General features: G+C 45.2%; 1 long non-coding RNA gene across 1 annotated transcript; it reads right to left on the bottom strand.

The window, feature by feature from the left end:
- Window positions 1-34,230: 34,230 nt before the first annotated feature.
- Window positions 34,231-68,412, bottom strand: LOC142008413 (uncharacterized). Its single transcript, XR_012644134.1, has 3 exons — window positions 68,218-68,412; window positions 68,012-68,139; window positions 34,231-34,390 (listed from the first exon to the last, which is right to left on the bottom strand). It is a non-coding gene; the product is annotated as an uncharacterized LOC142008413 (long non-coding RNA).
- Between the last annotated feature and the right edge of the window lie 3,677 nt (window positions 68,413-72,089).

Below are 72,089 nucleotides of genomic sequence, written 5' to 3'. Positions count from 1 at the left end.
GGCAAGGAGTTCCACAAGTTAACTGTGCATTGTATGAAAAAATATTTCCTATTGTTTGTTTTAAACCTGCTGCCTATTAATTTCATTTGGTGACCCCTAATTCTTGTGTGGTGAGAAGGAGTAAATAAGATTTCCTTATTTACTTTCTCCACACCAGTCATGATTTTATATACCTCTATCATATCCCCCCTTAATCGTCTTTTTTTTTCCAGGTTAAAAGGCCCAGTTTTATTAATCTATTCTCATGTGGCGGATGTTCCATATCCTTAATCATTTTTGTTGCTCTTTTCTGAACCTTTTCCAATTCCAATATATCTTTTTTGAGATGGCGTGACCACATGTGTACACAGTATTCCAGATGTGGACTTGGCATGGATTTGTAGAGAGGTAATATGACATTTTCTGTCTTATTATCTGTTCCTTTCTTAATGATTCCTAACATTTTGTTAGCTTTCTTCACTGCTGCTGCACATTGAGTGGACGTTTTCAGAGAGCTATCCACATGGACTCCAAGAGCTCTCTCTTGAGTGGTAACAGCTAAGTCAGACCCCATCATTTTATAGGTATAGTTGGGATTATATTTTCCAAAGTGCATTACTTTGCATTTATCAACATTGAATTTCACCTGCCATTTTGTTGCCCAATTGTCGAACTTATTAAGATTCTTTTGTAGCTCTTCACAATCTTCTTGGGATTGCTTCACAATCACACTCTGGTCTGACTCAGCGTGGCTGTTAACTATTTTGAGTAGTTTTTTGTCATCTGCAAATTTTGCCACCTCACTGTTTATCCCTTTTTCCAGATCATTTATAGATGTGTTGAATAGGAATGGTCCCAGTACAGACCCCTGGGGAACATCACTATTTACCTCTCTCCATTCTGAAAACTGACCATTTATTCCTACTCTTTGTTTGCGATCTTTTAACCAGTTATCAGTCCAAGAGAGGACCTTCCCTCTTATGCCATGACATTTGCTTACGAGCCTTTGGTGAAGGACCTTGCCAAAGGCTTTCTGAAAATCTAAGTACACTATATCCATAGGATCCTTCTTGTCCACATGCTTGATGACCCTTTCAAAAATTCTAATAGATTGGTGAGGCATGACTTCCCTTCACAAAAGCCATGTTGACTCTTCCCCAACAAATTATGTTCATCAATGTGCCTGACAATTCTGTTCTTTAGTAGAGTTTCAGCCAGTTTGCCTGGTACTGAAGTCTGACTGACTGGCCTGTGGTTGCCAGGATCACCTCTGGAGCCCTTTTTGAAGATTGGTGTCACATTAACTATCCTCCAGTCATCTGGAACAGAAGCTGATTTAAATGACAAATTACAAACTACAGTTAGTAGTTCTGCACTTTCATATATGAGTTCCTTCAGAACTCTTGGGTGAATGCCATCCGGTCCTGGTGTCTTATTACTATTTAGTTTATCAATTTGTTCCAAAACCTCTTCTAATGACGCCTCAATTTGAGACAGTTCATCAGATTTGTTACTGAAAAGAATTGCTTGGGTTTGGGAATCTCCTTCACATCCTCAGTCATGAAGACTGATACAAAGAAATCATTTAGTTTCTCTGCAATGGCCTTATCCTTGAGAGCTCCATTAGCACCTTGATCATCCAGTGGTTCTACTTATTGTTTAGCAGGCTTCCAGCTTCTGATGTACTAACAGTTTTTTTGCTCTTACTTTTTGACTCTCTGGCTAGCTGTTCTTCAAATTCATTCTTGGCCTTCCTAGTTATATTTTTATACTTGACTTGGCAGAGTTTATGCTCCTTTCTATTTTCCTCACTAGGAGTTAACTTCCATTTTTTCAAGGATGCCTTTTTGTCTCTCACTGCCTCTTTTACTTTATTATTTAACCTGGGTGGAACTTTTTTGGTTCTCTTACTATGTTTCCTAAATTGGGGTATACATTTAAGTTGAGCCTCTATTATGGTATCTTTAAAAAAATTCCATGCAGCTGGCAGGGATTTCACTTTAGGTACTGCACCTTTTAATTTCCATTTAACTAACGTCCTCATTTTTGTGTAGGCCCCCTTTCTGGGATTAAATACTGCAGTTTTGGGCCACTGTAGTATTTTCCCAGCCACAGGAATGTTAAATTTAATTATATTATGGTCACTATTATCCAGAGGTCCAGACATATTCATCTCTTGGACCAGACTCTGTGCTCCACTTAGGCCTAAATCAAGAATTGCCTCTCCTCTTGTGGGTTCCAGGACTAGCTGCTCTAAGAAGCAGTCATTTAAGGTGTCAAGGAACTTTACCTCAGCTTCCTGTCCTGAGGTGACATGTACCCAGTCTATATGGGGATAGTTGAAATCCCCCGTTATTATTGTTTTTTTTATTTTGATAGCCTCTCTAATCTCCCTGAGCATTTCACAGTCACTATCACCATCCTGGTCAGGTGGTCGGTAATATATCCCTATCATTATATTCTTATTATTCAAGCATGGGATTACTATCTAGAGAAATTCTATGGTACAGTTTCGTTCATTTATAATTTTTACTTCATTTGATTCTACACTTCCTTTAACATATAGTGCCACCGCCCGATCCCAGCACGACCTGTTCAAAATAAATTTTGTGCCCTGGTATTGCTGTATACTTTATTACTGGTATTCCTACCCTCCACTCATTTCCCTCATGTTACAGGCTTGTCACCACACTTCAGGGTGTCCCTTTGCAGCTGACTCTTGCTTGTTCTTTAATAGCCCAGCACAAGGGTTTCCAAATACAACCCTCTCCAGGTAGAGCAGCGGGGTGCAAACTTGTTATATCGGGCTCCACTTTTCATCCCCACAATTAACAGTCCCCTCCCCCCATTCACAACCCATCTAATATCATCCAAATCAACGGAAAGTTTGGTTATGTTCATATGAAAAAAAAAACCCAAACCCTTCTGGCATATTTAAGAAAATAAGTCCGTAGAATGTAAAAGATTGTCACTACCCAGACATCAGAACAGGGACATATTTCAACAGTTTTAATGAGCTGGATGAGACAGAGACCCAGTAGCAGATTGTGCTACGCCCCCCTTATGAAATTTCAGGCCCAATTTACTCACTTTTGTGGTAGAGGATAATGCTGGCCCTGAAGCTGTAGAGGCAGCAGTTGAAGCCCCATCTCTCTGGAAATGCGTGAGATAAGTCTGGTCTGACAGGAAACTTTCCTGTCTCTAACATATGAGAATATATGATTCATTCCCAGAACGCCCAGCTGGTCCTAGAGTAACTTCCTGCAAACTGATTCAGTTGTACTCTTACATTCACCGGGCATGATCTAAATATTGTAGAAGTCGATGGAAATATGCCCATTAGTTCAGAGGACTTTGAGTTAGGCCTTGTCTTTCTCTAAAGAACTTGAAGGTGCAGAAAACAAACAGATTCTCAAGAACCAACAGGCAAGCCCCAGCCGTGGGGGAAGGGTGCCGGAGCTGGCCCTGTCCTTCCCCATCCCTTCCAGAAGGTGTCACTCGAAGCCTACACTGCAGTCTTTGCACACTGGGAACGGTTTAAATTGAGAGATTGGAAGCAATCTAGAGCCAAAGAAAAAATCATTTGTTTTGCTCCCTTCATTCTCAGTGCATTTTCCTTCTAAATTAGCTGGCATGATCGTGCAGCCGGTGACAAGGAAGAGAAAAGGGCCTGAAAACCCATTTCATTTGTATTTCATAGCAGGCTGAGCTTTAGTTAATAATGTTTTCTGTGCAGGGGAAAGGAATTGACTCTGTACACAAATCAGGCATGTTGTGTGTGCCACTTTCTGCACACAGAGGGCATTAAAAGCATGTTGCCATCAAGGCATTGCAAAGGGGTGCAGCCCAGGGCACCAGCGCAAAGGGTGTGACCTCTGCTCAGAGAGTTCAGACAGACCCCAGGTACAATGAAACACAAGGAAATGTGCTTTGTTTCATCATCATCATTGTTGGGAAGCGCACCAGGGGAAGACAAGTCAAGATTCTTGGGTTTCCATTTCCAGTTTCTGCCTTTTTATTCTTCGCAGTCACTCGATAACAAATAGGACATGTTCATGTCACCCACCTGTTCGTGGGTCTGTTGATCAGCCCCATTCTGGAGCTGCAGATCTTAACACAGCTGGGCAGGTGTTGGTAGCTATTGGAGGGGTGCAGGACAGTTTTGGATGCACTTTCTTCTTCTCTGCTTCTCCTTGTCTGCACTGCAGCGGAACCTCTCAAATTGCGCCACCCCCTCACGCATTACCACTCTCCTTTGGGGATGGCCCTAGCAAGGTTTTCCCAAGTGTTGATACTGAGCCAGATACTGCCAGTCACCTTCTTGATGATCTTGGGGCAAGTGACTTCAGCACAGATCCAGGACCTTTGAGGATCTGGGCTTTCCTTCTTTACCTCTGTGCTTTAGCTTTGCCCTCTGGACAGGGGGCGGGGTGGCCACTCGTGCCTCTGCAGAATTCCAGACATTCTGGGTACCTCCACTAATGGCATAACCCAGCCCCTGTTGGCATGACATCAGATGCACAGTGAATGTGAAGTCACACTGGTGGGGACGCAGCAGCTGGTGCTTCAGAATGGCTCCTCCCATCCAATGCACTGGACAAAACCAGGTTCAGTCGCATCCCACTACAGAATCGGGCCCCTACAATTTCAAAACAGGAATGTCCAGGTTAAAGCTGCAGGAACAGCTTCCCTAAAAAGTGGGAGAGGGAGAGATGATTGTAAGTGTCTCCCTCCTCGGTGTGCTGTGAAACGTATCCAATTAGTGTCTGGGAATTGCTTGGAGAATCTGGGGTGGAGACCATCGTATACCTCAAGGAGCTCATTGAGGTCCCTGGGCTCTGTGTGTGTAATGTAGGGAGAGGCACGCTGTCTCTGGGGGTAAGTGGAACCCAGGGCACAGTCAGGTGGGCATGAATCACATGACTGAGAAGGGAACTCCAGGTAAGAAGACCTAGTCTGAGCAACAGGGAGGGAGTTGCTCTTCCCTGGGACACCTGAGGAGACAGGTGAGATGTCATTTTGAAGCCATCTGGAGCCATCTCAGGAGAAGTCAGGGCTGGATGTGAGGGGCACTGGTGAGTCTCAGGCCTGCCAGCTGGCTTCTGGGGACCTGGTAGCAAGACCCCCCACCTTGGCCCTTTCCCTCTCCAGGGCACGTTCCAGTTTGGAGAGTTTTGTTGGGCAGTTCAGCTCCCCAGGGAAATCAGTCACCACACAGCCAGCTCTTCTTAGACTGCTTGTCTGCGGCTGCCTCATGCCAGGAATGCACCTGAGCGCTTGGGTGGGGCACTCAAGTAAGAGCTGACAGTATAGTTTTGTAAGCTGCACCCCAAGCCCTGCACCCCTTTGAGGTGAGGGGAAATCCTGTGGCCAGAAGCAGCTGGACTCCCCCATGAAGAGGACACCTGCCAGCCATGACCATCAGCCTTTCTGAAGTGGCTGATGAGTCCAGCACCACCTCTACGCCTAAGGATCTAACCCTAAGTCACCTCTACGCCTAAGATCTAACCCTAACCCACCCTTTTGTTAGCGAATCAGGGAAATTGTTTGGGAGCTCTTCTGCTCCCTGAACTGTGTCCCCAAACCAGGCAGTAAAGATTTGAAGGGCTTACTGTCTGCTGCCTGTTAAACCTGTGGAGGGACAGATTACCTCCTGCCACTTGTGGGTCTGTTGAACTGTACTGAACCCAGTCAGCCAAGCGCCTAACAGCTGTATGGAAGATAGGGTCACAGGTCATCAAAGGCTCCCTACAAAGTACCCATACCCACAAGACAAAACCCCAAATAAACCGGTGATGCAGGAGGCCATCAGGCAGAGAGGGAATGCTACCCTGATAAACCATGTCATTTATTAAAAGCAGATGCTGAATATTTGATAATGGTGTTCTTCAAACATTTTGGGCCTTGAGTAAACACCAGCACTGATGTTTCCTACAGTCTACAGAAGTCAGTAAGTGCTAGGTTGAGTGGCAGGAATCTCACAAGTAACAAGCCATCCTGTAGCACCGCAGAGCAGGGGTGAGCAAACTTACTGGGTGCGTCTACACTAGCTGGTTACTTTGAAGTAGCTGAAAGAGTGTCGAAATAGTATGCGTCGTGTCTACACATGCCATGAGCTATTTTGATGTTGAAATTGACATTAGATGGCGAGATGGTGAAATCGCTATTCCTATCTGAAGATGGGAATAGCGCCCTACTTCGATGTTCAACGTCGAAGTAGGGCATGTGTAGACGATCCGCGTTCTGCTACGTTGAAATAGCGGGATCCTCCATGATGGCCATCAGCTGAGGGGTTGAGAGACGCTCTGTCCAGCCCCTGAGGGGCTCTATGGTCGCCGCATGCAGCAGCCCTTAGCCCAGGGCTTCTGGCGGCTGCTGCTGCTGCTGGGGGTCCATGCTACATTCACAGGGTCTGCAACCGGTTGTCGGCTCTGTGGATCTTGTGTTGTGCAGGGCGAGTGTGTCTGGGAGGCCTGTTAAGGGAGCAGCTTGGGGCTTTGCTGGTCCCTTATTTTGATGGGGAGCACTTGCATGTGTGGATGCTCCGCATTTCCTTCCGGGGCGGCTCCTTTCAACGTTCTCCATCGCTGCTTTGACATTGAACATGGATGGCACCAGCCCCGGAGGACGTGTAGACGATATGCGTCAAAGTAGCCTATTTTGATGTTCTTACGGCGAAATAGGCTACTTCGATCTAGTGTGCTAGTGTAGACGTAGCCCTTATGTCAGCATCCCCTTTTAGTCCCTGCGATTAGTGGCATCCCCCAGCCTGTATAATGTAATCCAAACCAACAGAAATTTTGTTTCTGTTCATATGAAAAGACAAACCCTTTCAGCACATGTAAGTAAATAAGTCTGTAGAATGTAAAAAACCCCTCCATTAATCGGTGTATAAATGTGAATACACAGACATAGAAACAGGACCGTATTTTAACATTTTTAATAAGATGCATGAGCCTGAGAGCCAGCCACCAAATGAAATTTCCCTAATTAAATTTCACACCCTCCCCCTGGGTGCACTGCTGCCTTAGACACTAGCACATTTATGAGCTTTCGTGGGTAAAACCCACTTCTTCGGATGAAAGTGGAGTAGAAAAATAGATCCCATCATTTATATAGTGGGGGTTGGTGGGGTGGAGAAAAAAAAAAGATCTATAGGTGGCTAGCAGGACCAGTTGATGAAAGAAATTGGGTAGGAAATGCCCCATTCCTGTGAATCTCAAAGGTGGGGAAATTGCCCTTTTAATGCATAAAATAGTAGCTAGAAATGACTTATGCCACTGATTAAAATATTCAAAGGTAAATTTCTATACATCTGAATTAAAAATCCCCTGTCCAACCTGTTCCATTCTTCTAGGCAGTGTTTCCCTACAGAGCTGAATGAACTCTTCTGTAATATGTCTGCTCACTGAATGTAATTCAGCCGCTAGATATTTCTGTGCTGGACAGAGTTCCAGGCAGTGTGTGGTCCCCTGGTAAACAAGTGAGACCAAGCTGTAACTCAAGCTGAATGGAAGTCCATGTGCTTGTTTCTTTTCACTGAGTTTTATCTTTAATTAATGAGTCCTGTTTAACAAAGACTGTAAACCCATATTAGAAAAAATTGAAAAAATGCTTTTTTTCCCCACAAAACGTGAAGATGATTAATGATTTTTTCTGCGTTTTCTGCAAAACAAATAAAAAGAAAAAACGCAAACCTGAAAATTGCTGTTTTCAGACACCATTTCCAGCAATGTTTTATTTCTGAACTATAAAAGCTCATTTATTTTTTAATCAAAAGCAGTTTGAAAACTGGAAGTTTGTTTTTTTTTTGTTGTCTGCAAAATACTTTTTTTCTTTAATATTTGTTTGGTTGGAGAATTGATTAAAACATTTTTCCAAAAATTTTCACAGAAAATTGATCCTTTGATGAAAAAATTCAGCCAGCTCGATTTCATATTTCCAAACGTCTAGGTTTGGTTTGCAAAGGCTCATTAATTTCTTTACAACATGATAATAATCCTTAGCTCTTACATTAATGTTCTTTAGCCAAACTTGGCAAAGATAGCTGAGTTATTATACTCACTTTGCAGAAGGACATTTCTTAGTAGTTACCCTGACAGTTGCCTATGCCGAGATGCTTGGTGACTGGTGCTTTATAAATCCATAACTAAAAGGATACAGTTGTCTGATTTCTTAGAACAAAACTCCACATAATGAGTTAAACTTTTTTTTTTTTTTTTTTTTTTAAACAAATGCCTATTTGCCCAGTGGGCCTCTTCTTATTTAAACTCTTTCTGAACTGCTAATACATATAATCTCTGCATGACAGATCTGAGAGACACTCTGAAGAAGACATTTTTGCTTTTTAAATAGATAATATGCACTTTTTAGCCTCCAGTAAAAGAGATTTTTAATGCTACTAGTAAATGATACTTCAAACAAATCAGTATTTAAGTGGCCAAGACACAAATCAGGAGATTTTCCAAGCGTTCAGCATAAAGAAGCAAAATCAGATCCTGATGCAGGGACCGTTTGTTTTCCTTCTGATAGGAACATAAGGTTAGTGCACAAACTTAGACCAAAGGTCCACCCAGCCCAGTGTCCTGTCTTTCAACAGTGGCCAGTGAAGGTGCCCCAGAGGGAATGAACAGACAGGTAATCATTGAGTGATCCCTCCCGTTTCCCCCATTTCCAGTTTCTGACAAACAGAGGCTGGGGATACCATTCCTACCCCTCCTGACTAATAGCCATTAATGGACCAAACCTCCCTGAACATATCTAGTTCTTTTTTGAACCCTTTTATAGCTTTGGCCTTTACAACATCCTAGCTACGTCTACACGTGAAGCCTACATCGAAGTAGCTTATTTCGATGTAGCGACATTGAAATAGTCTATTTCGATGAATAACGTCTACACGTCCTCCAGGGCTGGCAACGTCGACGTTCAACATCGACGTTGCGCAGCACCACATCGAAATAGGCGCTGCGAGGGAATGTCTACACGCCACAGTAGCACACATCGAAATAAGGGTGCCAGGCACAGCTGCAGACAGGGTCACAGGGCGGACTCAACAGCAAGCCGCTCCCTTAAAGGGCCCCTCCCAGACACAGTTGCACTAAACAACACAAGATCCACAGAGCCGACAACTGGTTGCAGACCCTGTGCATGCAGCATGGATCCCCAGCTGCAGCAGCAGCAGCCAGAAGCCCTGGGCTAAGGGCTGCTGCACACGGTGATCATAGAGCCCCACAGGGGCTGGAGAAAGAGCGTCTCTCAACCCCTCAGCTGATGGCCACCATGGCGGACCCCGCTATTTCGATGTTGTAGACGCGGATCGTCTACATGTGCCCTACTTCGACGTTCAACTTCGAAGTAGGGCGCTATTCCCATCCCCTCATGGGGTTAGCGGCTTCGACGTCTCACCACCTAACGTCGATGTTAACATCGAAATAGCGCCCAACACGTGTAGCCGTGACAGGCGCTATTTCGAAGTTAGTGCTGCTACTTCGAAGTAGCGTGCACGTGTAGACACGGCTCCTTTGGCAAGCAGTTCCACAGTTTGTGTTCTGTGTGAAGAAATATTTCCTTCTGTTTATTTTAAATCTATTGCTCACTAATTTCATTTGGTGATCCCTAGTTTTTACGTTATAGGAAGGAGTAAAATAATACTTCCTTAATTACTTTTGTCATACTAGTCATAATTTTATAGACCTCTATCATATCCCTTCCTTACTCATTTCTTTTCCAAGAGGAAACTTCCCAGTCTTATTAATCTCTCCTCACATGGAACATGTTCCAGACACCTAATCATTTTCTGTACTTTTTCCAATTCCAATATATCTTTTTTGAGCTTGGATGACCACATTTGCATGCAGTATTCAAAATGCAGGCTTACCATCAATTTATATGGAGGCTATATGACATTTTCTGTCTTATTATCAATATCTTTATTAATGATCCCCAACGTTGTTAATTTTTTTGATGGCTACTGAATATTGAGAGGATGTTTTCAGAGAACTTTGCGGTTATCAGCATTGAATTCATCTGCCATTTTATTCCACAGACACCCAGTTCTGGGGGGTCTCTTTGTAATTCCTTCTATCCTGCTTTGGGCTTAACCCTGGCCTTAACTCCCTGGACTTAACTCCTTGAGCCCTGAGCATCATTTGCAAATTTTGCCATCTGACAGTTTACTCCTTTTTCCAGATTGTTTATTAATAAGTTGAATAGTTTTGCTTTCAGTATAGACCCCGGAGGACACCACTATTTACAACTCTGCATTCAGAAAATTAACTGTTTATTTATACCCTTTGTTTCCTATCTTTTAACCAGTCACTGATCTATAACAGGACCTTCCTTCTTATCCCCTGACAGCTACCAAGCCACTGGTGAGGGACCTTGTCAAACGTTTCTTGAAAATCTATGTACACTCTATCCACTGGCTCTCTTTCGTCCACATACTTGCTGAACCTCTCAAATAATTTTCATGGGTTAGTGAGGGATGATTTCCTTTTACAAAAGCCATGTTGATGTCCCCAACAAATCATCAGAGAGGTAGGCAAGTTAGTCTGTATCTTCCAAAACAATGAGAAGTCCTGTGGCACCTATAAACTAATAGATATTTTGGAGTATAAGCTTTCGTGGGCAAAGACCCACTTCGTCAGATGCAGCTGAGGCAAACATGTCTTTGCCCACGAAAGCTCATGCTCCAAAATAGTTTATAAGGTGCCACAGGACTTCTCGTTGCCAACAAATCATGTTCATCTAAGTGTACGATAGCTGTGATCTTTACTATAGTTTTAACCATCAGAGGGGTAGCCGTGTTAGTCTGGATCTGCAAAAGCAACAAGGGGTCCTACGGCACCTTATAGACTAACAGAAACGTATGAGCATAAGCTTTCGTGGGCAAAGACCCACTTCGAAAGACCCACTTTCGTCTTTGCCCACGAAAGCTTATGCTCATACGTTTCTGTTAGTCTGTAAGGTGCCACAGGACCCCTTGTTGCTTTAATAGTTTTAATCAGTTTGCCTGGTACTGTAGTTAGGCTTACTGGTAAGTACTTGTCATGATCACTCCTGGAGCCTTTTTAAAAAAAAAAAAAAAAAAAACTGGCATCCCTTTAGCTGTTCTCCAGCCATCAGGAACAGAAGCTGATTTAAGGGACAGGTTACAAACCACAGTTAGGAGTTCTGCAATTTCTCCATTGAGTTCTTTCAGAACTCCTGGGTGAATCTGATTGGGTGCTGATAACTTATTACTCTTTAGTTTATCGATTTGCTCCAATACCTCAATACAATGAGACCTCGGTTTGGGGCAGTCCCTTAAATTTGTCACCTAAAACGAACGGCTTCTGCCTGACATCTTCAGCTGTGAAGACCAAGGCAAAGCATTCATTTAGTTTCTCCCCACTGGCCTTCTTCTTGAGTGCTCTGTTGGCATGAAAATCATCCAGTAGCCCGACTGGTTGTTTAGCAGGCTTCCTGTTTCTGATGCACTTAAATATTTATTATTTGTTTATTTGTAGTCTTTGGCGAACTGTAACTTGCTTAGGAATATCTTATCATGTAGCGTTTTGTCTGCGGCCTCCAGGCGCCACTCTAATATAAGTAATGAGAAAAAAGAGCATAAGATAACTTTAAAAGTAATTATTTTGTCTTACTTGGTCTATCTTCATCCTTGCTCTGGCTCTAATGCTTACACAAGTCGTTCTGCTGACAGTGGCTTGCTGTGGCAGAACTGACCTGAATGAGATGTAACTTCATGGGTTGGGATTTTTGGGACCGAGTTCTCCTCCCCCTCATTCGGCACACACTGATACGCGAGAGTAACTTCACGCACGGAGGGAGGCCCATGAAGTAACTGCACTGGGGCAGTCCCCTAAGGCAGACGGTTTATATCAACACAAATTCTGGCACCCTGGTGTAAGTGATATCTGCTATGTGGTGTGTCCTGGGACAGTTAGACCAGTACAGCTATCCCAGCAGACAATATCCCGGTGTAAACGAACCTTTTGAGTGCAAGCACGTCAGGGCAGGAACCAGGCCCTTTGACAGGAGGCGGGGAGGGGCAAAAGAGACAGATGCACTGGGGCTTGGTGTTTCAAAAGGGCCTGGGGCTCTGGCTGCTGCTCATCAGCAGTGTCTGGAGCTGCAGGCCCTTTTGAAATGCTGTGGCAACGTTGCTCTGCTGCTCTGGTTGGGTATGTGGGGGGGGAGGCCCAGCGCTGAGAGTCTGAGTGGTGCTAAGGTCTGACCGCCCAAGGTCCTGCCCCTGCTGGGTGCTCAGAGATGCTCCCTCCCACCTTGCCCCAGGGCCCCCAGTGGCTGTTGGCTCCACTGGCAGGAACCTATCTCTTTACAGTTTGTACAACACAGTTTTTGAAGAGGTCCTGTAAGGAGATGCACTCAGGGAACCCTTTGCAGCTCACACTGCCCGTTTTCATTTACCCTACATAACCTCTGACCCATGCTTCCTGTTCCTGAGCACCCTCTCCTGCCACATTCTCTACTAACGAATTCCATACATACGGCCATCCCTTCGGCAGAGCGCTCTTGTTACTCCATGCACATCTATGGCACTAGAGTAAATAACGATCTGTAAGAATACTTTCATACGAATGTACTTCCGAGGCGAAACTCCAATGCTTGCTTTACCGGAGACAGATAATTGTGGGCATAAAGCATAAGGTAGACAATTGTCCTGAAAGAGTAAGCAGATGCAGAGACTCATTTCTGATCTGAACTTTGTGCTCACTCAGAGGACAACTGTCACTTGTGACAGCCGCTGTTAAGCTGCATTCTGGAGTTTTTCAAGTACGCTAAATGGGTTCTCTTAACTCTCCTGTTCCTGCCTGTGGTTAGCTGGAAAATATCCAATTTTGTGAGTAACATCTGTTACTTTAAAAATGACAGGTTTTATTCAGCTAAATTGAGCTCTGATCTTGACAATAAACTCTACCGGAGCTGACCCACAGAAGCTCTTCTTTTACAAATATGTGATAAAGTTAAACACCAAAAAGAGGGAAATGGTTTCAGCTTATCAGGGCTTGTGTATGCTTACCAGAGGATCAACACTGTGGCACTCAATCCCCTAGGGACTGATTTAGGGTATGGCTACACAGCCAAGTTATTTCAATATACCAGCTGCTATTTTGAAATAACTGTGCAAGTGTCCCTGCCCTGCAACTGCTATTCTGAAATAATTTTGAAACAGCAGATGCCTGATTTCAAAATTGGTAAAACTCATTGGCTGTGGCCACACTAGCGCCCTCCTTTCGGAAGGGGCTTGTTAATGAGGAATTTTGGAAGATGCTAATGAGGCGCTAACATGAATATGCAGCCCCTCATTAGTATAATGGCAGCTGCACGCGATTCAAAAGTGCTGCTTTTGAAATACATGCTGCCCGTATAGTTGGGGGCCTTTCGAAAGGACCCCCTATTTCAAAAGGCCCTTTTACCTAAAACCATATAGGAAGAAGGGGCTTTCGAAATCAGGGGACCTTTCGAAAGGTCCTCAGCTACGCAGGTGGTGTGTGTTTTGAAAGTGGCATCGTGTGCAACTGCCATTATGCTAATGAGGCACTGCATATTCATGTCAGCACCTCATTAGCACATTTCCAAATCCCTCATTAAAGTGCCCTTTCCAAAAGCAGGGGGTAGTGTGGCCATAGCCATTATATGAGGAATAGTGCCTATTTCAAAATAGGGGCTGTGTAGACAGGGTGGCCGTGACTACACTAGCCTCCACCTTTCGGAAGGGGCATGGTAATGAGCCACTCTGGCAGATGCCATGAATATGCAGGGCCTCATTAGCATAATGGCAGCTGGGTGGGTTTCAAAAGTGCCACTTTTGAATCACATGCTGCCTGTGTACACAGGGGCCTTTTGAAAGGACCCTCGGACTCCGAAACCCCCTGCTTCCCATTTGGTTTCGGGAAGAAGCATCTGCCAAAGTGGTTCCTTCCCACACCCCTTCTGAAAGGCAGGGACTAGTGCAGCCACGGCCGGAAGGCGGCCTTTTTCGAAATAAGCCAGAACACATCCAAAGGCCCTGTTTTGAAAAAGGCTCCATGATGTGCAGATGCTCTGTTTTGAAATAGCTGAGAATTTGGGGTGCATCCCAAAACTTTTTGGTAGTCAGGGAACTTCGGAGTTTGGCACATACTTTGAAGCACTTGTGGCTACACTGCCTGTCAGTGCGTCGAAGTTAGCAGCTTCGACGTTCCCGCGGTGGGCATTATGCTAATGAGGTGCTGCATATGCACCAGAGTCTCCTCCAACTTGCCTGCTTAGCATGCCCCTTTCGAAGGAGAAGGGGAGTGGAGATGCACCCTTTGTGTGTAGCTGGGCTCCTTCAGAATCACCTATTCTGGAATAATGCTGCTGTGTAGACATATCCTTAGTAAGTCCACTGATGACCTTCAGAATTAACCGCTGATTGCTCTCTTGCCAGCTCTGGTACTCCACCTGAACGAGACTCATGAGCGGAGTCAATGGGAGAGTTTCTCCCATTGATCTCCCCAGAGAAGAGACCCCGCAGCAAGTCGACCTAAGATATGTCACCTCCAGATCTGATATTCTCATAGTTGCATCAATTAAGTCAACTTTGCCCTGTAGTGTAGACCTGCAAAGGTGGCTTAACCATGAGGAAGAGCCAGATCCCGTGCTGACTGAAGTCAGCGGGGCTACTCCAATTACATAAATAGGCTTTACTGTGAAAGAACTGGACAATAAACCAGAGAGCTTGGATGCTGGTCCTTGCTTTGCTATCTGATCTCTGTTTGACTTTGAAAAAGTCTCAGGGCACAACTATATTCAGATACGTCAACTTTTTCAAACAGCCCTGGAGCTATTGAGTTTAAGTTTTCCTTTCGGCCATTTCCCCCCTTATAATAATATCTGCCATTTCTATACCATCTCCTGTCCACAGATCTCAAACCATTTTACAGCTATTAACCATTTTAGCAACACCAAATTCCTTTGAGGAGGTCAGCGTTATTATGACCATTCCCTTTTTATAACTGGAAAAAACAGTGGTGGCAACGCTCATGATTTTATAGTGAGTCTCACAAGTTTTAAGTTCTTTCTTAAAGCCCCAGCTTCTGGAGTCATTTGCTTATGCGGGGAACTCATAAAAACATAAGACACAGTAATAGGCAAGAGGAATAGTGATTATAATTAAAATAAAAGAACTCACAAATGGCACAATAGTCCATCTAGCCTAGTATCTTGTCTTCAGATAACAGCTTGTACAAGGTGCATTAGAGCGAATGAACAGAACAAGGAGTTACTGAATAGTAAGAGAGAGGTAGCTGGGTTAGTCTGTACTCCAGTAAAACAAAGCACCAGAAATGTAGCACTTTAAAGACTAAAGAAATGATTTATTCAGTGATGAGCTTTCATGGGACAGACCCACTTCAAGAGATATGAAGAAGTGGGTCTATCCCACGAAAGCTCATCACCGAACAAATCATTTTGTTCATCTTTGTAGTGTTACATTTCTGCTGCTTTCTTTTGAATGAATTACTGAGGGATCCAAATGCTATCATCTAGTTTCAGCTTCTATCTGAAGTTTAGGGGCACTTGGACCATGGGGCTGTGTCCCTGGCCATCTTTTCTAATAGCCACTGACAGGCCAATCTCCCATGAACTTATCTAATTTTTTAACCCAGTTGTGCTTCTGGCCCTCACAACATCCTCTGGCAAAGAGCTCCACAGGTGGTGGTGCACTGTGTGAAGAAATACTTTCCTGGTATTTCTGGGTGTTGTATTTATGGGTATTGTAATCTCCTGCACCAGGTTCTCTGGCGGACGTTTTTTTCAAACTTTAGCTTTTCTGGATGAAATGTGACAAATTCTTTCTCAGCTTTCTTTTTGGTTTAAAGGAAGCTTCCAGCCTTCTTGGTGGCAGACAAAAGCTTAAAAATGTAAGGCCAGTTTGCTTTAAAGACTTAAAAAAAAGAAATACAATGTTTGATGGTTTTTATGTTAAATACACTATTTTAGGAGCCCTTCCTAGTGACTTGGGTGGTTAGGGTTGGCAATACTGGAAAAATGTAAACATAAGAAAGATCAAGGTAAAAATATTCAAACCTGGGAGCCCTAGTGCTATGCCTCAAAATCCACTGTGGCTTGGCTTTTACCAGTATTTCAGTTGTCTTCTCCCACATATCTGGAGAACACAACAAAAGTCTAAGCAATATTCCAAGGAAGGTGCTGAGCGCCCCAGCATATAACTCATTTAAATTAGATTGTAGACTGTTCTGGAGTATAAAACATTTGGGACAATTGTGTCCTAATTAAGGTACGAACGAGATCAAATGGAACTTTCCTTTATATTTCTTCCGTGAAATTTCACTGAGATAGCTACAAAGAGCCCTGCAGGGCTATAGAAATTGGATAAGCTTATGAGAACCCTTTTTCTCACTTGGCACGTTCCTTTTTGGCTACCCCAGCTGTTTTTTTCCCCTTTGTTTACTCGTTACTGAAGTGAACGGCTCAAGTATTCTACCCAAGAGCGCTCAGATGGAAAGGTGGATGTGCTTAACCCCTGAAAATTCACACTCTGCTTTATATATAGCATAGGGTACCTCATAGACAGGGCCTGTCAAAGCTGTTCCCCTCTCTGACAACCTGGGTGCAGAAGGCGGGAGTTTGCAAGGGATCTAAAAATACTTTCAAAACAAAAACGCAGTCAAGTAGCACTTTAAAGACTAACAAAATAATTTATTAGGTGATGAGCTTTCGTGGGACAGACCCACTTCTTCAGACCGTAGCCAGACCAGAACAGACTGTGCCTTAAATACTGAGTCTGTTCTGGTCTGGCTGTGGTCTGAAGAAGTAGGTCTGTCCCACGAAAGCTCAGCTTATTAATTATTTTGTTAGTGTTTAAAGTGCTACATGACTACTTTTTTGTTTAGTATATTGACTAGCACTGCTTTCTCTCTGCTACTAAAAATACTTTGTCTCTATGGGCTTCTGCTTAAAAATTTCCCAAGGTCACAGATGCCCTGACCCTGGGAGGTAGCTGCCATCACCCAAGTGATAAAACCCTTCCTCAGAACCCAGGAAGACACATTTGGGATGTCTCCTGCTGGTGTAACCCCAAGCTCTTGACCTTCCCATAGGAGAGAGCTTGAAATCAAAGAGAAAAGAAACTTCAGTCTCTGATAGCTGACCTCTCCATTTTTGGCATGCATACACACAGAACCTCTTTGAGGACACAGCAATCAAATCATCATTATTAACAAAACAAAGAAGACATACTTGTTAAGTATACTTGGTTGCTAGGCATTACTGAGCAACAACAACAACAAAAAAGATTAAAACACAGAGAATTATTTCCCTGGGAATCAGTTTAAAAGTTACAGCCTGCAAGGGTGTACCTCAGCCAGCCTGAGAAGTCCCACACCCAATTCAAAATAAAAAATAACCTGATTGCATCTGACTAACATTTCCTTTCTACTTACATATCTGTTATTCCAAGAGTGCTCTCAAGGCATGGATATTACTGAAATCTTCCAAGCCTGGTTTCAAACTAAATCTCTCTCTGGCTACATCTACACGTGCACGCTACATCGAAATAGTCTATTTTGATGAATAACGTCTACACGTCCTCCAGGGCTGGCAATGTCGACATTCAACTTCGACGTTGGGCAGCACCACATCGAAATAGGCGCTGCGAGGGAACGTCTACACGCCAAAGTAGCACACATCGAAATAAGGGTGCCAGGAACAGCTGCAGACAGGGTCACAGGGTGGACTCAACAGCAAGCTGCTCCCTTAAAGGGACCCTCCCAGACACAGTTGCACTAAACAACACAAGATCCACAGAGCCGACAACTGGTTGCAGACCCTGTGCATGCAGCATGGATCCCCAGCTGCCGCAGCAGCAGCCAAAAGCCCTGGGCTAAGGGCTGCTGCACACAGTGACCATAGAGCCCCACAGGGGCTGGAGAGAGAGCGTCTCTCACCCCCTCAGCTGATGGCCGCCATGGCGGACCCCGCTATTTTGATGTTGCAGGACGCGGATCGGCTACACGTGCCCTCCTTCGACGTTCAACTTCGAAGTAGGGCGCTATTCCCATCCTCTCATGGGGTTAGCAACTTCGACGTCTCGCCGCCTAACGTCGATTTCAACTTCGAAATAGCGCCCAACACGTGTAGCCGTGATGGGCGCTATTTCGAAGTTGGTGCCGCTACTTCGAAGTAGCGTGCATGTGTAGACACAGCCTCTATGTCTCTCTTCTGGCTACACAAAGGACTCTTCCAGGAAATAACTGTTCCAATCCAAACATCCCCTTCTCTCTTCCCATTGGCTCACCTGACTGCTTGCCAACACAGGACCTGTGTTTAAACCTTTCAGGCAATTTAGTTAACTGAATACTGGGTTATCTGGAAAAATGGTAGTCGCCCTACGAAATTCACTGCCCATTTTGGTCAATTTCATGGTCATAGGATTTGAAAAATGGCAAATTTCATGCTTTCAGCTATTTAAACCTGAAATTTCACCTTGATTGAATTGTAGGGGTCCTGACTCAAAAAGTACTTGTGTGTATGTGGGGATTGCAAGGTTGCTGTAAGGGGGTTGCAGTACTGTCTACCTTTACTTCTGCACAGTTGTAGGCAAATGCATTGTCTTCAGAGCTGAACAGCTAGAGAGAATTGGCTGCTGGCCAAAAATCCATCCCTGAAGGTAGAGCTACTGACAGCAGCAGCACAGAAATATGGATGATATGAAATGGTATTGCCACCCTTACTTTTTCACTGCTGACTTCAGAGCTGGGCATTAGCTAGCAGCTGCTACTCTCTGGCCATCCAGCTCTGAAAGCAGTCATGCAGAACTGAGGGTAACATGGGTATGGTATTGTCACCCTTACTTCTGCACTGCTCCTGGTGGGATGCTGTATTCAGAGCTGGGCAGATGGTCAACATTACAACTATCACTCTCCAGTTGCCCAGCTCTGAAGGCCTCACAGGAGTAAGATGTCAATATGCGACCTTCTTAAAATAACCTTATGATCTCCTTGCAACTTCCTTTTGGGTCATGAATCCCAATTTGAGAAATGCTGGTCTTCCCCATGAAATATAGCCTTTTGCGTGCTTTTACCTTATATCATACAGCTTTCCTAGAAAGACATCCCATTTCATGGTCCATGACATGTTTTTCTTGGCTGTGCATCTCATACGGCCCTGCTCACAGAATCATCTTTAGTGAAAATTGTATCACTATTTCAGGTGTAAAGGGTCATTTTCAGTTAGAACTTTTTCAAACTTATTTTTCTGAATGAAATTGCACAAACTCCTTTCTTAGTCAATGATTGACTTCTTGGGAGGCGGGGGATGGATTGTGAGCTAAACCAGTTCAGTGGTTTTTGAGAACAAAATGGAAACATGCTCATTTCTCATTATTTATTTGAAGAAGGTGGCACTTTTTGAATAGCCCTCGTCCATCATCCCTAGATGGTAGAAACTTCACATTCGGCAAGGAAACAGCACCTTGCTCACAGGTTCCCCTGTCAGTGTTCTGCTGAAAATTGCTTGGGACTTGCTAACATCGTAAGAGGTTTAGAATGTACTTTGTGCCTGGGTGCTGCACTCTGCAATGCAATCTCTCCTTGGGTTTCTGCAGGGCACAAGGTGAAAGCTGGGTAATCCACTCATGTCCTGCCTGTGAAACGCATTGTACCCAGCATCTGTAGCAAAGGGAGGAAGGGTAGCCCAGGAGTGAGGCTGCTTGCCAAGTTGCGTGAAAGACCTGTTTCCAATTCTCATCTTGTTGCCAGACAGCCAGCCCCCTCTCAGACCAGCATTGCTGGGAATACAAGGGAGCCAAAACAACAGGGCACTTAAGGTAAATTCCAGCACAGCCTTTGAAGCTGTGAGAAAGCACAGGTGTGCTGCTACAATGTGCCTCTAGGAACATATACAATGGTTAGGCTCACAGCAGACAGAGAAGCTGTGACAGACATGGCTCTTAGCCCCCTGCTAATAACTTGATGCACACACACTAATATCCTAGGTGGGAAAATATTTACCCTAATAAAAGGAATGTCCACTAGTCGAAACTTATTGTTTCTCTCCCTTGCAAGTGTAAACTACTCTTGCAAGAGCTGGTGTCACCCAGACAGACCAGCCCCAATTTGGCATAAGAAAGGAGAAAGAGAATAAAGGATTACAGAGGTATAAGTATGGGACCTACAGCACCATGATTTTTGAGTGCTTTTCACTATCTATCTGCTGGTCAGATAAGTGACAGCCTCCCAAGGCTTCTGCAGCTAAAGGGGTCCCTAAGCCTTGTCCCTTATTCGTCTTTTCGTGGAATGGAGTGACCGATCCTGGCTTGGCACCGCTGGAATCAAGAGATGCAAGGAGGGTAAGAAGCACCCACACCTGATCTCCTATCTTTAGTGTACACATATTTTGAAATAGAGCTCTACGCTTTGTTTTCTTTCTTTGGGATGCGGCTTCAGTTTTGTAACTTGTTTGTGTGTGTAACATCTATACATTTAAATAAGTAGGCACTAGCAATTTTGTAACCACATGATTAGAATCTAGTTTAATAAATTTTGGTAACCGTTTGTGCATAAGCCTGACTTGTTTCCCTGGGTTACTGTAAAGCAGCCAACACAATTAAAGAACCTCAGCCGTTTTGGCTATAAAGCCTGGCCAATAGGTGAGAGTACTAAGAGCCTAGCGTTGAGTTGTGCCACCTCCACGGGGCAAACTCTTGGGGCACCTGTCAGTCAATCCTGACTGCCCACCGCGAAGGGACAGTGCGTCCTAGTGGTTAAAGTCACGGGTGTGGAAAGGCTCTTAGTGCTGCCATTGGGGCACCTGTCAGTCAGTGTTGACTGCCTACTGCGAAGGGGCTCTGAGCCCTAGCGGTTAAAGTCACGGGTGTTTAGGACCTTGGGGCATCCGTCAGCCTGGCCCGGGCTGCCTGCCTCGAAGGGACAGTGAGTCCTAGCAGTTAAAGTCACGAATGGTGTAAAACGGGCATAGCTGGCACCTCACCAAACATCCTTGGCCATCGGCTAACAGAATCTCCACCAAATACTTCCTGGACGACATTTTGGACAAGTTACTGAGTCTCTCTCTTTTATTTTTTAAAATCCCACTCTCTGGGCTCAGCTCCTTACCTGTGCAATGGGGACACGAACCCTGTGTGCCTCCTGGGAGTGTTGTGAGGATACACACAATGAAGGGTGTGAGGGGCTCATGTACTACAAAACAGAGATATGACCTTTATTTTAATAATTGGGCCTATCAGTACAGTAAAACCCTCAATTTAACAGACCCCCCAATTTCACTGACTTTGGAAATAACAGATGCTGTCCACCAGCTGCCCACAGCAAATAACTGCTGGCAACTCACCAGAGCCACCTCTGCTGGAGCTGCTGGGCCTGGGGTAGCCACCAGAGCGGCTAGGGTTTCAGGAGTGGCTGGAGCTGCTGAGGCCAGAAGAGCCACAGCTCTGAGCATGCTGAGAACTGCAGAAGGCGGACAGAGCCAGTCTGGCTTGCAGCTCCTGTCGGTAGTTGGTAGAGGGAGTTGGAGGTGTGAGGGGAAGAAGGGGCAGGAGGGGGGAAGGGAAGAGGAGAGGAAGAGGACAGAGGTGAGTGATGGGCTGGCAAGGTCAGTTCATCATCATACAGTATAACTTTTAGGATTTAATGGAGTGTCGGCATTAACAGACACCTCTTCTCCCCGTTAGCCTGTTAAACGGAGAGTTTGCTGAATATTCAACAGCAAGCTCAGCTGTAATAAGGGAGGGTAGGTCTACACAGCATAGTTATTTTGAAGTAACAGCCATTATTGCGAAATAATTAACCTAGTGTCCACACCACACAACCGCTATTTTGAAATGAGTTTGAATGAGCAGTTAGCTTATTTCGAAATGGTAAACCTCATTTCAGAAGGAATAGTGCCTACTTTGAAATAGCTGTTTCGAAACAGTGGCTAAGAGAGGGAATAGCACCTATTTCGAAATAAGCCATAATGAGTTCAGTGGCTTTCTTTTGCCATAGGCTCTATAGCTACATCTACACCAGAGAGTTATGTCAACCAAACCCTAGTTTTGTTGTCAAAACTTGCGGCGTGTCCGCACTAACAATGCGTTCCATTGACATACTGTTGACAGAACATGGCACTTTTGTCGACAGACATCTGCCTCTCTCCCCAGGAGGGAGAGCACCTTTCTTTGCAGGAGCTGTTGACCAAAAAGCTGCATGGATGCTCTGGGGGGAGGCCCTCTGTCAACAGACACAACTTCTGGGTCACTGTCTGCTGGTCTGTCAAGAGAGAAGCCGGGCAGTCCAGACACTCTATGTTGACAGAGTGCGTCAACAGAGCAATCCGCTTTTGTGCGTGGCTGCAATCTGTCGAAAGAAGTTTTGTCAGAGGATATCTTCCAACAGTAACTTCTGTCGACAGAGTGCTGTAGTGTAGACGTAGTCTATGCGTGTAGACACTGTATTTCAAAATAGCTAAGTGCTATTTGGAAATGCATTTTTGTGTGTAGCAGTGTTATTTCAAAATAGCTGTTTCGGAATATCTCTTTTTTCAAATTAAGGCTGCTGTGTGGACACACCCTGGCTACGTCTACACGTGCAGCCAACATCGAAATAGCTTATTTCGATGTTGTGACATTGAAATAGTCTATTTCGATGAATAACGTCTACACGTCCTCCAGGGCCGGCAACGTCGATGTTCAACTTCGACGTTGCTCAGCCCAACATCGAAATAGGCGCAGCGAGGGAACGTCTACACGTCAAAGTAGCACACATCGAAATAGGGATGCCAGGCACAGCTGCAGACAGGGTCACAGGGCGGACTCAACAGCAAGCCGCTCCCTTAAAGGGCCCCTCCCAGACACAGCTGCACTAAACAACACAAGATACACAGAGCTGACAACTGGTTGCAGACCCTGTGCCTGCAGCATAGATCCCCAGCTGCCGCAGCAGCAGCCAGAAGCCCTGGGCTAAGGGCTGCTGCCCACGGTGACCATAGAGCCCTGCAGGGGCTGGAGAGAGAGCATCTCTCAACCCCCCAGCTGATGGCCGCCATGGAGGACCCAGCAATTTCGACGTTGCGGGACGCGGATCGTCTACACGGTCCCTACTTCGACGTTGAACGTCGAAGTAGGGCGCTATTCCTATCTCCTCATGAGGTTAGCGACTTCGACATCTCTCCGCCTAACGTCGAAGTTGGTGCCGCTACTTCGAAGTAGCGTGCACGTGTAGACGCAGCTCCTGAGTAATAGTTTAGAAATGTCACAAAAACTCTGAACAGTAAAAGTTGATATGAAAAGTTACAAAAGCAAGGCAGACTGGATGAAGTCAAAGAAAAAGCCCTACTGCTATAATTCAAGGAGGGTAAATCTACACTTGAATTCCTCTTTCGAAAGAGGAATACAAATGAGGGAAATCAAAAATGAAAATGAGGCATCAGTTTACATATCTTGCACTTCATTTGCATAATGTCTTTTTGGAAGAGATTCTTTCGAAAGAAAGAAAGCAGTGTAGATGGGGCTTTTTCGAAAATGAACCTCATCTTCAAAAGAACACTTCCTATTTTGTTTCAGGAAGAAGAGTTCTTTTGAAGATGGGGTTTATTATTGAAAGAGACCATCTACATTGCTTTCTTTCGAAAGAATCTCTTCTGAAAAGAGATTATGCAAATGAAGCACATATATGTAAATCAGCACCTCATTTGCATTTTTGATTTCCCTTATTTACATTCCTCTTTTGAATACAAGTGTAGGAGTAGCCAGACTGTTTTAATACTATGTCTGGTAAACAAGAAAACAGTGGGATTCTTTGTCCCTCCTTCTCGTGGGTCCTTTTCCATTTTATTTCTTGTCTTTTCCACTTCTCTCCTTCGTACTTCTGTCTGGTGCATCTGGCAAAGACTCTTATTTGCAATATTTCTGTTAATCTGGGGTAAATAAAAGCAAAACACCAAAACAGCCCAATACTGGTACGACTTTGCTACATCTTGGAGAGGCTGACCAGGCTGTTCTGAGCATGTGTTTCTTCAGCAGTGAGGTTGCAAGTCAAAGTCAGCATCAGAGACAGAAGCTACATTTTCTGTCTTTGGTGTTTTATCCCCTTTGTGTTTGTTTCCTAGGAAAAGGGATCAGACTTTAACAACAGCACAATGAAAACAACTTCAGCCCATTTCAGCTAAGTTTTTCCCCTCCTTCATCCCCCACAAAAATTGTTATTGCCATCTTTGATACCATCTAAGACAGTATTTTTCAACTTCTAACTTGCAGACACCTAGGATCTGCAGACTATGTCTAAAGGGTCCATGAAAAATTCTTGTTCCCATAAAAGAATTGTTTTTAACTGAAGGTCCAGGGGCTCCCACAGGTCAGCAGACAATACCTAAGATTTATGAAGGAGCCTGAACCTCCCTGGGAAATTTTTTAAGGGCTGCAGATGAAAAAAAAATTGAAAACCGCTGATCTAAGAGATCAGATGAGGGGTTTTGTTTTCCCCTTTAAGGAATTTCTCTGGATAAAGCAGTGGATTCATGAACTTTTGTACTGGTGACCTCTCTCACACAGCAAAAATCTGAGAGTCCCCATTATCAATTAAAAACACAGGTTTTATATTTAACATTATTACAAATGCTGCAGCTGTAGCAGGGTTTGGGGGTGGAGGCCCACATCTCACAACCCCTCCTGTTATCACCTCATGACTCCCTGAGGGGGTCACGATCCTGAGGTAAGGGGAAAGAGAAGAAGAGCTGTCGTTGAAATGAAAGCCTCATTTAATACTTTATAATTCAAACTCTTTAACTATTTTTCCTTCTTTTTTGGTATCTTTATTAAGACCTCGAAAGGACTGTAACAGTGTGTTTGTAATGGTACCTAGCAGGCATCAATCTCTGTAGGTCAAATCCTGCACCATGTTTACACCATTTAATATTAGAGACTGTGTCATGTTAACATCTTTAACTCTTTGAGCTCAGATTCTCCATCAAAACGAATACAGTCTTACCTCGAGATACACCCATTCGGGTTATGAGAATTCAAGTTCACAAGGAGTTTGATTTAAAGCCCTACCTCATCTTACGAGGCATTTCCTCGAATTTACCAGGACCGATTTCAATTTCATGCACCTCAGTGGGACGCGGATGCCCTGCAGTGGGAGAAAGGCTGTGGTTCCAGGCAATGGCTGCCCGCAGCTGCGTCCTGCCTGGCGTGTCTCTCCACAGTGCCTGGTGCCGGTTTCCTGGAGCCCCTGGATCAGCCTTTACCTGTGGCTGGTCTGGGTCTCTACCTCGGCTCTACAGCAGCGGTGCGCCCCAGCCCAGCTGGCAGCTGCGGGCTCCCAGGTGCTCCCGCGAGATGTGGCTGCTGGGCGCGCAGCCCATCCCGGGCCCGCCCCTGCCGCTCGTTCCCCGGGTGGCGAGGGGGCCACCGCTGCCTATCCTGCACACCTGTGCCTTGGGTGCTGCTTGCCACCTGTGGCTCTCCTTTCATTTAGCACCTCAGCTGCCGACAGCGGGGCCTCTTCGCCACACACCCCTGCACGAGCGAGGCATTGTCCGTTGCCAACTGGGGGCCTTCTGTGCCTGCCTAAGTCCCCATGTGGCCAGCCCCTGATACTGCCTGCTCCCCACTTAACCTAAGCTGCGCTCAGGCCAGGCTGCCTCCCCATGCCTCCCTGTGCCCTGCTCTGCCCTGCCCATCCCCTTGCACCGGCCCTGCTTCTGCAGCCGTGGGCAGCTATATGGCTTTGCGCCCCCCTCCCAGGCGCTCTTCAATTTCTGTTCCCCGTCTCTGCAGGTAAACAGACATATTGTAGAGTAATTAATGAAGGGAAGATGCCTTGTTAGGTTGTGTTATGATAACTAATGTTAACTATGGAAGTAATTGTGTTCATTTTAATGGGATATGGTGTAGTTTTAGCGTAAACATGTGTAAATTTTGGAGCTCAGGAACGCATGACATTTTTTCCTATTGAAATTAATGGTAATTACATTTTCAACTTACAAGAATTCGCCCTAAGAGGAGTTTTTCAGGAACGAATTACCCTCATAAGGCGGGGGAAGATTGTACGCTTACACTGATAGCACAATGGTCTATGGCAGAGCTTCTCTAATGGTGGTCCACCTAGCACTTCCTGGTGTATTGGTCACATGCTGTTAGCTCCCCTTGTCTGCAGCTGCCAACCTGCATGGAAAGAAGACAAAATACATTTGTTTCTCATTTTCGTTTTCCCTGCAAGAATTGGCAGAGTGCCTCAGGGATGTTATTTAGTCACTAACAGGTGGAGAAGGGTTCCTGGGAAAACCTCTCCATGAAGAGGGGATCCACTCTATGGAAATGTTTGGGAGACTGAACCTATGGCATGCGTTTTGTTTAGGCCCTGGATGCAATAGTTCTATTTTAAAACCAGTCTGGTTTGAAGGGCTACTATATTAGCTGCCTAACTGCCACTCAGCTACAGCCAGTGTCCTTACTGTGATTCTGGGCTTTTATGTATACAGTAGCATTACATTTGCCAGCTCAGCCACAGACAGCAGCATTTTGTACTGACACCTGTCATTGTCATGGCTTCGTCGTTTGGTATAATCAGGTCCCAAAAGCACTTCCTGGAGTCTGAGGCACTTCTTCCTCTACTGGTTATGGGAAGTTCTGCTTGAGATGGCAAAACGACCAGGGGATGACATCAGGAAACTCCCTTAACGTGCTCTGTGTAGTCTTGTACTGCCTTTGTTGAAGGGCCATCATATATCAAACACTGCCAAGCCTTGACGGCGAAACAATTATTTTGGGAGGTGAGGGTGAGGAGTTGAGACGTGGCTTTGATTTTTCAATTGCAGAGCTAATTTGGAGTCGGATCAGTCCTGGTGGCCATTCCAAATTTTCCTGAAACTTCTAGCAACAGAAGAAAAATCTTGTTCTTGGTCTTGACATTTGCTCTTGAATCTTGCCTCTTGACATTTCAGGCAGGAGTGCTGACTCTGCTGCTACGTATAACTTAGTTACCGTTGGGAGGAGCAACTTTCAGACACTTCCCTAGGGCCTTGGTTCATCTTTGGGAAGTGGGGCGGGATTGGCAAAGGCTAATATACACAATCCTTGCACGTTTGTTTAGACCCATCTCAACTTCACTGCAAGTATTTTGATTTAATGTCCACTGACTTTCTTTTTAAACTCTCATTTTGTGTTAAACATCTCCTCGCCTCCCCCCCGCACACTCTTGATCATTTTAGAGTTCTCACATTCCCCATTGAGAGGCATGAGATTTTATTCACTGTCCTCCTAGGCTCCAAGCTCCTTACATGGAATTGACTTATACAGAACACAGTCCAAAGTTATTGTAAACTTTCTGCAAGGTGGAGCCAGCAGCCACAAGGGCTGGGTTCAAGAGTTAGGGATTCCTTTCTGTCAGTACAACAAAGAACAGTCTCGAGCCCCTGGCCTGTGACCTGGGAAAATTACCCACTGCCCTGGGTGCCTCTGAGTGGCAATAATTCCCCACTCACAAGTACATAGCCTGAGTGTAGAAAAGAAACTTTTAATAACAGGAGAGAAGTAACTTGGTATTAATTTGGGGAAACACTGCAAACAGGGGTCATAAGCATAAACCATGAGTAAAAGACCCATGCCAAGTAGCTTGGCCAGTGTCCTTTTCCCCTCAGGTTCTTAAATCCAGCAATCCATAAGTCTCTTTCACCTGTTCATCCCTTCAGTGTACCCCACCCACAGTTGCTGCCCTTGGTCAATGCAGAACCAGAGTTCAGAGATGCATCTGCAGAGCCACTCAAGATTGAGAAAGGATGAAGAGGCGCCTTATTCACCCTGCTGCTCAAGTGCCAGTCCTCTCTGCCAGCCCCCTGCTGACTGCTCACTGGCCACTTCTGCCAGCAGCCTGCTTGCTGCTCCTGCTGGCTCTTTTGTTACTGCACCTCTTCAGTAGCTGGCCTGCTGGCCACTCACTGTGCCTCTTCTCACCAGCTACTCATTCTCCCATGGATTTTCAGTCACCTTCTGCTGCCACGTGCCTCCTTGCTGTGATCTCTGCACTTCATTTAGTAATCGTCAGTTCTTTGCAGGCTGGGCAAAACATGACCCCCTCTTACATGAGCTCAGCTCTCAGTAATTTTTAGCTCTCGGCAGACAAGGAAGAAGCAGAATCCTACCACAAATGATTTCAACTCTGGTGGGTCATTTAACATAACAAAGAGGTTCCTAATGAAGCCGATCTAGTTTTTCCTTTGAACAGTGAGGTGGGGAGAATACATTAAAGCAATCTACTAAGGATCTTTGGAGGAAGGCCAATTCCTACTAGCTGGGATACCTGTCCCAGCACATCATACATACACAGGGCTCTGGCATTTGAATCCATAGCTTAAGGTGGTCCTTTATTCTGAGGGTGACCCCATCATTTTGGGACAGGTTAAGCACAGTTCTGCTTCCTCGTATTCCTTACAAAGGCAGTTTCTCTGCTTTGGGGGCTAATAGCTCCCCATTAGATGCTGACAAAGGCTCACATCCCCCTATCTGATCTGACTTGTTTTTTCCTCTTTTGATAAGTACTGTTGATACTGGGCCATTTCCACCTTGCTGAATGGACCTTGCCAGCTCTGGCCTTCCCTTTTACTGCGACCCCACTCTTTAAATACCCCTCTGAAACCACCCCCGCACTCATGCATCTGATGAAGTGGGTCTTTGCCCATGAAAGCTTATGCTCCAAAATATGTTAGTCTATAAGGTGCCACAAGACTTCTTGTTCTCGAAGCTACAGACTAACACGGCTACCTCTCTGATAACATTTGTAACAGCATTTCACTACCTCCGCATTCAGTACTAAAATGATTTGTGATCTGTCACCAGCTAAAGTTGATCACTTTGAGCAAAACACAACACTTTATACTGGATATTTAAGCAAAGCAGGAGCAAACTATATTTACTTAAATACACCCAGGGTCTCACCCTGCTACCATGTAGCTGTAAGGGAAGAATTAATTCAAACCTTGCTTACACTATTGTCTTTTATCAGATTCTGTAGTGATGGACTTTTGTTAGATCTCCCCTTCTGGACCTCTCTTTGTTAATCATCTGCGAGCTCTGTGCCCTTAGCACTTATTTAAAATATATGACTTACTAACGCTTTCTTTGTTAAGAAGTGATGGTAGTACAGAACCAAGATCTTTATTTGACAGCTGTTGAAGATGAAAATAAATACAAGAACCTCACTTAATCAGTTGGCAACATTTACAATGCTACCAATAAAAGCTGGTAGGACACAAAAAGGTTATTGCTTTTAGCCCTTAAATTTTGTCGAAGGCTGTAACAGTGTCTGCAAATTATAAATATGACGTTTGTGCCCTGTGAATAACTTATGCTGTGCTAATAAAGTCAAAAATTGATGTTCAGCTCTAATCTTTCAATCAAACTGATTAACACATAGATTAAATCATTGGAATCACAAAAGTGTTTTTGGAATTTGACAGTGACTTAGGCAATTTTGCAAAGCCAAGTAGAAAGATTGTTAAAATTCACAAATATTTTATTCGGTTTCCTAACTCTGTTCCAGCTGAGAGATGCTGTGGCAATTGGATAAGATGCAGTGCAGCTAAGTAATGTGAAACACTTTTCCAATGATGCTATGACACTCTGAATAGCATGTAATTTACTGTCCTAAGTTAAATTTATGAATTGCCATCAAGGTATTCTTATCTCAGCATAATATTAAAACGGAGGAATCTGCTGGTATTTCAAAGTCTCTTTCAGATTTTGTACTAGTAGCTCCTAGACAACCGCAGATGGCAAATCAGATGTAAAATCCTTAAGCTTGCAAGTTCTTTGCTTTTCACTTTTTAAAAGTTTATCATTTTTCCAAAATTTACCATTCAATGTGGAGCCAATAAAAGCCAATGAAAACTGCATGTATTTGTTTAAAATTCTAGATGGTATTCTTGATTATTAGCTCCAGTCTGCATCAGGTTTATAATTACCTACCATTGCTGAGATGATTAAATCATAATCAAATCAGAATCAGACCGCAGACAGACCACAATGGGTTATATCCACAGGGTTGGACTATTGGCATGGATAGACCACTCCCCATTGGAATGTCTTATTCATAGAATCATAGAAATCATAGAACACTAGGATTGGAAGGGACCTCGAGAGGCCATCGAGTCCAGCCCCCTGCCCCAATGGCAGGACCAAGTACTGTCTAAACCATCCCTGATAGACATGTATCTAACGCGTTCTTAAATATCTCCAGCGATGGAGATTCCACAACCTCCCTTGGCAATTTATTCCACTGTTTGACCACCCTGACAGTTAGGAACTTTTTCCTAATGTCCAACCTAAACCTCCCTTGCTGCAGTTTAAGTCCATTGCCTCTTGTTCTATCCTCAGAGGCCAAGAAGAACAAGTTTTCTCCTTCCTCCTTATGACACCCTTTTAGATTCCTGAAAACCGCTATCATGTCTTCCCCTCAATCTTCTCTTTTCCAAACTAAACAAGCCCAGTTCTTTCAGCCTTTCTTCATAGGTTACATTCTCTAGACCTTTAATCATTCTTGTCACTCTTTTCTGGACCCTCTCTAATTTCTCCATATCTTTCTTGAACTGTGATGCCCAGAACTGGACACAATACTCCAGCTGAGGCCTAACCAGTGCAGAGTAGAGCAGAAGAATGACTTCTAGTGTCTCGTTCACAACACACCTGTTAATGCATCCCAGAATCAAGTTTGCTTTTTTCGCAACAGAATCACACTGTTGACTCATATTTAGCTTGTGGTCCACTATAATCCCTAGATCCCTTTCTGCTGTAGTCATTCCTAGACAGTCTCTCCCCATTCTGTATGTGTGAAACTGATTGCTCCTTCCCAAGTGGAGCACTTTGCATTTGTCCTTACTAAACCTCATCCTGTTTACCTCAGACCACTGCTCCAATTTATCCAGATCATTTTGAATTATGACCCTATCCTCCAAAGCAGTTGCAACCCCTCCCAGCTTGGTATCATCCGCAGACTTAATAAGCGTACTTTCTATGCCAATATCTAAATCATTGATGAAGATATTGAACAGAACCGGTCCTAACACAGACCCCTGCGGAACCCCACTTGTTATACTTTGCTGTTATATTGTTCCCTTGTATGTGTCCATTTTTCTAAATCTGTGTTTCTCCACCTTTTGGTTACCAGAGACCTACTTGTGCCTTCCTAAACTATCATAGGGTATGTCCACACAGCAAAGTTATTTCAAAATAACACAATCACTATTTTCAAAATAATTTCAAAATAGCGGTCAGCTTTTTTCGAAATAGGTATTTCAAAATAGGGGCTGTGTAGACAAGGAAGAGGGCCTATCTAGAAATAAGCCATAAGCTGGGTCTACACTACAGTATTCTGTCAACAGAAGAGGCCTTCTATCAACAAAACTAGGGAGAGTCCACACTACAAATGTTCTGTTGAAACAAAAAGCAGTCAAGTGGCACTTTAAAGACTAGCAAAATAGTTTATTAGGTGAGCTTTTGTGGGACAGACCCACTTCTTCAGACCATAGCCAGACCAGAACAGACACAATATTTAAGGTACAGAGAACCAATGTTGCGAATGTGTCAACAGAACGCAGCAGTTTTCCTGGCAGAGCTCTGTCTTGACTGTAGTAGGAATAGTGCCTCTGTTGACAGATTCTGTTGGGGGTCGGGGTAGGGAGCTCTGTCAACAGAGAGGGCTTCTGGTTCACTGGGCTGCCCTGTTTCCAGAACTTCCGGTTGGTTGTTCTGTCGACAGAAAGCGTTAACAGGGGCAGCCTGTGTTAGGTGTGTTCTGCAGACAGAGGTTCTGTTTTGAAATATCTGTCGACAGTGACATCTGTTGACAGAACTCTGTAGTGTAGACACAGCTATTGAAACAGGCTGCATTGTATTTAGGCACTCTATTTAGAAATAGGTGAGCACTATTTTGATAAACATTTTGGCCACTTCTACACGTGCATGATCTTCCAGAAGACTGGCACCTTCTTCTGGGAGATCAGTGGAGTGTCTATACATGTAAGGCGCTCTTCTGGAAGGAATCTGGAAGAAGGCGCCTCATCTTTCAGATTCTGTACTCTGCTGCAGAACCAGGAAGAGTGCCTTCTTCCAGAAGATTATTCCAGAAGAAAACGTGTAGACGCTAGCAGACCGGTTCTTCTGGAAGAAGCGGTCCTCCATGGTGGCAGCCGGCCGGAGAGTGGAGACACTCTAGGCAACCCCAGCGGGGCTTTATGGTCTCTGGGTCCTGCAGCTTTTAAAGCTGTGAGGACCTGGAAACCCCGTGGCAGGAAGCTGAAAGTGTGGAAGGTGGCAGCTGATGCAGGGCTGCCAGCCACACTCCCCCGAGGCCCTGCGTTGCCCACTGAACTCTGACCTGGAGAGATGGCCAGCAGACCAGCACCCCGCACCACCCAGGGAAGCCCTAGGATCCCGGACAAGGGCAGCTAGGACCCTGACCAGGCTTCCAGATGGAGGGCCCCCTCATGGACAGAACCAGAGCTCCAGGACCTCCTGGGGCTCTGGTGTGATGAAGAGGTGCTCTGGGACACCAGTGGTCACCAGAGGAATGCCCCCACCTTCACCCACCTTGCACGGGGCCTGCCTGCCCATGGCTACCCCTCCTAGACACCCAAGCAGGGCCAGTGTAAAGTGAAGGAACTGAGGCAGGGGTACATGCAGGCCCAGGACAGTGCCCACACGTCCAGCCGTGCCCCAGCCAGCTGCCCATTCTACAGGGAGCTGCACAACCTCCTGGCTGCCAGTGATGCCTCACCACCCCAGGTCACCATTGAGATGGCGGACCTGAGCCCCCTGATGCACTGGAGGGAGAGGAGGGCCCTGCCACTATAGACATACTGTCCAGGAGGGAGTCCTCAGATGGCTCCCAAGTCATTGAGCCAGGCCCCCTCCAGTTGGGCATCAGTCAACCTGTTCAAGGCTTCCTCAGGTAAGTGCTCACCATGGCAAAGCCTCGGGGGGTGGGCACATGCGGGCTGCACTGCCAGGCTCCGACCCTTGATGGCCCGTCCCCAGTCAGGGCGCGGGGCACATCCATGCCTGTGGGCAACATCTGGCTCCCTCCCCCATGGAGAGCCCCTTCAGTGTGCTCAGGGTCCCTCAGGGGGCATGGCTGCACCCAGCCAACCTGCTCCCCAGACAGGGACCCCTCCCAGTTGAGCCCCGCAGCCCACAAGCCCATTGCAGGGGGGCCACCATGGACAGCACCTCCGCCCCAGCACCATGCCCCAGGGCCAGTGTGGTGAGTGCAATGGGACCCGCCAGCTGGCATCCCCTGGGATACAGCCATCCAGTGGGTCTGGGGTGGGGGTAACCACCTGGGGGGCTGGGATCATGCCATCCGTGGTCTGGATGCAGCATTGGCCCCCCTCCCCTCTACCCTCTCTCTTACAACAGCACCATCTGAGGGCCGGGGGAGCTGGATGAGGAGCCCAGGGCCCACCAGCCCCATCCAGGCTGGAGGACCCAGCAGCCCAGCAGCCAGGACCGGACTGGACCCAGCCCCCTGGCAGGGTGGCCATGGGTGGATTGGACCAGATGCCAGGGCCACAAGGATGAGGCTGCAGCCTACACCACTGCCCTCTGCCACCAGAACACCCTGGCGGAGAGGCGGCTGGCCCTTGATGAGGCTGAGCTGAGCTGGAGTCATGACACATTGGGGGATGTGGTGGGGATGCTCCACACAGTGTGCGGGGCCCTGGCTGACCAGCCCCCAGCAACCCTGGAGGTCCCCCTGCTCCCTCCCCCACTGCTTCCTGCTGTTCCTCCACTGCTCCTGCCCCAGCCCATGGGCCCAAGGCACTGGCAGCCCTACTGCCCCCAGGCATGCCCACAGATGCCCTGAGGGACCTTGAGGCTTTGATTGTGGCCTCACTGGGTCCCATGGAGGGTCCCCTGAGCTGCAACCCATCCCCTTCCCCTGCCAACACTGAGCCTGCCACAGACCACCTGCACCTGCTGGTGCTCCCAGCCCCATCAGCATCCTGCAGGGGACCACACACCTGGGGTGGGGTGGGTGCCGGGGCTTGGAGCTCTCCATCCTGTCCCTTGATTAGAGCTCCCACCATCCCTGTCTCAGGTCCTGTCCCAGTTCGAATGCCCCTGTTCCCTGACCCCCATGTTTATTGTTAGTCAATATTGGGTTCATAGACATTAGTTTTATTATTTCCTAGTTACTATTTACACAAAGTTTTCTTCTGTTCTATGTTGTGTGGCATCTCTTGCAGTTTATGTGCCATGCAGTGCTGTAGTCTGGGGTGTGGATTGGGATGTGGCCCCATCGATTGCTCCAAAGCAGTTCAGGAACCCCAGAGCAGTGAAGTCAGCCATGACAGCGTCTAGGTCTGAGATGCGGACAACCCTCCAGAGCAGGAGTGTGTTGATGGCCATCACTTCCTACAAGAGAAGGAGACCAAACACATGAGAGACTGAGGCAGGGAGTCCTTGGGCCCTGGTGGGCTCCCCTGCCCCCTCTTATTCCCCTTTCCCCCCGGAATCTCTGGGTGCCCCCCTGTGAGGCTTGCCCCTGGCAAAAGGTCTGTGTGAGGGTGAAATGGCATGGTCCCCTGGGGATGGGACTTCCCCTCCAACCCCACCCTTTGCACCCCAACCCCAGTCACCAAGGGTCTCCCTTGGGTGGGACTCCCTCCTCTGCTCCCCCAGGGGGTCTGTTTCCTGAGAGTATAAAGATAATAATAAAAAACCATTACCGAGATATACATCTCGTAGAGCTGGAAAAGACCTTGGAAGGTTAATGAGTCCAGTCTGCTGCCCCCTGAGCAGGGCCTAGCACCCTCCCTCTTTTTTTAAAAAAAAAAAAGAAATCTGTTGACCCCAAGTGCCCCCTCAAGGGCTGAGATCACAACCTCAGGTTTAGCAGGCCATTGTTCAAACCACTGAGCTGTCCCTCTCTCTCACCTACCCTACCTCCATCAGCATGGCCCCAATAGTGGACTTCCCCAAGCCAAACTGGTTCCCAGCAGAGCGGTAGCTGTCCAGAGTAGCAAGCTTCCATATGGTGATGGTGATTTTCTTCTCCAGGGGGATGGCAGGCTGAATCCAGGTGTCCTGTCTGCGGAGGGTGGGGGCAAGCCAGGCACCGAGCTCCAGGAAGGTGGCCTTCTGCATTTGGAAGTTCTGCAGCCACTGCTGGTCATCCCACTGCCCCATGACTAGCTGGTCCCACCATTCAGCACTGGTGTGGTGCCCTCAGATCTGCCTGATCTCCCAGGGTGGTGAGTGTTGGCACCCAGCAGAAGTGGAGGATGGTAGTGATCAGGGTGATCAGCAGCTCAAGCAACTGGGAGTGAGTCCTGCATAAGCCCAGGGACTGCTATAGCACCATGGCTGTCTGGAAAGTGCAAACTCTTGCAGAAAGCTTGTGAGGCCTGCAGTAGCTATGCTGTCTCTCAGTGAGGTGGGCAAGCCTCAAGTGGGTAAGGGAAGTCCCTTTAAGGAAGTGCCAGGCTGGGGCTCCCACAAGGGCTTGCCATCCATGCAACACTGTTTGACAGAGTCCAGGGCCAACAGCTGGGCAGTCTGGCAGCTCTGGTGACAGAGCAGATAGCTTTTTTGGTCTGCTTTTGTGTGTCAACAGATCACTCTAGTATAGGGGTAGCCCTTGAGAGAGACAAAAGGAGCCAAGTTTCCCTAGTATTTCTTGTTATGTTTTCAATATTGTCAGTCACTGCTTTTTGTATGATCTGCATGTAAGGCATGTCTTACTTGCTTACGCTGATCAACACATGGCCACTAATTAATCTGTTAATTGTTAAAATAAAGTCCAATTCAACAAGATATGTGATATGAATATGTTAATCTGATTTTTAAATTTTATTTCAAATGAAGTGCACAAATATTTTTTCTACTGGATGGCTAACTTTGTATATTAGAGATAATTCAGTTGATTTAGTTTTAGAAAATAATAATACAAAAAATCAGATGGCAGCACTTACTGCACTATTAATGAGATATTTGTGCATGTTTTGTTGAGACAAGTCTTTCAATCTGGAGAATGAAAGTTTGACAAGGACACTCAGAGCATCTTTCCAATGCTCAGCCAGCTGTACTATTTTGGTTTTGTTCAGTCACTGCTGTCCAGGGGTTTGTGGAATGGAACGAGAGCAAAGTTTTGACAATGAGTTTTCTGAGTTGTGGGTTTTCACTTTGGCCTTTGATCCGGAAAGCAGGTAGAGTCACTCCATGACCCTCATTGCTTGACAGCTGTAGCCACGTGTTCAACAACAACATTTCACTTTCTAACGCGGAGAATGGGTTTTCTGTTCATGCATGTGAGGCTCATGGGAAATAATCCTCAACATTTCAGAGTTGATTTTAAAAGGGATGAAATTATTTCACATAGGAGAGGCAGATCCATGTCTTTACCATTGTCAATAGTCAGAAATGCAAAATATGTGACTATGCCATAACAGTTGCTCTCTTTGTAGAATTGGAGGGTTTTTTTAAAGGCTGTGACCTTGTCAGCCAACACAAAGACACTCAATGTACTTCCCTGCATAGAGTTAACCTTCTTTCAGTGCAAGTTGGCACATGCAGACAAGGAGGAGGAACTAACAGCATTTGACCACCTTCCTCTCTGCAGTAAGCCAGCAACAGCCAAGCGGACACCACCATAGAAGCGCTGCCACATAACATTAAGCTGTCAGTGGAAATGTATTAATTTAGATGGACTCTACGAGTGAGAGACCTAGTACTGACCAAATAGCAACTCTGAGAGTGATCATGGAACAGTCATTTGAAAGAAACTCACCCCGTAAATGACCTTCATAGACTTTGGAAAAGCCTTTGACAGCGTTGATAGAGGCACTTTGTGGAAACTGCTACAACAACATGGCATCCCATCCAAAATTATTAACGATTCGTTCAACGTATGAGCCCTCAACATGCCAAGTTATTTACGATGGTGTCTTGACAGAATCCTCTGGTGTACTGTCAGGAGCACAACAAGGGTGCCTATTGTCACCTACTTGGGGAGTATTATGGGCAGAGATGGAGTAACGGACAAGGATATCAGTGCCAAGACAGGGAAAGCAACAGCTGCATTCAAGGCTCTCCATCCCACATGGAGTTCACAAATAGTATCTGTGAAGACAGAATTGCAGATCTTCAATACAAATGTGAAGAGCGTGCTCTTGTACGGACGTGAGACCTGGCGTACTAAAGTGTCTTCCAATCGCAAGCTACAGGCATTCATAAATAGATGCCTGAAAGACATCCTTCACATCAAATGGCAAGACTTTGTCACGAATGGGGAACTTTGGAACAGAGGAGGAGAAGAACAAATAGATGTTGAAATCAAGAGAAGTAAGTGGGGATGGCCAGGCCATGCTCTCAGAAAACCATCATCCAACATAGTCCATCCAGCTCTCGAATAGAACCTGCAAGGAAAACACAAACTGAAAAACATTCCAACATTCTCTTCCTCCTTTATGTTTTTCTTGTGGCTTCCATTGAGAATTTAAGGTACTCTGCTGGATGATGGCTTTCTGCGAGCATGGCCTAGCCATCCCCACTTTCTTCTCTTGATTTGAATGTCAGATGGCTCCTGTCCTTCTCTGTTCCAAAGCTCCTCATTTGTAACCAAGTCTTGCCATTTCTAGGCCTAATTTCTGATGCACTCATTTTAGTGCGCTGATTTCTGATACCACATTTTTCTAGTTTACCTGACATGATGTTAACACGGTCCTTGAATTATATCAGTAGGCCTTTTTCTCTGGACTCATTCAGTCAGTCTTGTCTTGCTTTTGCACCTTTTCCCCATACACATGTATTGTTGTAGGCTATTGTGACATTTAGAAACATTCACTCCCTTATTACAGTTGAGCTCATAGTTGAATATATTGATAGGCCCAGATATTACAATAGAGGTCATATCTATGGCACTTCTATCTCCCTCCTTTTTGTAGCATTCTCACAATCTTCGTGGCCTCCCTTTACTACAGATGCTGGATACAATGCGTTTCACCGGCATAACATGAGCCATATACTCAGCTTTAACCTTGGCCCCTGCAGAATGCAGAACACAGGCACAAGGTATATTCTAAACCCCTTAGAATGTTAACAAGTCACACACAATTTTCAACAGAACACTGACAGGGGAACCTGTAAGGGAGGTACTGTTTCCTTGCCGAATGTAAAGCTTCTACTACTTACAGACGACAAACAGTGGCTATTCAAAGTGTCACCTTTTTAAAATAAGTAATGAAAAATGAGTATCTTGCCATTTTGTTCTTAAAAACAGTTGAATTGGTTTAGCTCAAAGTCCATCCCTCACCTCCCAAAAAATCAATCGTTGACTGAGTATGAATTTGTGAAATGTTATTCAGAAAAAAAAAACAGCTTGAAAATATTCTAGCAGAAAACGACCCTTTACAACTGAAATATTGACACACTAAAGATGATTTTATGAGCTTTCAAATACTTCTGCCAAACATAGAAGTTTGGCAATTCCTTGTGTGACAAGCCTCTGTCTGTAGGTTTGGGTTGCTCCTGTCCTTCCAGTATAGCAGCTCTCCAGGGGAATGGTTTGGGGAGCCCAGGCCCATCTACTACTCTAGACTCCAGCACTGGGACCCTAGTTAAGAGGCAGCTGATGGGGCTGTATCCCTGCTCTAAAATTCAGTGGCCTTCCCCTGGGCCACTTCTCCCAGTGCCTTTCCCCTGTAGCTGGCTGCACTATCCTGCTCTTCTGAACCTCCAGCCTCTCCTCCTTGTGCACCTCTCAACTTCTTCCCCATTCTGTCTGGGGGAAACCTTTTATTGTAAGCCAGGAGGCCCTACTGGCAACAGGTGCCTGATTGTCCCCTGTTGCAGGCTGATTTCTAATTAGCCCCAGCTGTATGCCTGAGCTGTAGGGCCGCACACTCTGCAAGCCTAGGTGGAGAGCAAAACAATATTCATCCAGCTCCCAAAATACATGCCCTCCATCAGGCCCTCGCTGTATGCAGCCTGTGGTCTGCCACACCTGTCATTTCTGAAAATATTCTGTCAAAGGCATCAACCAGGCTTCAAGTTCATGTTGCAGTTCATACACTTTGTTTAATACTTTGCTATGGCATAACCACTATCTGTAAGAATAAGTGATGGAATTTGGAACTCATTTTTCATTTTATTGCAAAAAGCTGAGAACTGAGTCCATTTGCTATCACACAATTCATAAATTTAACAACCATACTATGGACATCATTAAGCTCTGGAGACAATTTCTTGGTTGTCAGAATCACTTGATGAGTAAAACACTGTGGCTGCATCTAACAACATTCTGAATTCAAATTGAGTTATATAATTTGCGCTACACAAATTGTGTAGTTTTTTTTTTTAGTGTAATTCAAAATACGCTATTTCGGTATTTGGCACTGTCTAAACAGCACCAAATGTCAAAATAATGCCCTGTTTCAAGGCATCCCTTACTCCTCCTGCTACAAGGACTACAGGCATGCCGAAATAGTGTGCTTGTTATTTCGAAAACTATTTTGGACTGACATGCGCGTGTATCTTGAAATAGCTCTGCTGTGTAGATGTTGCTTAAGCAGCCGGTGCAGCTTCAATCACTCTCAGAACTACATGTGAATGTCCATCTGTCATTGCAAATTCCAGTGCTGTGGTACCTCTGATCTCCATGTCCCATTACAAGCTCATTTAGTACCCAGACTATTTCAGCCATGGTTGTGTTTTGTGGCAGTTCTTCACAGCAGAGTAGATCATTGTGAAATGCTCCTTCACAGGCACAGTGCACAGACACAATAACATCCACTGCGTTAGAAATGTCCATTGACTCATCCAACTGAATTGCAAACCAGCTTGATTCTCTCACCCTGGCTATCAACTGAGCTTTGATATCTTCTGCAATATCAGTGACTCAACATGAGACAGTGTCATTTGAGAGTGTAATGCAACTCACTTTTTTGGCAGTTGCATCTCCCATGATTTCTAGACAGGTCCTTATTATTGACAGAGCTGATTATTGCTTCATCAACTGTAAATGAGAATTTGCAGTTAGCGATGTGTGGAGACAGTAGAGATGATGCTTCATTAGCAGTAGTAGTAGGCATCCTTCAGTCTGCATAGACTATGGATTGCGCCCTTTATAGTTTCAACTGAGGACTTCATTTACAGCGTCTACTGTGACTATGAAGACCCACACGAGAGTGACAGTCCTTGCTGCATCTCTTGCAGATGTGGTGGGTGTCTGGCAAGTCCTTAGTGTGCTTTCTGTGCACTGAATCCCCATCAATCAGCATTGACAACTATACGTTAGAGGTTGTCCACGAGTTCGTTTACCTCGGGTCCACCATCACTGACATCCCGTCGTTGGACACTGAGCTAAATAGGAGGATCGGAAAAGCGGCCACAATTCTGTCCAGACTCAGCAAGAGAGTGTGGAATAACAACAAGCTGTACACTCACACCAAAATGCAAGTCTACAAAGCCTTCATCCTCAGCACCCTCCTTTATGGCAGCGAGACTTGGACCCTGTATGCCCGCCAGGAAAAGAAGCTGAACTTCTTCCACTTGCGCTGCCTCAGGCACATCCTTGGAATATCATGGAAGGACAGAGTGACCAACACTGCCGTCCTCGAGCAAGCTGGAATCCCAACCATGCACACCCTCCTGAGGCAGCATCGGCTCCGCTGGCTTGGCCACGTCCACAGGATGAATGATGGAAGGATTCCAAAAGACATCCTGTATGGTGAGCTAGCCTCTGGCAAAAGACCTCCCGGACGCCCTCAGTTGTGCTACAAAGATGTCTGCAAGAGAGACCTCAGAGAGGTAGACATCGAGCTGGACAACTGGGAAGAACTAGCAGATGACCGCAGCAGATGGAGGCAGGGGTTACACAAGGGCCTTCAGAAGGGCGAGATGAGGATCAGACAGCTAGCAGAGGAGAAGCGAGCGCACAGAAAGCACACTAAGGATGCTTCATTAGAAGTTATGGTAATGTACAGTAGGTTTTTTTTGCCTCTTCAATTCATCTTGTTTCCTTTGGAAGAATTCCTCTTTTCTTTTAAATTTGGATGATTTCTTTCAAGAGGTCAAATAATTTTTGAAGGTTTCATGGCATCATAGCTCAGATTCACACCATACACAACACCGTGAGGTTTGGGGCATCCCACCACCTCACTTGCAACAAAACTGTACTAAATGTAAAATGAATTATTTTCAATTGAAAGCTCAATATTTGCTTTTCTTCCCCATCCCTTCTTCCATATCATGTTTGGAGTAACTGGCATCTCTGTTAGGCTTTCTTGAACTTTCATTATTTCACAAAAATATCAGTCCAGAGGTAAATGCTTTGAAAATCACTTTGTCTGGTTTCACAAAAAAAAGTTTTACCAGAACTTAATCTTTGCTTCCCACTAACTACAGGTTGAACCTCTCTAACCTGGGACTCTCTTATCTGGCAACATCTGTAGTCTGGCATGATTTTAGTTTGCTAGATATCCTTTTATCAGGGATGTAACCAAGTTTCCTGTGGTCCCATAAAGTTTGCTTCCAGCCACCAGTCCTGGCTCTCAGTATTCTGTGCTATTATTTAGATCTAATTTAACCCTAAATGTCTTCTAAGAGCTCAGTAGGCAGTGGAAGTGTTGTTAAGTATGCTAGACAATATTGACCTCCCATCATTTGGTAAATTCTCTCATTTGGCACCAGTGAGATCCCAAGGGTGCTGGACTAGAGATGTTCAACCTGTATTTCCTTCCAACAGATGCAGTTGAACGTGCTTTGCATATCAGCACTATGGCAGCTAATCTCAGCTGAACAGGTTCGTTTATTTATTTATTGTTTCTAATATTCACAAATAACTGAAAGGAGACAGTGATGGAAAATGCAAATACAACAAGCTCTTTGCATTTTAATACAAATATTCAATGCCAAGGAAATCTTAGGGGTTGGCAAAGAGGCTGCCATGGCCTGGTACCAGTCCCTGGTTTAGTCATTGAGATACACTGGTGTAGTTCATAGAATCCTTGAAAGGTAATGCTGGAAGGGATGCTGAGAGATCTTCAAGTTCAGCCAGACCATCCCTGACATGTGTCTGAATCCCCCTGACTTGCTCTAAGCTTCAGAGTTCAAGCCCCAGCCTAAGTTACAACTTTCAAGGGTATCTATACAGTTATTTTAGAGCATTAGTGTGAGACCCACTAGCCTGAGAGCATCACTCTAAGATGGGAGGCTTGCTCCCAGATGCTGTGCAGGCATACCTCTAGGTGCTATGGTGATACAAACTGAACAGCTGCTGTAAGTGAAAAGCATCTCGCATTGTGGAGTGAAATAGTTGTGCCTGACCAATCTGATTAGCTTCTATGATGAGGTAACTGGCTCTGTGGACATCAGGAAATCAATGGGTGTGATATACCTTGACTTTAGCAAAGCTTTTCATACAGTCTCCCACAACCTTCCTGCTCATACGTTAAGGAAATATGGATTGGATACATGGATTGTGAGATGCATAGAAAGCTGGGTTGACGAACATGCCCAACGGGTAGTTGTCAATGGCTCAATATCTGGGTGGCAGTTGGTTTCAAGTGGAGTGCCCCAGGGATCAGTTCTAGGGCCAGCACTGTTCAACATCTTTATTAATGACCTGGATGAGGAGCTGGATTGCACCCTCAGCAAATCTGCAGATGACACGAAGCTAGGGGGTCAGGTAGATACGTTGGAGGGTAGGGCTAGGGTCCAGAGTGACCGAGACAAATCGGAGGATTGGGCCAAAAGAAATCTGATGAGGTTTAACAAGGAGAAGTGTAAAGTCCTGCACTTGGGATGGAAGAATCCCAAGCATTCTTACAAGTTGGGGACTGACTGGCTAAGTAGCAGTGCAACAGAAAAGGACCTGAGAATTATAGTGGGTGAGAGGCTGGATATGAGTCAACAGTGTCCTTGTAGCCAAAAAGGCTAATGGCATATTGGTGTGCATTAGGAGAAGCATTTCCAGCAGATCTAGAGAAGTTATTATTCCCTCTGCTCAGCACTGGTGAGGCCACATCTGGGAATTAAGAGTACTCATCAGGAAACACTGCATTTAATACATATATGTTTGTGGAATAATGACAGAGAGATAGCCAGGTTAGCCTGTACGCTATGAAAACAAACAAAGCAGTCAAGTAGTGCTTTAAAGACTAACAAAATAATTTATTAGATGATGAGATTTTGTGGGACAGACCCACTTCTTCGATCTGAAGAAGTGGGTCTGTTCCACGAAAGCACATCATCTAATAAATTATTTTGTTAGTCTTTCAGGTGCTACTTGATTCCCTTTTTGTTTTGATATATGTTTGTTGTGAGGGTGATCTTTCCTTACACGCTTGATTTACACCGAGAACATAACAAAGCTCAGCAATTACTTCAGAAATCACATGATTCGAGTTTTAAAGGACTTCTGCAGGAAAGTATGACTCTGACAAACTTCCCAGTGTAGCTGTATGGAAGATAAACTTAGCTGGACCTTTCATAAGAACTTAAGAATGGCCCTACTGGGTCAGGTCAATGGCTCACTATCCTTCTTCCAAAGGTGTCCGGTGCCAAATGCTTCTGAGGGAATAAACAGAACAGGATAACTGATGCTGAAGGAGTTCCATTAAAGCCATGCATGACCTCTCTAACTTCAGTCCATCCTTACTTATGCACTATGTTATTTCACAGTCTTTACAAAACTCTAGTGAATAAAGGTAATATTTTCAAAGGCTTGTTTATGCTCCATTCTCTTTCATCAGTGCACATTTAGACCTCTTCATCCAACACTTGGATCCCAAGACAGCTTCTTTTGAATTCCAAACCCAAACTGTCAGCTGACTGTCTCATTCAGCAGGTCAGTGCCTTTCAACTAGATGTTATCTCATGGTATATCTTGTCACTCATCTTGGAATTAGTTTATCGGGTAATCCACACCATCCCTGAGCAATGCACTCTCCTTTTAAAGCAGGGGAAAATCTGAAGCAATTGCAGTGCTTTTCTCAAAAAAAAAAAACCTTCAGGCCGAAAGTTTTGAGCTGATTGTAAGAGTGTCCCCTTTTGGAGACCCTTAATAAGCATTTATTTCCAGAAAAGACTGAGCAGCTACCCTACAAAACTCAGGATGCTTAAAGGTGTCTCAAGTGGAGCATTCCAAACTGAGGCACTCACAATCAGGAGACACTTCTGAAAATCATGGTTCTGCTTTTCAAACCGTAGGTAAGTTTGCAAATTCCAATATGCAGTGCTGTAGCCTAGTGTTGTTTACAGCCATAGCCTCAAAACTCAACATCGGTATAAAGGGTAAATGAAAAAAAATGCAGGATGTCGAGTAAATTTAATCCTTACAGCATGAGTTACTGTCACTATGAATACAATAAAAAACTGTGACCTTTGGAAAGGAAAGATAAAGGCCACTTATATCGAGCTTGCACAAACCTAAATGTCTTTAATAATTCCTTTTAGTATTCTACCAATGGAATCATACATTCAGTTCCAGACTCAAAGGACACATCAGCTTGATCTTCTTAAAAAAATTTTGCATATAGAATCTTCTGTAATTATCTTTGGCTGTTGAAATAAAATAAAGGGGCAGTAATGATTCACTGAAGTGTCAGCCTCACTGTGGAGGGGGATGGCCATCATTTCAGTGCTGTATACTAATTAATCAAGTTACTTTAAATCATGTAATTGTATTAGGTGAGATTCTGATTTTTAGGACATTTGACCTGAACTCCCCAAATAGTGAACAATGCAATAATGATCTTACCTGTTCCCCCCCTCTATCCTTCTTGCAGGGCTATTAGGCATAATTCCATCCTGTTTTTCTCTCTGAATCAGCTTGTACTCCAGAAGACATTTGCTACTTGTTACTTGGAAGAGGGGAAAGTAATCAGGAAGAATCAACATAGATTCTCCAAAGGAAAATCATGCCTGACCAATCTGATTGCTTTCTATGAAGTAACTGGCTCTGTGGATGTGGGAAGACAGTGGATGTGATATATCTGGAGTTAGCAAAGCTTTTGGTACTGTCTCTCACTGTATTCTTGCTAGCAAGTTAAAGACTTAAGGATTGGATAAATGAACTGTAAGATAGATAGAAAGCTGGTTAGATCACCAGGCTCAATGGGCTGTGATCAATGGCTCAATATCTGGCTCGTGATCAGTATCAAGTAGAGTTCCCCAAGGGTCAGTCCAGGGGCTGGTTTTGTTCAAAATCTTCGTTAATGACCCAGACGAAGGGATGGATTGCACTCTCAGCAAAATTATGCTGGAGGGTAGGGCTAGGGTCCAGAGTGACCTAGACAAATTGGAGGATTGGGCCAAAAGAAATCTGATGAGGTCCAACAAGAAGAAAAGCAGAGTCCTGCACTTAATACATAAGAATCCCAAACACTGCTATAGGATGGGGACCAACTAGCTAAGAAGGATGTGGTCATAAAAGGACCTGGGCATTACAGTGGATAAGAAGTTGGATATGAGTCAACAATGTGCCGTTGTAGCCCAGAAGGGTAATGGAATATCGGTCTGCATTAACAGAAGCATTGCCAGCAGATCTAGGGAAGTGATTATTCCCCTTTATTCAACATTGGTGAGGCCACATCTGGAATATTGTGTCCAATTTTGGATCCCCTATTACAAAAAAGACATGAACTTATTGGAGAGAGTCCAACAGAGGCCAATGTACTCTTTCACCTCGTGATTTTATATACCTCGATCATAACCCTCCTTCATGATTTCTCTTCTCATATGAAAGGTTCCAGTCTTTTTAATCTCTCCTCATAGGGAAGCTGTTCAAGACCCTTGATCATCAGGTTGTTCTTCTCTATATCTTTTCCAGTTTTAGGTTTTTTTTTTAAAGGTGGGGCAACCACAGGAGCAAAGCAGTGTTGAAGATGTGGGTGTATTGTGGATTTATAGAGGCAATATACAAAAACTAAGTGTGTGTGTGTGTGTGTGTGTATGTGTGTCGCATAACAACAGTCTACAAATATCTGACGTGTGAAAACCCCCCCAGAGCGAAAGGAAGAGGTAAGGATACGAAAAGGGAATGACTAGTTTGGAGGTAATATATGACTTGAGCTACATCTGGATCTGGTTCAACTTACTGTGCAACTTAAACTCTTTGGCTATGTCTACACTTGCCCCATACTTCGAAGGGGGCATGGTAATCAGGCTGATGGGAGATTACTAATGAAGTGCTGTGATGAATATGCAGCACTTCATTAGGCTAATTCTCTCCCACAGCAACTTCGAAATGTCAAACTTCAAAGTGCTGGCATGCCATGTAACCGCCGGCACTTTGAAGTACTTCGAAGTGCTCTTACTCCCCAAAATGTTGGTGCTGTACAAACACAGAACAAAATATGGTCTCTGTCCCATTTTGGGGAGTAAAGGCACTTTGAAGTGCCCGCAGCTACATGGCATGTCGGCACTTCGAAGTTTGACACTTCAAAGTTGCTGCGGGTGAGAATCAGCCTAATGAAGTGCTGTATATTCATCACAGCACTCCATTAGTAATTTCCCATCAGCCTGATTGCCAGGCCCCCTTCAAAATAGGGGGCAAGTGTAGACATAGCCTTTCTGCTCCATAACAGAATTATTTGGATCCAAACTCCATTTGAATGAATGTTCATGCCCTTCACAAATAATTAGTTGGTGAACATGAAAAGTCAATATTCAGTTTAAGTCACTGAATAAGGCTGAAATAATGTTTTTCCATAATGCCAATGGAAAGCATGACAATAGTTAGACAGCTGGTACATGGCCATTGCCTTGTCTTGTTGACCAATATTGGCTCATTGTACATTGGTGCACCTTTTCTGTCTGTCTGCATACATGTGGTGCCTCAGGTCTTATTCTTGACGTATAAGCTCTATGGGGCAGGGATCATATTTTTTTCTGTGTTTGTACAGAACCTGACACAAAGGGTTCAAAGGGCTGGGATACTCCGATATAATAAATAATAGTTTTCACCCATTCATACCTTGCACTTTCAGAGGAGCTTTAATTTAAATAGTTGCCTACAAATTTTCAATTGTGGCCTCTAGTGACATATATAGTTGACCCTCTAAAAGTGCATGGAGCTAAACAAAAAATAGCTTCTTTCACATTTGTGATCCATGTCCAAAATGCTAGTATGATATATCTGCACTGCAAAATCACTGCTCCATGCTGGCCTATTAGAGTAGGACATTGTCGTTCATGTTGATGATAAGTACTTATATGCACTAGAAAGAAAATTGGTGACAGAAAAACCTGAGGCAGAAAGGTAAGATTTTGGATGGATGGTGTGCTATCCTGGATGGATCAGAAGGCCTGTTCATCCACAATGAGATTACCAGAAGATCATACTGAATGTGCTACTATGGTTGCCAATTTTCATTAATGGAGATGCTATATATGAAAATAGTGGAAATTTGTTTTTAACTAACAGAGGAAGGAAACTTACATGCAAACTTTTCAATGGCAAATGTGTATATTTTTGGATACTACAAACTGGAGGAAGGTACGGTGGTTCTTTTCAGCCTTATCTCTAACTTCTCAACCAATTTCCATTCTGAAAGTCTTTAAGGGAGAACCACGGCACATCTAACTAATTGTAATTAAAATCTTCAAAGGAAATGGCAAGATGAAAGTTGTTTCTAATTACTGTGTTATGATGTCAGCTTAATGATATGCCAGTTTTCCAAATTGATTTTATTAGAATGGAACACGAAGAATTAATTGAGTTGATGCATTGATCCATTTTATTTTCTGCCCCTTAAAATGTCCAGCAACAAAAAAGGCTGTTGTGATGTTGAATAGTAATGAGGGCTTGAGAGAGGAAGCTGAACCGAAGATGAAAGGGCTAATAAAAATAATTTAAAAATGCATAATGTAATGGCAGAATATACAGTTATGGCAGGGTGCAAGGTGGTAACATCCGATTTATCTCTAAGTTAGTTAGAATAAATGAAGGTTAATTACTTCATTATTTATTCTTATTCCTTTGTCTTCTTTTTCTTTACCTGCTGTGTAACAGTCTAGCCACTTGCTTTGAGAAGTTATGCCCCACTACTCTCCAAGGCCACGTCTACACTAGCAAGTCCTTTTGGAAAATCAGGCCCTCTTCCAAAAGAACAAACTGAGCGTCCACACACAAAAGAGTCTCTTTCAAATTCCTTTTGAAAGGATGTGGCACTTCTGGAGGCCCTCTTCCGCTCCCAAATGAGGAAGAGCACATTTTTCCTGAAGATTCTTTCAGAAAAAAGCATGTGTAGATGCTCTGGGGGCCCTTCTGTTGAAAGAGCAATCCTCATGGTGCTGGAGTTTTCGATCCCTGGCTTAGTCTTTTGAAAGAGTGGCGGCTGTGTGGACATTCTCTTTCGAAAGACCAGATTGCTCTTTTGACTGTGGACATGCTCTTTCGAAAGAAGATATTCCAGAAGTTCATCTTTCAAAAGATCACAGTAGCATAGATGCAGCCCAATAAGGGTATATCTGCACAACAGCCTTATTCTGAAATAAGCTATTCCAGAATAGCTGTTCCAGAATAGTTTATTTCAAAATAACACTGCTACACAAAGGCTACATCTACACGTGCATGCTACATTGAAATAGTCTATTTCGATGAATAACGTCTATACGTCCTCCAGGGCTGGCAACGTCGATGTTCAACTTTGACGTTGGGCAGCGCCACATCGAAATAGGTGCTGCAAGGGAACGTCTACACGCCAAAGTAGCACACATCGAAATAAGGGTGCCAGGAACAGCTGCAGACAGGGTCACAGGGCGGACTCAACAGCAAGCCGCTCCCTTAAAGGGCCCCTCCCAGACACAGTTGCACTAGACAACACAAGATCCACAGAGCCGACAACTGGTTGCAGACCCTGTGCATGCAGCATGGATCCCCAGCTGCTGCAGCAGCAGCCAGAAGCCCTGGGCTAAGGGCTGCTGCACACGATGACCATAGAGCCCCGCAGGGGCTGGAGAGAGAGTGTCTCTCAACTCCTCAGCTGATGGCCCCCATGGCGGACCCCGCTATTTTGATGGTGTGGGACGCAGATCGTCTACACGTGCCCTACTTCGACGTTCAACTTCGAAGTAGGGCGCTATTCCCATCCCCTCATGGGGTTAGCGACTTCGACGTCTCACCACCTAACGTCGATTTCAACTTCGAAATAGCGCCCAACACGTGTAGCCGTGACGGGCGCTATTTCGAAGTTGGCGCCGCTACTTCGAAGTAGCGTGCATGTGTAGACACGGCCAGAGGCTGCATCTACACTATAAGATAAATTTGAATCTATTTATATCGATTTTCCAATTCTGGAATTTACGAGTTCCATTTTTACCATCCTCCCTTCCACTGTGCTCCCCACAAAGTCCAGTCATTGCTACCACACACAAATTAGCTAACATCGATAGTTGCGGTAGTGCATTTTGGGAAGCTATCCCACAGTTCCCTCATCCCTGCAGCATTATGGGTATGCTTGCTGGTCTTGATGTCATCTTCCCCCATTGCATTTTTCTCATTCTCCTCCTGATCCCTGAAAATATGGCGATCTCTGGAAATAATGCAGAGACCTTCAAAATTCGAAGGAAGAATTTTTGGTTTCCCCACACATTACATTGCCAACACGGGTGCAGCAGCTGTATTTTGAACTGGCCATACACTTGTCCCACTTCCCATCATTGCGTGTATGTGATCCCTGAAATGAATGCAGGGGCTGGACTGTTTTTCAAAGTGAGAAGGAAGCGGAGAGGAAAGTGTAAAAAACATTTTTTTTTGGTTTCCCCCTTCAGTATATTGGTTTTGGGGAGAGTCTTTGGCTTTCCAGTGCATTATAAGGCTTCTGTGCCATGACTGTTTTCTCAACTGGCTATCCACTGAGTACCCTACCTCTCATGATTGCATGCATGTGATCCCTGAAAGTAATACAGGATCCGGGACTGTTTTTTAAAATGAGAAGAAAGAGGATAGAAAAGTGTAGGAAGAGAGAATTTTTGGTTTCCCCATTCATTATGTTGGTATTGGAAAGGGTATTTGGCTTTCCAGTGCACTATAAGGCTTCTGTGCAACGACAGTGTTCTTAACTGGCCATCCACTGAGTGGCCCACCTCCCATCATTGTGTGCATGTGATCCCTGAAAATAATGCAGGGGCCTGGACTGTGTTGCAAAGTGAGAAGAAAGAGGATAGAAAAGTGCAGGAAAAAAGAACTTGTGGTTTCCCTCCGGTGGCAGCAAGCCCCAGTATGGGAGAAGGGGGTGGGTACAGCGGGGGGGTCAGTTGAAGTGGTTCTTCCTCACAGCAGCAGCCAAACCCCAAATTTCTTAACCGCCAGGGGAGATGTCCCCATGGCAGCAGCAAAACCCCAGTATCTTAACTACCCTTGAAGCCTTAAACGCGTGACTGGCAGCATTGTCAGCACCGAACAGCTGGCACATCCTTTTATTGGTTTGGTTTGGGTTGGGGGTTATCCAAGTGATGTGGCTGAGCACTGGAAAGACCTACACTGGGTGGTGTCTATGCGGGAGGGGAGAGGGAGGGTCGCACAGATATATAAACTGCTGAGAAGAAGTTTCTTGGCCTCTTATGCAAGCACAACCCCCACCACAGCCTGTTGACATGTGGTACAGTGGGCAGGGGCTGACGCCAGGTAGTAGGCATCCTTCAGTCTTCATAGACTATGGATCGCGCCCTTTAAAGTTTCAACTGAGGACTTCATTTACAGCGTCTATTGTGACTATGAAGACCCACACGAGAGTGACAGTCCTTGCTGCATCTCTTGCAGATGTAGTGGGTGTCTGGCAAGTCCTTATTGTGCTTTCTGTGCGCTCGCTTCTCCTCTGCTAGCTGTCTGATCTTCAACTCGCCCTTCTGAAGGCCCTTGTGTAACCCCTGCCTCCATCTGCTGCGGTCGTCTGCTAGATCTTCCCAGTTGTCCAGCTCGATGTCTACCTCTCTCAGGCGCCAGACAACGCAGAAAAAAATGGCAAGTGTACAGACAGAGCTGCGTACTCCCTGCGCGGGCTATTTGAATGGGTAGATGCACTCACAGTGCTAATAGCATAGAAAGAAAGAAGTCATTTATCAGGCTTTCATAGTAACATGAGCCCACAACTAAAGGCACTCTGCTCCTGCATGGAAATTCACGCTCTTTCTGTTACCGAAGAGCACTGGCCAGAGCGGAGCACTGAGTGTGGCATTGTGGGTTATGTACAGGACACCTCTGAAGGTTAATAAATTCGTTTTTAAGATGTGGCACTTCCACACTTACCTTTAATCGAACTTCTGAATTTGAGCTTGACGCTATACCTGTCTAGTAACTGCAATTTTGTAATCTCGAGATTAGCACACCCTATATCAAGCTAATGGTATTTACACTGAAGACAGTCAGGGGATAAAATTGAGCGAACTGAATTAATTCAAATTTATCTCATAGTGTAGATGCAACCACAGAAATGCATTTTGAAATAGCACTTAGCTATTTTTGAACTACATCATCTACACACAAGACTGTGTCTACTTCGAGATAAATTTGAATTTAAGGCAGTTAACTTGATATTATCACATGACTGTCTTCGCTGGAACCATTAGCTCAATTTAGGGAGCACTAATATCGAGATTACAAAATTGCAGTTACCTGACGGGTAGAGCGTCAAGCTCGAATTCAGAAGTTCGATTAAAGGCCAGTGTGGAAGCGCCATGTCTTAAAATCGAATATATTAGCCTCCAGAGGTGTCCTGTATGTAACCCACAGTGCCCCTTACTGCTCCACTCTGGCCGCTGCTCTCCAGTAACAGGAAGACCATGAATTTCAAAGTGGCAGCAGCAAGTGTTTGACTGTTGGCTCATGTTTGTATGAAAGCCTGAGCATGTCTTTCATTCTTTGCTATGCTGTGAGCACACCTACCCATTCCAAATAGCCTCTGCAGGGAGTTTGTGGCTCTGTCTCTACACTTGTTATTATTTTTTGCACAGCTTGGCACCAGCACTGCCCTGCCACACCACATGGCAACAAGGCTGTGGCGGGGGTCATGGTTGCATAAGATGACAAGAAACTTCTCAGTGGTTTATATTTGTGCACGAACCCTCTTCCCTCCCCCATAGGCATCATGAAGTCTGGGTCTTTCCTGCACTCTGCCACATAACGTGGGTAGCCCCCAACCCAATAAAAGGACGTGCCTGCTGTTCGGTGCTGACCATGCTGCCAGGCAGCACCATGTTGTAGCTTGCACACATTTAGGGCTCCAAGGATGGGAAAGATATTCAGAGGCTTACTGCCACCATGGGGAAGTCTCCCTCTTTGGCTAAGGTACTGGGGGTTTTGCTGCCACTCGGGGGAGGTCTCCCCCAGCAGCTAAGGGGCTTGTTGCTGCCAGGGGGAAGTCTCATGAGCTGGGGGGCTGATTCCCCATGAAGGGACTATGTCAAGTGGGCCCTCAGTGCTTGGCCTCTCCCCATCCCTGGAATCACGAGCTGGTCCACCCAGTCAATGAGATTTGGGGCTTCCACCATCACCTTATTATACCTACAGTGGCATTCTTTCTGGGTTGTTCTGGTTTGTTCCAAAACTACATTAGCAAATGCTCTTCCAGGGTCATGTTTTACAGAACATACATTATTTAAATCATTCTCATCCTCTATATTATTTTCTCTCTAATGTAAACATTTTGCCAGTGGGCCTAATTTGACAGTCTCATTTCCTTTTCAGCTACTTCAGCATTCTGCCACCTCAACTGGCCTCCCACTGAACACCCCCCCACCCCATGCCCATAGTGCAGGGAAAAGTCAAAATTTCTTTTTTCCTAACTTTTCTATCCTTTTCCTTCTAAAACATAGTCTCTGTACAGAAGCCTTATAGCGCACCGGAAAGCCAAAGATTCTACCTATCAGCAACTCTCTTTTCTGAAAAACTTTCTTATTTTCTCTTTCTTCTTGCTTTCTGGGGTCCCTGTATTAGATTCAATAAAGTCAAAAATCTTTTTTCCTAGACTTTTCTATCCTCTTTCTTCTAACTTGAAGGGTCTCCTTATTATTGCCAGCGATCAGCATATTTTCAGGGATTGGGAGGGGAATGAGGAAAATGCAATGTGGGAAGATGATGTCAAAGACCAGCAGGCATACCCAGAATGCCATGGGGATGACGGAACTGTGGGATAGGTTCCCACAGTTAGCCAAATGTGTAGGTGTTAGCCCATTTGAGTGTGGCAGCAATGAATCCACTTAGTGAGGATGGTCAAATTTGAGCTTACAAATTCCAGAACTACAAAATCGATATTAATGAATTCAAATTTATCTCATATTGCAGATGCAGCTGTAGAGCCTATTTTGAAATAGGGACATTGGACGCACTATGACTTATTTCAAAGTAGGGTATATTCCCTCCAGCTATGTCTACACTACATTCCTCTTTGGAAAGAAGAATGCAAATAAGGGTAATCAAAAATGCAAATGAAGCACTGATTTACAAATCTCATGCTTCGTTCGCATAATCTCATCCTATTGCTTTTTCCAAAAAAGTTACAAAAACAAAACAAAAAAAAACAAAAAACAAAGAAGTGCAGGCAGAGTTCTTTTGAAGAAAAAAAGACCACACCCTTTTTTGAAAGAACCCTTATTCTTTTTTCAGAAGAACACCACCTACACGGGTTTTCCCCCCTTTTGAAAAAAAAACCAACCTGAAAAAGTGATCGGATGAGATTATGCAACTGAAGCAGAAGATCTGTAAATCAACATTTTATTTGCATTTCAGTTTCCCTCATTTGCATTCCTCTTTCAAAAGAGGAATGTCTTGTAGACGAAGCCTTAATTAACAGCACCTATTTCCAAATAGGTACTATTCCGTGTGAATTGAGGGTTACCAATTTCAGAATAAGTTAACTGCTATTTCAAATTTATTTAAAAATAGCTGTTGCATTATGTAGACATGAGCGTAGTTATTTCAAAATGACAGCTGTTATTTTGAAATAACTTTGCTATGTAGCTCTATCTCTACATCTCTGATCACTTTCCTTCCTGGACCTTTTAAATTTACAAATCATTTCCCCCCACTTTTCTCTTATAGTTTTCCTGGAATATGTGGTTGCATTCAATATATTTTCTGTATTGTTTTGGTTCATACAAAGTGCCAGTAGCTGATTCCCTGTAAATTAGTTCAAGATGACCACTATTGCAAAGTGAATAATGCACAACGTACTTTCTTGTATATATTCTTTTTGCTAGTTCTTTTAAATCAAAGAGAAAAAACACCATCAAGATTGAAAGTACATATTGATTCACTGTGCAATAGAATATAACTGCAAAGAATCCAGCAGAGAAAAGGACTTCCTTATAAACCCAACTGGAACCCATAAACTCTTTATCCTACAAGTCAAGCAGTTCTGCAGTGCCTTAAAGACTAACAATTTTATCTATTAGGCAACGAGCTTTGTGGCCAGAGCCTCTTTTACCCAGGCCACTGTCCAGTCCCATCTCTTCAGCTTCTCCAGTTTCTCACCCCTTTTCCCCCAGGTGCTGGGGCTTGCAAGAGGTCTCCAGGGCAGGGAGCCTAGGCCCTGCTCTGGGGACCCCCTCCTCTGCTATCCTGACCTGAAGCTGATCTGCCTTCTCCTTTACATCTGCTCTCTTGCTCTGTCTCGCCTACACCTCTTCTCCAGTTCTCCCACTCTCTTTCCTTCCCTCCTTCCAACCGTGGAGTTTGTTTTTAATAGGGTAGCAGTAGAGTCAGCTGGCCTCTGTTTGGTTGAGCCAGCTCCCTCCAAGATGCTTGCAACTGCCATGCAGGTCCTTCCTCCTGTTTGGGCTGCCTTTCTCCCACTCTGAAGGCACTCTCTGACCTGGCCTTGCCACAGCTTTCATGGGTAAGAGATGCATTTGCAAGTTTGACAAGTTTAACCAGGGCCTTAACAGAGATCTCCACCATCTGGTGCATTACAAGGGCAATTTCCTCACCTTTGATACTTGCAAAAATGGCACCCGTCCCACTTAATTTACTTCTTCCACAGGTCCTATTAATGACAGGTGACTCCCCTCCTTTCTTTCTCTTCCATCTCCTGCCCCTTCCCTGCTACATAAACCCTGGATTCTTATTTCTGCTCTAGATCTGAAGAAGTGGGTCTTACTTATAAAAGCTCATTGCCAAATACATAAAATTGTTAGGCTTTCAGGAGCTGCAAGGCTTCTTGCCTTTTTTTGAAGCTACAGGCTGACAAGGCTATCCCTCTGAACCATATACATGGTAGGGACAGTGATTCCAAAGACAAGAAAAGAAATTGCTCTTCTGTTCTATTTTTACATCTGTGGGCTGTATTCAGGTTGCTGGTCTCTATCTGCAGATGTCCTCTGATCCTGCCTGTTACAAAAGATAGCTTACTGCCACAAGAGAGAGCTGCAGCTAGAACGACAAGGGCCTGACTGGTGCAACATCGTGCACAATACACCATACAATTGTCAGCAGCAGAGGGCAGCTCCTGGTGACAAAAGACAAAGAAGCAGTCAGTGTTGCCTCCCTTCCTGTCACATCTCTCACCTATGGAATAAGGATCTGTTACTGTAAAGCGTCATGGACTACAGTGTCTTATGGGCAGAACCAGAACACTGCCCCGGGCCATCCATCTGAACTGCTGCTTGGATGCAATTCCTGTATGGAGGCTTTGTTATGTACCTCCCTATCCTGCTCTGCAGGCTCCTTTTCCAAGGTATGGCCCAGAGCCACTCAAGTTTCTGAAACCAGTTACTTGCCCCACATGGGCAGGGCTGAATGAGCTCCTGCTGTGGAAGGCATTCCTGTCATCCAGTGATAAGACCCCCCTGGCAACAGGCAGTCGGGGTAAGATTTTCTGCCAGCTTTCCAACAAATTTGGGCTTTGAGGGGTTATTTCCGCTGATCTTCCTAATAAATCAGCACTTGAGGGAAAGCGAACCACATCACAGCCAGGCTGCTAAAATGTGGCAATGGAGCCCTCTGGGAATAATTCCATTAGCTAGAAGGAGTAGTAGGTTGTCACCCCTACCTCTAGTGCTAAGTCCATATGGAGAGTATCGCCCACATTTTAAAAATATGATACATTGGCATGGAACAAGACGTCATTTGAAAGGAGCTGTTTCCTCTCTCTTCTCATTCATGGAATATAGAGCATAATTCACCAACAACTGGTGCTTTTTCAGAACTGGGAATAGTATAGAACATGCACAGTCAGTGAAGTCTATTCTGGAGATACCTTAACGAGTTCCCAAGAAATTAGAGGCCATTCTGGATGTCCAAGTCTACCCTGTACCATGATTTTAAACTCCAACCCTAGACTAATATGAATAGCATTTACGACAGCTTAGCAGATGACAAAATAATGTATTAAAGGGAAAGCCAAAAAGCGAGGCAAAATAAATAAATATCAGAGCAGACTTCCTCTTATGAATTTGGAGATGAGGTATGTTCACCAGCTGTAAAACAATTACACACCATTTTCTTGAGAGTTAAATAAGCTGTTGGTGGCAAAAATCCTCAGAAGGAGGAAACATGAACAAAAGCAAGAAATGAGGAGACAAAATGGATTCAAGACATGTGTAAACAACATGTGAGCAAATGACCATGAACCACAAAGCAGGTCTTTGCCTACGAAAGTGTATGCTCCAAAGTATCTATTAGTCTATAAGGTGCCACAGGTCTTCTTGTTGTTAATGACAATGCAGTGGCCTATAACAGAGATGAACTTCAGACTTCTTGCAGTAGCAGCAGTAGCGCCAACAGCCGCTATGGGCCCTGGGGCAAGCTAGGAGGAGGGCCCAGCTCTGTGCCCTTGAAAGGGCGGGCCAAGAGCAGAAGGGAGGGGGCCAAGGGCAGCCAGCCCCCAGCACTGCCCAGAATGTGGTGCTGCCCCTCGCACCACTTGGTCACAGCCATGCACAGTTAGAGCATTTCAAAGGGACCTGGAGCTCTGGGGCCGCTTGTAATGCTGGACCTGGTGACAACTGCTCCCTTTAGTCCTCCCAGTCTGTCAGTGGGCCTGAGTGGAAGAGATTGTGCTGATCTGTGCATTGTAGAAATATAGGCCTGGTTCTAGGATGGGTGATAGCAGCCATGTCTGTCACATCAGAGGCACAGAGATGGTGAGTGAATTGGGATCCCATATGGTTGAACTGGAAGGAAGGGAGGAAGGAAGGAAGGAAAGAGCTATGACCCTCCCTAAGCATAAAATGTGACTGTCTCATTTACTTAGCTGCCAGCTAAGCAAGGAAATGGGATGGAACATACACAGACTGATCAACAGGACAGGCTAAGCCAGGTCCAGAAGGTGGAGGTTTCCCTGGAGGGTCTGCTGGAAGTTGGAGGAATTTTGATTTTGTTTTGTCTCCTCAGAAGTGACAAAGCACTATCCACCCTGTGCAGTTGTTCCCTTCATCACCTTCCTTCCACTCTAGTTGTGTCTAAAGAATCTGCAGAGGTCAGGACCAGAGCCAGTTCTCTTTGGACACATAACTGCTCTCACTCGTTGTGTGGTCAAAACTTGGTCATAAAACTGGTTTTTGAATTCAGCAATAAATTGCAATGACTGATCACACTCAGCTGAGCATCTGACATGACATCAAGATGGCACTAAGTGCAAGTTAATGAATTAACCAAGGGAACAAAGCAAAAGTAAGCACAGCTCATGAAAGATGAATCTGAGATTTGGGGTTGCAATGTTTTCTTTTGTTCATCCACTCCTACTCCTATGCACTGGGCATTCTCAGCTCACTGTTGGGCAAATTAGACCTCTTCTGTGTGCCTCTTGAAGGTGAAAGACTCTGCAGAAACCTCCCTGTGTTTGGCTAATATGGGATGGCAGGGAAGTTACACATTGGAAGCCTGAATTCCTCTTGGAATTGGGAATCCTTTCTCGGCACTCTTGGCCCTAATGGAATTGCCACCAGGGGTTAGTGTAGCCTCTCTTGTCTGCTCTTTTATACCAATAGCTAGGTGCCATTTCTTAGGCTGGGTGATCAAGAGGAGGTGTTTACAAAGACTAATCAATTAAAAGATAAATGACAGTCAGGCCCACGGATGGGGAGGGGAGGGCAAAGGGAGTAGTTATCTCCAGACCCAGCATTTCGAAGGAGCTTGGATCTCCAGGCATTGCTACAGCTGTGGTGCTGCACCACACATGGTGGTGGGCTGGGGCTGAATGCCCTAAGCTCCACCCCTTCTGCCCTTGGCCCCGCCCCTTCCATCTTACAGGGAACACTGCCTGGCAGGTAGCTGTGTTTCGTAAAGGGACCATTTCCAGGAAGCAGGTCTGATGGACCCTTGGGGCTCCCACCTTCCCTGTTCATATTTCCTGTGTTTCCATGTCAAAGACATGCGGGATACTTGATATGCACATCACCTTTGCCCTGGGAAGATGCGCTTAAATGATTTCTAAATCACTCAGCTGTAAGACCATAAGAACAGCCATTCTGGGTCAGACCTAAGTTCCATCTAGCCCCGTAGCCTGTCTACTGATGGAGGCCAATACCAGGAGCCCCAGACAGAGTGAAGCAAACTGGTAATCGTCTCTCTCCTGCCATCCATCTCCAGCTGCTGACAAACAGAGGCGAGGGACGCCATTCCTTACCCATCCTGGCTCATAGCCACTAATGGACCTAAACTCCATGAATTTATCTAGCTGTTTTTAAAACCCTGTTAAAGCCCTAGCTCATGTCTTTTGCTCCCACTCTCCCAGATGAAGTAGCAACTCGAGCTTTTGGGAAGCACCATGAGACCAGTCTAGCAACAATGGGATGGTAATTAGTTTCTCTCATGGACGTTTAGCATTTGTATCTATTTACGTTCCTTTTAGGAATAAATTGCCAGCTGCTTGAAGTACCCATAAAACTGCTGGAAAGTGACAATGCCAATTAATCTGCTAGCAGATTTGTTGTTTAAATATTAACAGAACGTTAACCAAATGTTGGTGCCTGCACATAAATCCGTTCACAGCTCCCTCTGCTGCAGTTCTGAGCATTGGAGGTGTAGGAAATTGTCACAGGCACAGCAAGAGCAGCAGAAAAATAGGAACTAGTGACCTGCACCAGCCTGCACCCTTGATGAGCTTTCAGCTTATCCTTCCCATCATACCTGAGCACTTTGCAATCATTCAGAGAGGTCAGAGCTAGGAATGATTTGGAGGAAGTTCTATGGCAGAGGTTGGAACCATTTTTCTCTCAGGGGCCACTGACCCAAACAAAAAATAATCCTAGAATCTTAGGGCTGGAAGGGACATTAGGAGATCATGTAGTCCAGCCCCCTACTTCAAGCAGGATCAGCTCCAGCTAAATCATCCCAGCCAGGGCTTTTGTCAAGCTGGGACTTAAAAACCTCTAGGGTTGGAGATTCCACCACCTCTCTGGGTAACACATTCTGCTGCTTCACCACCCTCCTGGTGAAATAGATTTTCTTCCTATCCAACCTACACCTCTCCCGCTGTAACTTGAGACCATTGCTCCTTGTTCTACCATCCATCACTACGGAGAACAGCCTCTCTCCATCCTCTTAGAGCCCCCCTTCAGGAAGCTGAAGGCTGCTGTCAAACCATTCCTCACTTTTCTCTTCTGCAAACTAAATAAGCCCAAATCCCTCAGCCTCTCCTCATAGGTCTTGTGCTCCAGCCCCTTAATCATTTTGTTGCCCTCCGCTGAACCCGCTCCAGTGCATCCACATCCTTTCTATATTGGAGGCCCCAGAACTGGACACACTACTCCAGATGTGGCCTCACCAGTGCCAAGTAGAGGGGAATAATAACTTCTCTAGATCTGATGGAAATGCTCCTCCTAATGCGCCTAATATGCCGTTAGTCAGTTGGGAGTGAGACATGGCTTTGTGGGTGTGGGGAGGGGGGGGAAGGAGGGAGGCACAGAGGCTTGGGGCTTCCATCTGTAACAGGAAGAACCGGTGCTCATGGCTCCAGCCTTGCAGGGATGGGCAGAGTGGAAGCTCTGGGCTTTGCCTAAGTTCTGGTGTGAGGCCAGAAATAAGGGGTTCATGGTGGGAGGGGCTGCAGGCTGGGGAATGTGTGTGGGAGAGTTGGAGGGGGTGGGGAGTCTGGTTGGGGGGTGTGGGCTCTGAGGTGAGGCTGAGGGTGAAGAGTTTGGGGTGCACAAAGGGGCTCCAAGCTGGGGCTGGAGGGGTTGGCATGCAGGAGGGGGCTCAGGGATGGGACAGGGGATGGGTTGCAAGTACAGTGGTAGGGTCTGGGAGGGGGTTTGGCTTCAGGAGAGACTCTGGGCTGAGTGCAGGAGTGGGTGCAAGGTGCAGGCTGTGGCTGGGAGGTGCTTACCTCAGGTGGCTCCCAGTCAGCGGTACAATGGAAATAACACAGGCTCCCTGCCTGCCATGACTCGGTGCTGCTCTGCCCCCCAGCGTGGCCAGCATGTCCCTGTGGCCCCTAAGGAAGCTCTGTGCAGTGAATGCTGCCCCAGCAGCTCCCATTGGCTGGTGTTCCTGGCCAGTGGGAGCTGTGGAGCTGGTGCATGGGGCGGAATCAGTGCACTGATCTTCCCTGTGTGCAATCCTCCGAGTGTAGGGAGGCAATTGGGATCACCCGTATTACCTCACACAAGGGGAGACAGCCAGGGGATTGTCCTACTCCCCTGAGGCAGGGAGAGACAGTCCAGTGTTGCTCGTACTCCCTCAGAAGGGGACAGATGGGATCACAGATGCTTCCTCAGGCAGGGGAGACAACTAGGTGATTGCCCTCCCTCTGTCAGGCTGGTGGAGGCAGGAGATAACCCCATTCCCTCAGGGTGAGATCTCCTTTTACCCCCGCCATCTGGCTGAGTCAACTTCCACCTCCAGGACTCACCCAATCACAAGGCTCAACACCCTTGGTGAGATGACAACAGTCTTGACTAACAACAAGAAGTCCAGTGGCACCTTATAGACTAACAGATACTTTGGAGCATAAGCTTTTGGGGGCAAAGACCCGCTTTGTCAGATGCTCTTATTGTTTTTGAAGACACAGACTAACATGGATACCTCTCTGATACAGTCTTGCTTGTCTCTCGGCTACCTGGCAATAGGAGACCCACTTGTCTGGGTTGGGGTTGGGGAGGCAAAAGAAACTGCCCTGGCCACCTGGTGAGACAAAAAGGCCCAAAGCTCCTTGCCCCTGTTACCGCTACTGCAGCAGTTGAAGCCCCAGAGCCTTTAAATGGCTGCACGAGCCCCACACCACATGCTCTGGGCAGCAGCTGCCTGGGGCAGGCTGGCGCTCTCCAGATAGCACTAAGTTCTGCCTGAACTTTAGCTCCTCCTCCTTCCACCTGAGACCTCACACCTTCTGCAGTGCAGATCAGGTCATCCTCCCACCCCTCGCCTTGCTCAGCAGCCTGGCGAGGCTGTGAGCCGCCCTGGTGTTAATTGAATTGTAAATGAAATTTGCTGCACCCAAAAGGATCCTGATCAAAAATGGTGAGGTTTTGTGTCAGCCTGCCGACTGCCGAACCTCAAAGGACTTACATCCCTTGAAAAGTCTTACAATGTGCTGCTAACACCATTGTATGAGTGCATTGCCCTGATCCTTTTCACCTTCTTAGATTTTCTCACTTTGTGGTTCCAGTCCAATGATCTTTCTATTCCCTTTCTCTGCTGAGTACTTTCAGCGTTCCAGAGATTCTTGCTGCCATTTCAACCTTGAGTCTATTTTAATCTCGGTATTTCCTTTTCTTGGAACCTACCCATCAGGCTCGGCTCACTCTTGGCTTGCCATTGCTTTTGCATAAGCCGTTCTTGGCAGCTTGTTATAGATTTTGTCTTCTCCACTTTCTGCTAGCATATTTTCTCAGCCTTCCCTTTCATGTGTGTATGTTTTTTCTAGATGAGCGAATTCTACATTTTTCCCCTTCAGATGCTTCAGTAAGGACTTCTGCACCCCTCCAGTATAGAAAGGATGTGGACATATTGGAGAGAGTCCAGTGGAGGGCAATGAAAATCATTAAGGGGCTGGAGCACATGACCTCTGAGTAGAGACTGAGGGATTTGGGCATATTTAGTTTGCAGAAGAGAAGAGTGAGGGGCAGTTTGATAGCAGCCTTCAACTTCCTGAAGGCAGGTTCAAAAGAGGATGGAAAGAGGCTCTTCTCAGTAGTGACAGATGGGAGAACAATGAGCAGTAGCCTTAATTTACAGTGGGGAGGTCTAGGTTGGATAGCAGGAAAAGCAGTTTCTCCAGGAGGGTGGTGAAGCCCTGGAATGCATTACCTAGAGAGGTGGTAGAATCCTGGCTTGACAAAGTCCTGTTTTTTGAGTCCTGGCTTGACAAACACCTGGCTGGGATAATTTAGTGGGGTTGATCCTACTTTTAGCAGGAGGCTGGACTCAATCACCTCCTGAGTTCTCTTCTGGCCCTAGGATTCCATGAACATCTTATTTCTGGGTAGGTCTTTGTGGTGTATCTATTTCCATGATAAAACGGATCTGCCTTGTTGAATTGTTTTGTGCTGAAGTCCACATTGATTCATTCATGCTTGCCACTCCAACCCACTTCCATTAATCTCCCTCTCCCTACCCCATATTGCACAATAACGATACTACCTTTGGTAACCAGTTGTCATCTATGCACTGATGGTAAAGATAAACAATTTGATGAAAGGTTTTTGAAATAGTCTTAGTATAATCCAATTGATCCACCATCATATAAATAAGAGATACTGATCTTTGCTACAGTGATCTGTGTATATCCTTGCTGTAGTGCTTCAGCAGTCTGTGTATATGCTTGCTGTAACGTATCCTATTTATAAGCTGAACCTCTCTAGTCTGGCACTCTCTGGGCTGGCAACATCTGTGGTCTGGCATGATTTTAGCTAGCTGGTTGTTCACTTACCATGGAGTGGCCAGGTTTCCCATGGTCCCAAAAGGTTTGTTGACAGCCACCAGTCCTGGCTCTCAGTGTTCTGTGCTGTTCTTTAGCTAAACAAAAAAGCAGTCATCTAGCACTTTAAAGACTAACAAAATAATTTATTAGGTGATGAGCTTTCATGGGGCAGACCCCCTTCTTCTGTCTCCATAGCTGAAGAAGTGGGTCTGCTCCATGAAAGCTCATCACCTAATAAATTGTTTTGTTAGTCTTTAAAATTCTACTTGACTGTTTTTTTGTTTTATTAGGATACAGACTAGCAGGACTACCTTGCTGTTCTTTAGCTGCAATTTACCCCTAAACATCTTCTAAGAGTCCAGTAAGCTGTGCAAGTGTTGGTAATGCTGCAAGACAATATTGACCTCCCGTGGTTTTTGTGTTAAAAAGTTCTAGGCTTGGCTGACTGAGGCCTGGAATTTGGGTGGTGCTCATGTGAGAAGAGCTTCAGAACTGAAATTGTGGACACACTTGCTATTACTGTTGAACTATTGTTATGCACTGGAACTGACAAGGGTGTGAATCTAGAATCACTCCAGAGTTAAGTACTTACCCTTTTATTGATCATTTTTATGAGTGATCTTTGTAATACAGCAAAACTTCCCTTTTCTTAATAAGAATGTAGCCAGGCTCTAAAATTTTTCTTCCAAATGCCTTAATGATCACTGGGCACTGCACATCTTCAAAAATAATTTATCTGGATGTTTAAGGAACCCCAGAAGTACTACTTGTGGCTGGCTGGTAGAAATTCCAGGAAAGATATAACATCACCCAGCCCATTGCAAGCAGCGCTGGTAGAAATACACTGGCCTTGCCAAGCCAGCCATTATCCCTTGGTGTAGCCGATGTGCATACTTTTCTTAATGACAGAACCCATTTGAGAGCAGACCACCAGCAGTATCTGCTGAGTAGTATAAATCTTGTTCGCATCCTGAGGTCCTGAACCTACATTAGTGACTTGAAAAGATGCAGGATCAGCTTTGATAAAGAGAAATACTAACTCATTCAGTAGAGTGTGTGTGTGTGTGTGTGTGTGAATGCATGCACATAAATATCTGCATGGTGCGTGTGTGTCGGTTTTCACATTTACTAAACTGTGCATTTATTTGTATTGTACGAGGTCTGCAACCTTTAGCTCAGAAGCCACATGTGGTTCTTTAAGGACTTTTTTTGTGGCTTCAGACACTATGGCTACGGATACGTTACAGTGATCAGCTGACAGAATTCACTGGTGGAAGAGATTTCGTGACAAAACTTCTGTTGACAGAGCACAGCTACGTACAAAAGCCAACTGGAAGATCATTTTGCTCTGTTGACAGAGCAGCTGGGCTGCCTGGCTGCTCCCTTGACAAACAGGCATCCAGAAGCACAGGAGACAGGGCTGCCTATTGTTCTGGATGTCCTGTCTGTCGAGAGCAGGTCCCCCCAGAGCATCCACAGAGCTTTTTGTTGACAGAACCTGTTGACAAAAGCCGCTCTTCCTCACCTGGGAGAGGCAGAATATTGTTGGTGTAAGTGCTGACTTTTGTTAACATACTATCAATGAAACACATTTTGCACGGGGACGTTCCACCAGTTTTGCTGAGAAAACCACGGTTTTGTCTGCAAAACTCGCTAATGTAGCTGTAGCCTATAATTGTGAAGTTAAAAAAAAAAAAACCCTCCTCCTGATTATTTTTGATAAACAGTGAACATCTAACAGTCTAGCAATGAGCCCAAGTCAAATCTAAATAGCAAACAATATGTGGTCTTAAAACACTGGATAACTCTCCCTTTAATATGTGCAGTGCATATGCGGTATGATACTGTAGCTGTGTTTTGATTGTGTTGCTAATAAAGTCTTGATTTTGAAAAAGAAAAGGAAGCTTGCAGTATTTCTGCTGTGATGGGCAACACGCATTTTAAGAAAGAAAACTGAAATTAGACATGAAATAAAACTGGCATAATTGAAGTGGGTTTGGGAGTGAAAGTCAGGAAGACAGTGGTACAAACACACATGTAAAGTGTGGTGTAATTTTTTTTTAATATCCTACAATAAACATGTTGGGTATTACAAATTGTTGTGTGTGTGCACTGGTCTTAAAATAGGGGCAACAAAAATATGGCTTGATGTTATTTGTTAAGGACTGTCTCATATTCACATGCATTGCAGCTCTTGAATTACTGAGTTTTTACCATACTTGAAAAAAAATGGCTTTTCTCATTCTTTCAGGTGCTAACCCCTGGTATCATAAAATCCCACTTTGTGCAAAAATCTCCATGCAGTTTAACTATGAAGTTGCTATAGTTGCTTTCATGATACATGCATTTCTTTCGATCTAAAATCATATTTTATTAAAAAAATCATTATACACATCTTTTGTTTGAAATTAAACGAAAGAGAGGCACTAGTCAGAGATCAAAAGGCTGAGAAAAACAGGAAAATGCTGAGATTTCTCTAGGCTAGAAGCCAATTTTCTGCAAAAATACAATAATAAGATATTGATTCCGATTTTTTATGAGATTAATATTGACTCTGGTAAAGCTTAAGTAAATACCATACGAGGCTAAAAATTCTCACATAAGGCTCATAATTGCAACTTGGAAGAGTTTATATACAGGCAATTATTTTTGTGAGAAAAAACATAGCGCATTCTACAAGGAATGGAAGTAACTTTCATTCTTTCCTAGGCAGTCAAAATTTAGATATTTATAGGAAAATATTAGGCTTCATAACCTTTGCTCACCATATTGTTATTTTATTAGTTTAATTTTGTAGTCCTCTATTTTAATTCTGGTTTCCGGGGGGAGCGGCCCTGTAGTACTATGTAACAGCAACGAAGGGTCCCGTGGCACCTTATAGACTAACAGAAAAGTTCTGAGCATGAGCTTTCGTGAGCACAGACTCACTTCTAGTATTATGCTGTTTTGTCTTTATTTAGCAGCTGTGCTCAGACATTGATTTTTTAAAGGTGATGTATTTCTATGAAGGGAATTTCCTGAATCTCTTGAAATTGCTTGCAACTAGTGATCCTTCAGAAGGAACTGGGCAATTCAAGCTGTGCTTCAGGAGGAAATGAACACTTAACATGTCTTAAAACATCTTTATTAAATTGTGTACTGGGCTGTTTGGACAATGCGAAAAACCACTGATTTCATATTTGTGGTCATGTGTGAAGGAATCATAAAACTGAGGTCCTGACTGGGCCTGGGTGAACATATTCAGCTGAAAAATGTTCCTTAATTTTCTTCAGCAAACATCTGGCCATGTAATATTCTCCCTGATTTTCACCAGTAAGTGAATGTCTTTCCTGCAGACCTGTTTGATTATGGGAATGTACTGTACCTTGCTGCAAAGTAGGAAATCGCTGTCTGAAGCCAAGGCTACTGAAAGCAGACAGACCTCTGAAAAGACAGTTACTTTTGAATGATTCTGAGCTATACAAGAAGTTAACCAGTTGAGCCAGGAGAATGTTTATGATATCTTTGTTGCTAGTCAACAGGCCACTGCAGATACAGATGGTGGTGATTTCCCTTCAGGAAAGCAGAACAGATGGTAGGATAGGACTGGAATGCCAAAGCTAGGGACAAAGATGCGGTTGCTGCCTCAAGAACTGAACTTGGTTGCTGTTTGAACCCTGATAAGCTTATAGGAAAAGCAAGGGGTTATTTCTCCCGATAGACCACTAACATTTTCTTGTCCAAAAGGTCCACCTGCTCTTAAACTAACTCTTTGCTGGCTTCAGTAAGTTCTTCAGGAAGAACGTGTCCCTTGCTAGGGCCTATCTCAGGAAAATCAGTACAGGTTGAACCCCTCTTGTCCAACACCCTCAGGAACTGACTGGTGCTGGATGAGAGAGTTTGCCGGATGATGGCACATTACCAACGCTTCCTCTGCTTACTGGGCTCTCAGAAGACATTTAGGGTAAATTATAGATAAATAACAGCACAGAACACCGAGAGCCAGGACTGGTGGCTGTAAACAAACTTTATGGACCACAGGAAACTTGGCCACACCAGTAAGTGGTCATCCAGCTAACTTAAATCATGCCTGATTATGGAGTTTGCTGGATGAGACAGTTCTGGATTAGAAAGGTTCAACCTGTAGACTGCAACAGCTTAGGCACTGTAGTGGAGGACCACAACAAGACATTTCCAGGTGGCCAGCTCCCTGTATTACACGCTGGTCCTAAGGCAGTCTACTACACAGAACACTGCCGCAAGAGGCTCTCAAAGAACTCTGTGAACAAGCAAGAAAGATTAGCTGACTGAGGGTCCTGAAGGGCGTTTGAGGAATATTTCTTCTATCCTATTCTAGGCTCCATAGGCTTTTGTTCAATGCTCATCACCCCGGTGTCTGAATGCCTTCCAGTTGTGCATTAAGCAGTGTCAGAGGGTCTCCAACTCAGAAGAGGCAAGACCCACCAGAGCTGGTGCAGGCATAGGTAAGTCACACCTGTGCCTCATTCACCTCTGGAGAGGACAGGCAGTTGTGGAGGGGCATGTAATGCAGCTGTGCTCTGCCCAAGCTCTTTCCATCCAACCCTGCCTTTACATTGCCCTGGCACAAGGGTCATCTTGTAGCATCGTAACCCTGCTGTCTCTCAATGGGCATTCTATCCCAGCATTCCATAGGCTACCGCTGAGCCCTCCCCTTAAATAGTCATTCACTTGCTGCTCTGATACAAAGAGAGTCACAGTGTCTTCCAACAAGGAGAGGCTGATTGTGAAGTACTGTGAGAGGAAAGGAAAGTCTGAGCAATGGACAAGAAGCAACACCCTGGGGTGGGATCTGACATTGACTTCTGGGGGGTGCAGCCTATGTGCCCAACCTGCTTGCATAACCCACAAACCTAGGAGTGTGGTTCACTGTCTAGTCTGAGTTTCCATTTGCAACCACCCACACAGGGGCTCAAACCCAGGACCTCTTGAGTCCAGTGAAGGAAGCCCTGCAGTTTGATCTGAGAGCCAGCTGATCTGCAGTTAAACTTACGGGGAGGTTCATTCTTTCTTTCTGTAAGTGAATGAGGTGCCACTCCATGGGACAGTGAACCACATCCCTAGGTGTGTGGGTTACACTTGTCTGCTCATATATATGTTAGTAATAAATCTATAAGCATATATATATATATATCTATACATATCTATATATATATATATATACACACATATACAGGAAACCCGCTTGATTGTTCCCTCCTCCTTCCCCACTTACCTCAGGGCTTGTGTCACCTTCCCCTGATGAACCTAGTTTAAAGCCCTCCTCACTAGGTTTGCAAGCCTGCCCGCAAATATGCTCTTTCCTCTCTTTGTGAGGTGGATCCCATTTCTTCCCAGCAATCCCTGTTCACAAAAAAGAATCCCGTGGTCAAAGAAACCAAATCCTTCCCTGCTACACCAGCTACGTAACCACACATTTACCTCTGTGATTTGACGATCCCTATGTGGACCCCTTCCTTTCACAGGGAGGATAGATGAGAACACCACTTGTGCACTGTATTCCTTGATCTTCCTTCCCAGGGTTATGTAATCCTCCGTGATTTCAATATAGATCTCAATATAGATTCATTACTTCCTGATGGGTTGCTCAAATTATTATTATCAGCTCCAGTAGGTTTATATTAAAGTAGTCAGGCAGTTCTGCTGTAAGACAGGGGATTTACAAGCCAGACCCTGTATGCTGAGCTAAGGCAAAGCTAGCAGACTTATACCTGGGACCTTCATCTAAATAGCAAAGTCATTGGACATCTATTTAGAAACTTTCACCTAGATAAAGCAACCGTCAGTGGCACAGGGGTTTCCAAGAATAGCTGCAAACTTAGAGATACAGAACTACTAATGTCATAACCCCAGCAGGGCTGACAGCTTCTGCAGGCTCCCACGCAAAGTGTGTGTGGGTGGCCCTTGCTCTGCTCCCCTGGAAAGTGTGGGAGCTTGGGTGGAAGAGGCGGGGCCAGGGGCGGCCCAGGCCTTAGCACCACCTGGACTGTGGTGCTGGGTTTCACCCCCACAGCATTCAGAGCTGCAGGCAGTGGTGATTTAAAGGGCCAGGGGATCTGGCCACCCCTGCTGCAGTAGCAACAGGAGTCCTGGACCCATTTTGAACCACTGGGCCCTGGGTCAGTTGCCCCCTATGCCTCCCTCCCCATTGGCAGACCTGTGTAACCACAAAAGGCCACAAATTGATTTATATAATAATAAGTTGAGATCAATGATGCACTGACCTATCGGAAAAAGGCATTTCACCATTGGTAGGGGGAAGAAATACAAATAAGGAGAAAAGGAAACATCCCCTACTCAGTACCTGTCACCCATAACAATGTCAGCGTAACATATGGGATAGGGGTATCCCTGCCCAGGGTGGTAGGAGAAAGAGATGCAGTCCTTGGGAGGTGGCAGAGTGATGGCCACTGGTGATGGTGGGGAAGATGATGTGATGAGGAAGATGATGGATAACGCTTCAGATTGCTCTAGAAGGAATGGTGTGAGTCTATGGAAATGCACCTGTACATGTCCCACCTCTCTTGTGGTTGGGGTGTTTGCGGCTATGCTAAACATATTGATGGACTCTACTTGTGAATAAACAAGAGTTCCCATAGCTTGAGTGTTGCAACTTGGCACATCAGGGTTCCCAATGGCAGAAGCATTAAAATGCTGGGCCTGATCCTGGGGCAAGGACTTGTCAACCCTCGAAGAAGCAACTGGACATTCATAAGTAATACCTATAATTATACACGCTCTAAAGATCAGACAATAGTGGGCTCACCCTGCAGATTTTTCTCTCCCCGGCATAAAGTGGGGACATTATGAGGATAAGTTGGTGAAACAATTTTAAAATAAGAATTATGTTAGGGCTGAGTATTATAGTCACTCACCCTCACTTCTGCATCCTTCTGCTGAAAATCAGAAACTGCAGCTCTCAGGGCAGCCGATTTACACCGGTGTAAAAGCAGAGTGAGATCAGACCCAATGCTGCTATTTCTGTATTTGGGTTTACCACCGAGCTCCTCTCCTACTGCTGATCTTAGCTGTGTCTACACGTGCACGCTACTTCGAAGTAGCGGCACTAACTTCGAAATAGCGCCCATCGTGGCTACACGCGTCGGGCGCTATTTCGAAGTTAACTTCGACGTTAGGCGGCGAGACGTCGAAGTCGCTAACCTCATGAGGGGATCAGCATAGCGCCCTACTTCGACGTTCAACGTCGAAGTAGGGAACGTGTAGACGATCCACGTCCTGCAACGTCGAAATTGCCGGGTCCTCCATGGTGGCCATCAGCTGGGGGGTTGAGAGATGCTCTCTCCCCAGCCCCTGCGGGGCTCTATGGTCACCGTGGGCAGCAGCCCTTAGCCCAGGGCTTCTGGCTGCTGCTGCGGCAGCTGGGGATCCATGCTGCAGGCACAGGGTCTGCAACCAGTTGTCGGCTCTGTGTATCTTGTGTTGTTTAGTGCAACTGTGTCTGGGAGGGGCCCTTTAAGGGAGCAGCTTGCTGTTGAGTCTGCCCTGTGACCCTGTCCGCAGCTGTGCCTGGCACCCTTATTTCGATGTGTGCTACTTTGGCGTGTAGACGTTCCCTCGCAGCGCCTATTTCGATGTGGTGCCGCGCAACGTCGAAGTTGAACATCGACGTTGCCAGCCCTGGAGGACGTGTAGACGTTATTCATCGAAATAGCCTATTTCGATCGAAATAAGCTATTTCGATGTTGGCTTCACGTGTAGACGTAGCCCTTCTTTAGCAAAACTTCTGGGCCACTCTTAAATAATAATCCCACTTAGCACTTGAGAGAATTTCAAAACACTTGACAACCAGAAGATAATTCCTCTATACAAACAACACACTTCGAAAACCAGGGTAGAGTTCACTGAATTCAGAGTGATGGCAGAAAGAGCACAACAGCTGGCTGTGATCATCTGAGTGCCAACCATCCGCTCATTGGGATTAATGTCATTACAGTAAACAGCAGAGAAATTAACAGGGATTATGCTGTGATGTTACAGCCTTAGTTTTACAGTGGGACTGGGAACAGTATTCCCATGAAAACAGGGACACTTGGCAACAAAATCAAGTGACTTTAAATATAGGGAAGAAGCCTGAATTGGCCTAGGTGTGGGTGAGAATGGTGTTGCCTAGATTGCTGAGCTTGGAGACCTCTGTTTTGCTTGTTCATTGGGGTTCCAAGATCTCACCCATCTGATGATGCTGCCCGACAGCACTGTCCAGTCCTTTGTAAATAGCCCACTGGCTACAGAGGAAGTAATACCCTGGTGCTTGTGAAAGCCAAATGCCTGCAGTCTAGTGTTCACTGAGCTCCTTCTTTTCTTCCTATAAAGAGACTTTACAGGCGGACATAGTGGGTGTATTGACTCTTAGTACATAGGGACTTGGGGATGTTCCAAAAGAAGCCATGAAGCTGGTGGCTGGGAAGATCCCCCAATGGACAAAATGACCTTACTTAGCAGTAAAGAGGAAAAGCAAAGGAAATCCCAGTACTGGCATGGCAGAGGTAAATGGTATTGGAGGGAGAGGCGGGCTGCAGTGCCCCGGACTTGCAGAGCTTTCCATTATATACAAGATTTACAGTTTGATTCAGTGGCTGTCGGCACCCTTCCTGTAAAAATTGTTCCAGCATCCTGGCTGCATGGCAGAAAGCTCACAATATTTGTGGCCCAACATCAGTGGCTTATGAAGTCAGACAAAGCTCCTTAGAATTTTCTTTAAAAAGAGAGAGATTATGGTTGTGATTTTCTCTGCTGCTCATTTTCAAACCTATATATTATTCAACTGGCTGAGACAATGATCATTTAGGCGCATCTTTCGAAGCTGAAGATGGCTGTGATGATGGGTAAGGCATCTGATTTTAGAGTTACCGTTAAGGAAGCTGCCAGCAGGTAGGAGTAAGGGGATTTCGAAGTTGGCAGGGTCCTTTTGAAAAGGACGCCCATCTGAACAAGCTGCGAGGGAGTGAAAAGTGGCAATTTCGAAGTGCCGTAGCTGGCGGCATGCTAATGAGGCGCTAAATATGTATTTCAGCGCCTCATTAGTAATCTTTGAAATGGCCATTAGCATGGCTATTTCCAAGTTTTCTCTAAGTGTAGACATAGCCTAAAACCCTGACTTCAAAACCTCCACCCCCAGCCCAAACTTTGGGGAGGATGGTGTGAACTCTGCAGCTTGGGCTCATTTCTAGAGAAACAGTGTCACTTAAAATAGACACAAATGGTAGAATAGGAGTTTTCAAACTTCACTGCACTGCGACCCCCTCTGACAACAAAAGTTACTTCATCACCATGGG

The sequence above is a fragment of the Carettochelys insculpta genome, chromosome 2 (assembly GCF_033958435.1).
Source record: "Carettochelys insculpta isolate YL-2023 chromosome 2, ASM3395843v1, whole genome shotgun sequence".
Classification (NCBI taxonomy): Eukaryota; Metazoa; Chordata; order Testudines; family Carettochelyidae; genus Carettochelys; species Carettochelys insculpta.
Note: the sequence above shows the minus strand (reverse complement) of the source record. Positions and strands in the feature narration are given on the sequence as shown.